The sequence below is a fragment of the Malus sylvestris genome, chromosome 1 (genome assembly GCF_916048215.2).
Source record: "Malus sylvestris chromosome 1, drMalSylv7.2, whole genome shotgun sequence".
NCBI classification, from domain to species: Eukaryota; Viridiplantae; Streptophyta; class Magnoliopsida; order Rosales; family Rosaceae; genus Malus; species Malus sylvestris.
Window position 1 is genome coordinate 9,290,079 of NC_062260.1, and position 71,626 is coordinate 9,361,704.

At 38.5% G+C, this 71,626-nt stretch overlaps 5 protein-coding genes and 1 long non-coding RNA gene across 9 annotated transcripts; 3 read left to right on the forward strand and 3 right to left on the reverse strand.

The window, feature by feature from the left end:
• Window positions 1-9,768: 9,768 nt before the first annotated feature.
• LOC126628243 (uncharacterized) lies at window positions 9,769-10,167 on the reverse strand. Its single transcript, XR_007625325.1, has 2 exons — window positions 10,009-10,167; window positions 9,769-9,960 (listed from the first exon to the last, which is right to left on the reverse strand). It is a non-coding gene; the product is annotated as an uncharacterized LOC126628243 (long non-coding RNA).
• Window positions 10,168-15,871: 5,704 nt separating this feature from the next.
• On the forward strand, window positions 15,872-18,207 carry LOC126628222 (ras-related protein Rab11D-like). Its single transcript, XM_050297835.1, has 2 exons — window positions 15,872-16,277; window positions 17,545-18,207. Exons 1-2 carry the CDS (start codon window positions 16,054-16,056, stop codon window positions 17,987-17,989), a joined length of 669 nt encoding a protein of 222 aa, XP_050153792.1. The 5' UTR covers window positions 15,872-16,053; the 3' UTR covers window positions 17,990-18,207.
• Window positions 18,208-18,500: 293 nt separating this feature from the next.
• Window positions 18,501-30,477, reverse strand: LOC126628212 (uncharacterized). The gene is made up of 15 exons (XM_050297826.1): window positions 30,176-30,477; window positions 29,931-30,019; window positions 29,764-29,830; window positions 29,532-29,647; window positions 29,028-29,094; window positions 28,837-28,885; window positions 28,384-28,469; window positions 27,994-28,250; window positions 27,866-27,921; window positions 27,242-27,327; window positions 26,589-26,681; window positions 25,674-26,001; window positions 19,624-20,177; window positions 19,009-19,243; window positions 18,501-18,900 (listed from the first exon to the last, which is right to left on the reverse strand). Exons 1-15 carry the CDS (start codon window positions 30,365-30,367, stop codon window positions 18,701-18,703), a joined length of 2,475 nt encoding a protein of 824 aa, XP_050153783.1. The 5' UTR covers window positions 30,368-30,477; the 3' UTR covers window positions 18,501-18,700.
• Window positions 30,478-35,246: 4,769 nt separating this feature from the next.
• Window positions 35,247-37,178, forward strand: LOC126628249 (peroxidase 17-like). The gene is made up of 3 exons (XM_050297868.1): window positions 35,247-35,560; window positions 35,640-35,831; window positions 36,395-37,178. Exons 1-3 carry the CDS (start codon window positions 35,357-35,359, stop codon window positions 37,007-37,009), a joined length of 1,011 nt encoding a protein of 336 aa, XP_050153825.1. The 5' UTR covers window positions 35,247-35,356; the 3' UTR covers window positions 37,010-37,178.
• A 1,593-nt stretch (window positions 37,179-38,771) lies between these two features.
• On the forward strand, window positions 38,772-40,392 carry LOC126628256 (peroxidase 17-like). The gene is made up of 3 exons (XM_050297878.1): window positions 38,772-39,044; window positions 39,154-39,345; window positions 39,703-40,392. The coding sequence occupies exons 1-3, from the start codon at window positions 38,850-38,852 to the stop codon at window positions 40,297-40,299; spliced, it is 984 nt and encodes a 327-aa protein (XP_050153835.1). The 5' UTR covers window positions 38,772-38,849; the 3' UTR covers window positions 40,300-40,392.
• A 3,165-nt stretch (window positions 40,393-43,557) lies between these two features.
• LOC126628272 (uncharacterized) lies at window positions 43,558-51,860 on the reverse strand. 4 transcript variants are annotated; one of them, XM_050297912.1, is made up of 4 exons: window positions 50,871-50,935; window positions 49,110-50,554; window positions 44,570-44,636; window positions 43,558-43,760 (listed from the first exon to the last, which is right to left on the reverse strand). In XM_050297912.1, the coding sequence occupies exons 2-4, from the start codon at window positions 50,548-50,550 to the stop codon at window positions 43,754-43,756; spliced, it is 1,515 nt and encodes a 504-aa protein (XP_050153869.1). In that variant the 5' UTR covers window positions 50,551-50,554; window positions 50,871-50,935; the 3' UTR covers window positions 43,558-43,753. The 4 variants fall into 4 exon arrangements, 3 of the variants coding, with proteins under 3 accessions (XP_050153869.1, XP_050153860.1, XP_050153854.1); XM_050297903.1 differs by having other exon boundaries at window positions 44,570-44,651; XM_050297897.1 differs by lacking the exon at window positions 44,570-44,636.
• Window positions 51,861-71,626: the final 19,766 nt, after the last annotated feature.

The window sequence follows — 71,626 nt, forward strand, 5'->3', positions numbered from 1 at the left end:
TAGAACTGATTGCCTGGAACCCCTTCCTGATTGCTTACCTAGCCTTGCTCTCGAGTACTCATCTTCATCATCTTATGCTTTCGCTTCGTCTACCGCATCATAAGGGAAGTGAAAATGATACCTCGAAGCATGTGGAGACAATTTGCCAATTCATCCTCAGCTAGGGACAAGGAGAAAGAAAGCAAAAGGTGGGCACTTGGAAAGATTGAAGAAAGAAACAGACCAACACCTTTACCTCGTGCCTGCCCGCCGTGCAGAAGAAACAAGCAGAGAAGAATGCAGACTGCACAATCAAATCATCCCAGCAGAAGGAGTCTGATTCGAAACCAAGGAACTCTGATATTCCTCGCTCAGAATTCCAAACCAGTTCGAGATCAAAGCTGTGGAAAGTCAACAAGATCATCTATCTCCAAAACCAGATTTGCGTTCTTAAACTCTACTCTGTCTATTTTTTGTTTACTTTGCTATACTTGTCATGTTTATTTGCTTGTTTTTGTGTGAGTTTATGCTTGAAACATTGAGGACAATGTTTGATTTAAGTGTGGGGGGGGTAACCATTGTTTTGCATGAAATTTGTAGGAGTTTATCACCCATTACTTCTAATGTTGTTCCTTGCTCTTTTAAGTGTGTTCAAGCTGTTTTGGAGTGTTTCAGTGTGTTTTGACATAAAAATCCAAAAATCTCATAAAAATTTGAAAAATTGTTTTGAAAAACCCAAAAAGAGTTGTTTTTGTATGTTTATTTGTGTCTTAGGGTACCTTCCAACACAATGATGAGGATTTGGTTTTTAATTACATGACTGTTAAAGAAAGTTATAAACATGGATGAACATTTGATTTACTCTTTGGTGTATGCTTGGTTGTGGTTATAATTTATGAATTCACATGCAATCATAAAGGAAAAATTAGTTTTTGTAACATGCTTGAAGGAAGAAACTCAAACAAACGCTACAACCTTGTGAGACTTGAGCCTAAACGTTTATTTGGAGAGTTAAAATCTGTGCATTATTGTTTTCTAAAGTCGTTGCATGATCTCATTATTCCTTGCTTGGTTACTCTTAGAAGGCGTTTCATCATTTAGTTCCAAATGCTAGAACTCATGCCCATTTCATTCAAAGCATGTTATTGATTTGCATAACACATATTCAAGTTAAAGTTGTGTAGTGACCACCACCAAAACCAAATTGCCATGTATCCTACTTCATTATATGTTTAAGTTAACCCCATTGAGCCTTGTTAGCCTACGTTCTTTGTTAAACCACGTTATCCTCACCTAGCCTAGATTAGGACCATCCATACTCTTGTTCTTAAAGCATAGTAAAGCATGATTCAAATTGAATTCCTTTTGATTATTTATGGCAAAAAATAAGTGTGGGGGAAGTGTTTCTCATGTAAGTAGTGTGCCATAGGCACGGGTATTAAAAAAAAATAAAAAAAAAAGTTGAATTTGACCCTAAGAGTTGTTTAAATCTTTCCCTTATGTCTAAAAGTTGATTTCTGCAATCTAAGTGAATTCTAAGTTCAAGTTCATTATTTTATTTGCTATTGCTTTAAGAACGTTTGTTTTCCCTTACCTTCATTTGTTAGCCAACACCCCAAGCCCCGTTACAACCTTTGACTTCAATCTTGAGTGTTATGTGTTTCAATTTGTGGAGTTTGAATTTGGTATGAGCATATGGTGTCACTGGTTCTCGCATCTAAGTAGTAGCATTCCATTCATGAGATCATATCTAAACATGCTTAATAACTCCAGAAATCGCTTTCTTTGTAATACATATATGTGAGCGTTCGTTTTTATGTTTACATCAATCTTCTCACATATAACTAGTATAGGGTGTGTAGTTAGAAAATCTGAGTGAAAATTGAGTGAATATCTTGTAAGGACTTGAGCAAATTCTCTAAGGCATGTTACTACATTCAAAATCATATTTTAATTGGTTAAAATGTGAACTAGTACGTGGTGACTATGATTAAGTATGTGCTTAAGTGTGAAGATGACTTAAATATGTGGGGATAATGATTTTTGACATGTCATGTGCATTGGAAATCCTTGAGGCAATTGTTGGAAGGTTTAGGTTGTGTTTTATTTGTCTTGTTTCGTTTTATTTCTTTGTTTGCTCGAGGACTAGCAAAAGCTAAGTGTGGGGGAATTTGATAGGAGCATTTTCATGCGACTTAGTTGGCTTGTTCTTGTGCTTTTACATTATTATTTCATAGTTATTTTAGTGTTTAAAGTCATTTTCGTATGTTTTCAGATTCTAAGGACAAAGTGTGCAAGAAGATGCATTATGGAGCCTTTTGGAGCAGTTTTGGGCATGAATTGAATAACTTATGCTTGGAGCAATATAGATGGACGAAATTGAAGACCAAAGCATGCAAGGAAATCACATTCCCTTAATTTTCTACAAACACATGGTAAAGAAAAGAATGTTGCAGCACACACATGGGAGCACACGGCATGGGCAGAAAAATGGTGTGTTTTGTGGTTGAAATGATGAAGCATGTGTGTGTAAATGTAAAGGGGAAAACATGGCAGAAAATGGGTGTGTTTTGTGGTTGAAATGATGCAAAGAACATGTGTGTGTGCAAGTGTAACAGCTAGGATGATAACATGGCAGCAAACACATGGCAAAGAAAGCAAACACATGGCAAAGAGAAGAACATTGCAGCACACACATGGGAGCACACGACATGGGCAGAAATTGTGTGTGTTTTGTGGTTGAAATGATGAAGCATGTGTGTGTGTAAATGTAAAGGAGAAACATGGCAGAAAATGTGTGTGTTTTGTGGTTGAAATGATGCAAATAACATGTATGTGTGCAAGTGTAATGGCAAAGCAAAGAAACATGGCAGCAAACCCACATGCAAAGTGGAAGAAAAGCACACGGCATGGGCAGAAAATTGGTGTGTTTTGTGGTTGAAATGATGAAGCATGTGTGTGTAAATGTAAAGGGGAAACATGACAACTCACACTCACACAAGCTGCACATGCAAAGGAAATGGACTGGTCCTCTCTCAAGCCTATAAATACCACCTCCCATATTCATCAAAGAAAACAGATTTTGATCCCTTACCTTAGCCGCACCTTTCCATCACCATTCTCTAAAAAATCAGCCAAACACCACCCCTAGCCACACCACCCATCAACCCTAAACCTTTCCATACCATTCCCCATCCATTCTACACCATAAAAACCACCCAGAACCTGTTCTAAATCTCTTATGCTGTGACTATTGCAAGGAAGGAAGGAGAAGGAACATCTTGTGCCGTGCCTATGCCCAAGCCTTGGGAGTGTTGGAGCGTTTCTAGGTGTTTTCTATCTTTGATTTCAATGTTTAATTTAAGTTATCTTTGTGTAATTGCGAGCATGAGGAACTAAACCCCTCTTAGTTAGGGGGTGATTCGAAACTATGTTCATGCTTACAATATGATTTGATTACATCCAGTTGTGATTCATAAGTTGTGAATTCAATTTACTTATCCGTTCGTATAAAAACTAATTTGTGTATGTTGGTTGAGAGTGCACGCTTAATTTTCATGCATGAATTTGACGCTAGAATATAAGGGAGTTTCACCTAATCGTTATGAACTTATATTCACAAGTAGTGAAGGTTGCTAGTCACAATCACGTTAAGTAAATTCTTGGCATAAGTTTCATGCAAATCATAGTAACGAGTGCCTCGTCAATGCTTATGTTTTTCATAAAACTTAATGATTGTTGCTTGTATCTCTATTATGCAATTCATGTAGGGAACTTGTAGGGAATGTTTTGGGTTGTCGTATGCAATCATCCAACCTAATAACTTCTGGAAAAACTGAGGGTTAATTAGTGCAATTCACGGTTAATTTGGGGCGTTGAGTATTCATAGTTTATCGAAAAGCAACTGGAAATCGTTTTGTATGCAAGTGTGACATGTGTGGAGAAGAACCTCCTAGCTAGCCTTCCATCCATAAGTTTCATTCAAATTCATTTACAATCTGTTTTGTTTTACAAAGTTTGTTTTGTTTTCAAATAAATCAAGAACCAATCTCCCATTTATTTCAAAATGTTAGATTAGTCAGTAATCACTTTAGTTTGTGTTTTTAAGTGTCTTGAGTCAAGTCATAATCCAATTTCGTCCAATTTAGTGTTAGGTGTTCAAAACTGCCCAGAAAGTGTTTTTAAGGCAGTTTTGAGTGTTTATTTGCTGTTTTGAATCTTTTTGTTTATCTTAGTATTTTAAAGTATAGTTTTGCATTCTTTGAGTCTCGTTTAGTGTTTTAAACTTTGTCTTTACGTTTTCAAGTCAGTTTCCAAGTGATTTAGCAATCCCTCCTAATCCCCGGCCTAGAACGATCCCTACTTACATTCTTTACTTCAATTGACAAAAAGAGGGTTTAATTTGTGTGCTTATATATTTCGCATCAGATGCCAGAAAATATGTCGCATGAACTTTATCTGGATAGCAAGCTTATCAAGAGATGGTAGTTGTAAGCTTGCACAACATTTCCAACGTCGAGTCCAATACAGTTGAGCGCTACCTTGCCTAAAACCAAGGACTGACTGCATCGAAAGTCTTCCAAAGAAGCTAAAAGTTCAAATCCCTCTTCAAGCAACTCAGATATGGTCCAAAAGCAAGAATAACCAAAGCATCAATGAATGTTTTCAAGGACTATGGTCCTCAATGCTTTGCCACCTAGCCACATAGGGCATTCTTGGTAAATGACAACGCCATTATTTTCATGGATGAAAGTATGAAAGTTGCTTTCCTAGACCATTGGAGGTTGTTATACTTTGAAGGCCAGTCTTTATTTGGTGAGCTCTAGTTGATACAGGCTCTCTGGTCAACATATTACCCTTAGCAGTCCAAGGATTCTCCATGTTTAATATGGGTTCCATATCTTAAAAGGTTCTTATCTTGACTAGTATAAGCACACCCTTTTAGGGTTCATCTCTAATAATGCAATTATCGTACACTTATTCTCTTGCCTACTGCTTGAGTTTCCTAATATTGCTTGCTAACTAGACCGTCGTAGAGCCTTTGACTGGCACACCCCCTGGTCCTTCGTTGCTTACGGTTGTTTGTTCTGTTACAAGTAAAGAGATTTGTGCATCTTCCACTACATATGGCAGTGTGCAAATTTGGTTTGAACAGTTATTTAAGGTGAAATGGAGTGTGTAAAAATCACTACCCATGATGTATTGATACTCATTTCATAGTTTACTTATATGTTCAAGATTTTAAGTTCAACTCTCTTGAATTCTAAGTTTGGTACAAATTATTGTTAAGTAGTTGAGTCGCTTACCCTAACTCTTACATCCAATATCGTCGTCCAAACATGAAGGTCATATCCTAGTGTTATTAGCCAAAAGGTGTTTATCACTCATTTGGTTGAAGAAGACTTAAGATTCAAATCAGCTAGATTTTAGACATGAATTTTTCTATTATTCATTGCACGTGGCATGATATGTCAATGGGTTTTTAGATCTAATTTTTTGAATTCTTTGAGCAAGTAGAAAAGGAAAGATCTTGGTTGCAATATTTGTAACAACTCATCCCTAATTACTACGAATTTTATAATTTTATAATGTGAAATTTCGAAAATACCCTTCAAGGCAAATACGTTGACTTTTGTTGACTGCTTTGTCGTGGCACGTAAGATCTATTCTCTTGGCGTATCTTTGTAGTACTCATCATTACAGATGCGTGGGCATAAACGGAACGTAATTTGGAGTTATAACGAATGAGTTATTAACGACCGAAGTCGAGGATAAAATGGTCAATTGATCAGTTTCTGGAAGGCTCCAAAATTGTTAGAGAAAATTTGGGAAGCCACGTGTGTGGCTATGAATGGAAAGATATGGAGAGGAAAATGGGGGTTGCTGCCTAATCGGAGGAGAATCGCGGGAGAGCAACCAGAGAAGGGGGAGAGACCAATTGGGAAAAGGGAAGAAAAATGAGTGACCAATCATAAAGGAGGAAATAAGGGAAGGGAGAGAAGAAAGGAGACCACCCAACCCGGACCCTCACCTGACCTGGTTTTGACCCGGTTTCTGGCGACTTTTCCATCGCATTTTCCATCATGTTGAAGCTATCCAACACCACCACCAAACTCACCGATCTTCCTTTTTCAATTCCCACCCAAACTCGACAATGTATAGCCCCAGTTTTGTGAAGAACCGAGTGGGTGGCGCCGAAGGTCTCATGGCGGCGATCCGCCATTCCTGAAGCAAACTCTGTCGACTACCACCATGGGTCGACTCCTCTGGAACCCAAGAACAAGTCCCAAGCCTTGGTTAGTGCAGCGGAGCACCGTAGGTGACAAATCGAAACACACCCTTTATAGGGTTTTCAACGGTTCATGGTAATTTCAGGCCACTTCCTAGCCAAATTAGATTTCGGCCTAGGTATGAAAGTTGTTCCTTTCATTGAGATCTTCATTCTTGTAAAATTTGAGAATTTTTTGAAATAGTTGAATTTTCCAGAGACAGCACTTGACCTCCCTAGGCTAAAATGGGTACCCCGATTCCATATTAAACATTTGATTGATGATATTTTGTTTGGTTATATTTCCGTTAAGGGCCGCCACTTGGTTATTATATGATTCAACGATCTGACCATTAGATCGTACCAAACTTTAATACGTAATAGTACATAATATTTAAGGATATACGGAACTGACGGATCAGGAATCTGACGTATGGATCTTCCCGGATGGGTTTTCTAAGTTTGTAAATCTAAACGTCGGCCACCACTTAATTTTAGTGATTGGTGGAGATCTGACCGTTGGATCATTCCGAAACTTTAGGATGTTGTTCTAGAAGCTTATTGAAACTCTTAGAAAGTTACGAATCAGATATCCGAGGTGCGGATCTTTCAGATCGAGTTACATAGGGTTATGGACCCTACCGTCGACCTTTGCAGACGGTTGACTTTTGGTCAATGGGTTACAAATCATTCTAAAACGTCCTTGGGGATGTGTTTTATGTAAATTACATGTTTTATCGATAAGAATTTTGAGATGTGATTTGATATTTGTTCCAGGCGACGATCATTCGTGACGCCTCAATATTCGTGCTAGGGATTTGTAGCGCGAATTTCAGGTGAGTGGATCTTTTCTTTTATATATTATATACATATTTGTTAGTTTCCATTTATACAATAGAGAAGAATTTACTACGTATGCCTAACTTAGACTAATGCTTATAAGAATTAGCAAAATAACGGAAAATTACGAAGTGATCATAAATCCTACGAGAGGTATTCGTATGTTTATTGATGCCATGATTATACCTATGGCTATGAATGATATTATGTTGATTAGAACTATCGAACCACTATGACATGACTATATTTATGTTTTATGCTCATCGTTCACTGCATCAGTGTTAGTGCTCGCCCAAGGCCAGGGTCAGTCTTTCACGTGTATGTTCACTTCTGCACCGCACGCTTGCCTTGGATCCAAGTAGGTGCCAGTCCTGTCGTACAAGTTGCAATAGGCAACTTCTACTCGTATGTGACCGCGAACAGTGCAAGTCTTCACGTGATTGTAGCACTAGAGCGTATATCATTATTACACCCAGTCTTGTTCATGTCATAATAACTCTGCATGAACTCGTGTGTCAACATATGTCAATGAGCACTTGGTTTGATATGTTTGCTTATGTGAAAGTATACGGTTACTGACGTCAGGCACTTATATATAAATTATTGTGCTGTATTGATATATTGATATTTTGCAGGCTACGGTGAGTATTTTCATACCATATGTAGTATGTATATCTTGAAAACTATACATGTTTTAAGGCGAGGGGTTGTAACGTTTTCAAAAGTTTTTACTAAAACTTTATTTTCAGGCCCACTCCCCCTTGTTTTTCGCCCCTCTAGGTTTTAGTAGCTGAGTTTTCTTATCGATGAGGATTCTTGACAAATCTTGGTGTAGACGATTACCTTCGATGGTATAATTCTCACCCTATCTTACTGTACTGTACTTATGCTCTGACATCACAGGTGAAATGGGTTCATTCTCGCTCATAGTGCACTCTTATATTTAGCCACTTTTAGGTTTAAATTTATTCACATATTTCACCACACTACACTTTATGACTTCGTCACCTTTCAGGTGTCGGCCAACATAGCTCGATTGGAGTCCAAGTGAACATTTCGGGTCAGGGTGTGTCAATATTTTTACACCAAAATATATTAAAATTTGACAACAATATTTATATTATTTAATTTAATTATTATGTGAATTTTGAGATTAATTATATATTAAATATATGTAAATATTGTGACCAAAATTGACATCAGATATTTGATTGCGTAAGAGCATCTCTAATGGAGATGTCAAATGTTAATTTGATGGCTGATGTGGCAATGTCAGATTTTCTTCTTTTCTCATATGTCAAATTTGACATATGAAAACTCATATATCAATCCACATAGGATTAACATATCGGTTGAAACTTGCTCCTACCTTCAATTTGATTACATGACATTCCACTTAGGATTTGACATCTCCTTTGGAGATGGTTTAACAATTTTAATGTTTAAATTAAGGGTAAATTACATTTTACACCCTCAGGTTTTGGTGCAATAACAACCTCATACAACATCTTTAAAACATTTCAATATCATACATTAGTTATCATTTTATTTCAATTTTATATAACCGTTAAAAAATCTGTTAAGTGATGATGTGGTAATAGTGGACTTTACAATTTTGCTGATGTGACTGCCAGCTTGTGCCACGTGGCAAAACAACTAATATTTTTTTAATAAAATATCAATTCATTTGTTAAAATTTTAAAAAAAAAAAAAAGATAAAAAAAAGGAAAAAGTAAAGAGAAATTTTATTTGAACCCAATTATCTTATCTTTGCACCAAACTTCCAAATTCACCCTTTAATAAATAAAAAAGAAGAAACAACTTTATAAACTCAACTCAAACAGCAAAATTTTCTCTCTACATCCATTTTATATAATCCGATGAACCTAAGCTTAACTCCAGCAACCCTCTCCAAAACCGCCGACACCTACCATCCCTTTACACTCTTTTTTTATTCTATTGTTATTATATGATGAAGAAAGTACCTTCTTTTTCTCATTTGGTTGGGTTATTTTTACAAGCACATGTTGGGTGGTGTTTTATTGTTTTTGAGCGGAAATTTACAATTCTTTTTTTTCTTGGTAGATCTCTGTTTTTTCTCTAATAGTTAAAAGTTTCTATCGTTTTCAATTTGGTTTAATGTTCAACAAATGGGTGTCGGAGTAAAAATGCACAAAAGCCTTGTGGCTGTGGGGGTTTGACTGTTTTTTTTTTTCTTTTCTTTCACTAAAATCCAATGTGTATAATTGAACAAAATTAAGAGAAAGTAAAGATGTAAGCCAGGAATTCAAAAGAGAAGAGGAGACATATGAAGAATAGTAGAGATGGATCGTGGTTATTGACGATGTCGGAGAAGAGTTGCCGTCCTTGGGATTGGGTTCAGCGGATTAAATAAAAGGGAACTTTAACGAAAAGCTCCCGGTACTGTTCACTTTAACGAAAAAACACATTTTTACACTAAAAAGTCAATCCTGATACTATTTATTTTACCCTTTATTTTGTCTTTATCGTTAAAACTCCAAGTTTTCAAACCCTTTTCATTAGTTTTCATTAAATAAAAAGGGTGTGGAGAGATAATTGTTGTTTGTGTTTTAGGGGTAGAAAATTAATGTTTTATTTTTATTTATTCAAGGATATATTTGGAAGTTTGGTAAACAAATTTATTTAGTTAGGTGTAGAAATAAGAAAGCTGGGTTTAAATAAAATTTTCCAAAACCAAACCCTCCCCAGGCCCACGCCATTCATCCTTTCCCATTTGGTTACAATTAAAAACTTACAAAAATAGAAAGAAGAAAAAGGAAAATCCTAAATCGTACCTAGTCCCATGCCCCCCAAGTTCTCCAAGCCCACGGCACCCCCAACAACCACCGCACCTCGCCACTCTTCGTCTTCCTCACCTCGTCTTCTTCCCCATCAACCACCTCGCCACTCTTCGTCTTCCTCACCTGCCGCTACGTCACCTTGCACAGTGCATTCTCCATTCTCCCTCTTGATCCTCGCCGAGGTCGCTAGCCTTTGCCAGAACGTCATCGACGGATTGATTCCATGGTGGGTTTGGGTTTCTTGGATTGAGGTGGCGATGGCTGTGTTATGAACTGTAAACAATGTGATTTTCTTAATCACATTTTAAGAAGTGAGTTAGTATTAAGCAGAGGACTAGTTACAATTTAGTTATGTTTTTATTGTTGTGTTATGAATGAGCCAGCTGGCTTAGTTTGTATGACTTTATATAGCTGTTGGGTTGTAAAGTCAGGAGGTATTATATTGAATAGAAAATATTATTCCAAAAATAGGAGCGTAGCTCCCTTCGTATTCCATCACTCCCATCCTCCCTTGCTATATCTTACTGCTACAGGTTAAGGTTGAATCGAGTCTTAACATTGGTATCACCCATTGTCGATTCTGGTTTCCCTTCCGTGCATGCCCCGACACACTACCACCTCTCGTTTTACAGTCATGGAAGAGCGCATGGCTGCTCTCGAAGCTTTTTTTGTTTCCCTGCAGTCTTCCTTCTCTGATACTCTGGACGCCAAGCTCGCGATCTGCTTTGAGCAGTTTCGTCGTGAACAATTTTATGGGGGATGGAATGGCGGTTCAACTTCCGATCCCAATCATCGTCCAGCTCCGATCGTGGAGAATCTTCTCGATCCTGACAAAAGGGAACTCCTCCGCCCTCCACACCGCGAGATCTATGACGGTGCACACCACCATCGGCCCAACTTCCAACATCGCATCGAATTTCCCAGATTCACAAATGGAGATGATCTGATTTCTTGGATCTACAAGGCCGAGCAATTTTTCGCCTACTATGGCACTGCGGAGCATCAAAAAGTGGTGACAGTCTCTTTTCATTTGGAGGGCAAGGCGTTACAATGGTTTCGGTGAATGGATTGTTTGGTTACTACACCACGCTGGGATGATTTCACCACTGCATTTTGCCGTGAATTCGGACCTTCAGAGTTCGAAGATTGCACTGAATCTCTCTTCAAACTCCGTCAAACGGGTACTCTCAAGGATTATATTGCTGAATTTCGTAGGCTTGCCAATCACACTTCTGATGTTGGTCCGATTCTACTTAAGAGTTGTTTCCTCGATGGATTGAAGAAGGAATTAAGATTTGATGTGAAATTGCTACGCCCTACCACTGTCCATGGGGCTATTTCTATAGCTATTCAATTGGATACTAAGTATGCTGAACTTAAATCTGGTTCTCCAAAATCTTTTCCTCTGTATAAACCCCCCTTACAGCCTCTTACTCCCCATAATGCTGCCCATCCTAGGTTTCCCAACTTACCACTTAAGAAACTCTCACCCGATGAAATTCAGAAAAAGAGGGAGCGAGGTGACTGTTGGTTCTGTGATGAAAAGTGGGTTCGTGGTCACAAGTGTGGCCAGAATCAATTATTGATGATCGATTTCTTAGGTACTGATGAGGAAATATTTAAACCACCTGATGATGTGTTAGCTGAGATGCAACACATGGAACTTAGTGAATGTGCTTATTTTGGGACTCTATCCAAACGCACACCTCAAACCATGAAAGTGGGGGGATTCATTGGCAACCAACCCGTGACATTCTTACTCGATTCGGGTAGTTCTCATAGTTTTGTGGATTCTAGGTTGGTGAAACAAGTTGGTTGGAAATTATGGGGAACCAAACCTTTTGAAGTATTGGTGGCTAATGGTGGGAAGGTGAGGAGTCAGGGGTGTGATAAGGCGGCTCTCATATCTTTGGGTGGTTATTCATGTGCTCATACACTTTTCACTCTTCCTCTTGGTGGCTGTGAGGCTGTTTTGGGTGTGGATTGGTTATCTACCATCAGCCCTATACTTTGGGACTTCCAGCTTTTCATTATGGACTTCACAGTGAATGACCACCATTATACACTCTCCCATAGTACCCCTCAACCAGTACCTACTTTACAGGCCATCTCTCTGCCCAATGTGGACAAAGAATTTTCGAATTCTACTTTAGGGTTGGTGCTCTACTTTGTGGAGGGTTCTACAATGGAGGCTTCTGAGTTGACTCCCTCTCAGCTCCATGACTTGCAACAATTATTGCATGATTATGCGTATCTATTTGAAGTTCCTACTTCTTTACCACCACTACGAGTGCATGACCATCGGATTCCTCTCCTGCCAGGTTTCAAACCACCTAACATCAGACCCTACCATTATGGGCCTCTCCAAAAGTCTGAAATAGAAAAAGCCATGGCTGAGTTGTTACAAGCAGGTTTTATTCGTCCAAGTCACAGCCATTTTTCTTGCCCAGTGTTACTTGTCTTAAAGAAGGAAGGAGCTTGGAGGCTTTGTATGGATTACAGAGAGTTAAACTCTATAACCATCAAAAATAAATATCCTATTCCCTTGATAGATGACTTGCTTGATGAGTTGTATGGGGCTCAGTTCTTTACTAAGCTTGATTTACGATCTGGTTACCACCAGATTAGGATGTGTGAAGAAGATATTGAGAAAACTGCTTTCCGTACCCATGAGGGACACTACGAGTTCCTGGTGATGCCTTTTGGGCTCACAAATGCTCCTGCCACATTCCAAAATCTAATGAATGATGTCTTCCGGCCTTACTTACGGAAATTTATACTTGTGTTCTTTGATGATATTCTCATTTACAGCAAGTCTTGGGAGGATCACATCTCACATTTAACAACTACATTCCAGGTACTCACACATCATAAGCTTTTTGTGAAGAAACAAAAATGCTCTTTTGGCCAGTCCAAAGTTGAATATTTGGGACATGTGGTTTCTCGAGAGGGTGTAGCTGTTGATCCCTCTAAGCTGCAAGCAATTGTTGATTGGCCTATACCTGCGAATGTAAAAGGATTGAGGGGTTTTTTAGGCCTCACGGGTTACTATCGGAAGTTCATTCCCGGTTATGGCAAAATTTGTCAACCCCTTTATGAGTTGACTAAAAAGGATGGATTTCATTGGAATTCTAGTGCTCAGGATGCTTTTCTGACACTCAAACAAGCTATGGTTTCTCCTCAACTCCTTGCATTGCCTGATTTTTCAGTACCTTTTGTCCTTGAATGTGACGCATCCGGGAATGGCATAGAGGCAGTGCTGCAACAAAGGGGAAAACCTATTGCTTTCTCAAGTCAAGCACTTGGTCCCAAGAACCAAGCACTATCCACATATGAGAGGGAATTAATTGCAATAGTGCAGGCTGTAAAAAAGTGGCAACATTATTTGCAAGGAAGGCATTTCATCATTAAAACAGACCACAATAGTCTGCGCTATTTCCTAAGTAATAGAGCACATACATCTTTTCAATAGAAATGGGTATCTAAGTTGCTTGGATTTGATTATGAAATCCAATATAGGAGTGGCTCTGAAAATGTGGTTGCCGATGCCCTCTCACGGGTAGTTGTTTCCTCTCAACTTCAATGAGACACCACTGATCAGTCCGAAATGATTGTCACTTGTCATGCTATCTCATACCCCTACATGGGATGGGTTGATGAATTAAGAAGGTTTAATGAGAAGGATGATTGGATCCTGGAGAAGGTGCAAGATTTAACTCAAGATGCGACAACCACCTCCTACTACCATGTTGATAATGGGCTGCTCAAGTATAAATCGAGAATAGTGCTCAGTCCCACTTCAATTTGGCGAGATAAGGTTCTCCATGAACACCATTCCACTCCTACTTCGGGACATGAAGGGGTTCTTAAGACATATCACCGGATTAAGCGTGGGTTTTATTGGACAGGCATGAAAAGTGATGTGAAGCGATTTGTTTCTGAGTGCACAGTTTGCCAACAGCATAAGTATGAAACCATTGCTCCTCCAGGTTTGTTGCAACCACTGCCTATTCCTCATGGTATTTGGAGGGACATTAGCATGGATTTCATTGGAGGTCTTCCTTTGTGCTCTAGAAAATCTGTAATAATGGTGATTGTCGATAGATTATCCAAGTATGCCCACTTTGTGGCATTAGCACATCCCTACACTGCTTCTATTGTGGCTCAAGCATTTGTGAACCATGTTTTCAAATTACATGGCATGCCTTCATCAATAATAAGTGACAGGGACCCTATCTTTTTGAGTTCTTTCTGGAAGGAGTTCTTTAAACTTCAAGGATCAACCCTTTGCCTGAGCTCCGGTTATCACCCCCAAACCGATGGCCAAACTGAGGTTCTCAATAGGTGTTTGGAGACCTATTTGAGATGTTTCACTAGTGCACAACCTAAAAAATGGTTGCATTGGTTACCATGGGCAGAGTGGAACTACAACACTTTGTATCATACCTCTGCACAGTTTACTCCATTTGAGTTAGTTTATGGATACCCCCCACCTCACATTGCAGCTTATGAGAGTGGCACAGCACGAGTGGAACTGGTGGAGCAAAGTTTGATAGCCAGGGATCGACTTTTGTCTTAGCTCAAATCGAACTTGGAAAAGGCAAGGAACAGAATGAAGGTACAAGTTGACAGGCACCGAACTGAGAGAGAGTTTGTTGAGGGGCAACTGGTCTACCTAAAGCTTATACCTTATCAATTGCAGTCTTTAGCTTCTCACTCTTATCACAAACTTTAGCCTCGTTTCTATGGTCATTTTGAAGTATTGGAGAAGATAGGCTCGGTAGCTTACAAGTTAAAGCTTCCTGAAGGCTGCAAGTTACATCCCGTTTTTCATGTGAGCTGTCTAAAGCAACATTTGGGCCCTGACATTGTTCCTACTACTACTTTACCCTCTGTTCATGATGATGGTTTGAAACAATAAATGCCTATGACAGCACTGCAGCGTAGAATGTACAAAAAAGGGAATGCAGCTGGAGTTCAACTACTTGTGCAGTGGGAAGGGGGTACCAGAGAAGATGCAACCTGGGAAGATTTTGATGCTTTCACTGCAAGCTATCCGGAGTTCAAGTTTTGATTGCCAAACAACCTTGTGGACAAGGTCTTTTGAAGGGGAGGGAAATGTTATGAACTGTAAACAATGTGATTTTCTTAATCACATTTTAAGAAGTGAGTTAGTATTAAGCAGAGGATTGGTTATAATTTACTTATGTTTTTATTGTTGTGTTCTGAAGGAGCCAGCTGGCTTAGTTTGTATGACTTTATATAGCTATTGGGTTGTAAAGTTAGGAGGTATTATATTGAATAGAAAATATTATTCCAAAAATAGGAGCGTAGCTCCCTTCGTATTCCATCACTCCCATCCTCCCTTGCTATATCTTGCTGCTACAGGTTAAGGTTGAATCGAGTCTTAACAGGCTGCCATTTCTGTTAGCATTTTGAATCTTTGAGAGGAATTGGAAAAGAAAACTAGATCGAAAAAAAATAAAGAAGGAGAGGAAGAACGGCGTGGTACTGGCGAATTGGAGAAGAGAACTAGTTGAAGAAATCAAAGGGGAGGGGAGAGGATGAATGGCGCTGGACTCGGGAGGGTTTGGCCTTTTTTTTTTTTATAAAAAGAAATTATGTTATACAAAAATTAACAAAAAATAATATTTTATTAATTTTATATATATATATATATATATATATATATATATTTGTTTTTTGACCACAAGGCACAAGTGTCACGTCAGCAAAATTGTAAAATCATTATTATGATGTCATCGCTTAACAGCTCACTTAACAGATTTTTTAACAATTGTATAAAATTGAAATAAAATAATAATTAATTCCGAGATTGAAATATTTTAAAAATATTATATAAAATTACAATTACACTCAAATATGAGAGGTAAAATATTTACCCTTAAATTAACGACAATCATAACTGATAAATTAGTTTTGTTGTGCAATTTAGTGCATTACAGAAGTCCTATCATTTTTCCACCAAAAAAAAATAAAAATAAAAATAAAGTAGAAGTCTTGGGGGTTGGATAAGTTTCAAGTGTTTTCCTTTGCGGAGGTTTGATAGCAGAAGTAGCGATCTGGGTTTTCTTCTCACTTGAGTGGAGAGTTGGAGTAGTTGAGTTGAGAGGGGATAGAGAAATGGCGAGTTATGGGGATGCGAGCCAGAAGGTAGACTATGTGTTCAAGGTGGTACTGATAGGAGACTCTGCGGTGGGCAAGTCTCAGATTCTGGCCAGGTTTGCCCGAAACGAGTTTAGCTTGGACTCCAAGGCCACCATCGGTGTCGAGTTTCAGACTCGGACCCTCCTCATCGAGCACAAGAGTGTCAAGGCTCAGATCTGGGACACTGCTGGCCAAGAACGGTCTCTCTCTCTCTCTCTCTCTCTCTCTCTCTCTCTCTCTCTCTCTCTCTCTCTCTTCCGCTGTAGCATGCAACCCTTTTCTTTCAATCTGCTACCTTGGGTTTTTTGGATTGATGGTTTGCAGCGATTCCATTAAACTTTCTGCTTTTTTACTTTTTCCTGTTTTAGTAAAAGTTCTTAGTTGCTTTTTTGGTGAGCTGTATGCATAGATTGCATTACATCCTTTGAAGTTTTTTTTTTCCTTCTTTCTGGGTTGATTTCTTCAAGTAAATTTTTAATGTTGGTAGGTTAATTACTTCTCTGTATGCATATGAATTAGATAATCACAGTGACAAAAATATGTACAGAAAGTTTGGGTAAGATTAGTAGTTTTCTATTTATCTGAGAGTTTTAGATCCATGTTTTTGAACCTGATAGTGTACTCAATATGTTGTGATATTGATTTGGATATCCACTCGAATGATTAGAAATGTTAAATTCCGAGAATTAAATTAGTTATCGGTTTCTTTATGTGATCCGCGTGTTGCTTAGTTGTAAAAACTTGACACCATTAATAAGGTTTTCGGTTACAAAGATATGAAATCGTGTTTAGTTCATAATCTAGTTTTGATCTTAGTTTCATTTTCTTGCAACTTGGAGATACCATGGATGATAAAGCGTGATAAGAATTGTTACCCTTTGTTAAACGGTGTGAATAAGTACTCCGTTGATTCCCCCTATTTGAGTGAGAGCCATGACAATATGATTCGTCCAGGCTTGCGTTTCTTGCCTATTTGTTCCAGGTTTGGCCTAAAGGTTAATTTCATTATAAAGAAGATATAAGACTTTAGAGTTGATTTATTTTTAGATGGGAATGGATAATTGCTCGGGTGAGGATTGTCTTCATTATGATGATGCACGATTTTGGACAGATTTACTTTACGAATTATATATGGTTGACAACTAAACCAGTCAACGTTGCCTAGTATAACTGTATAAGATGATTTGTGCATCTCATTCTTGTTATGGTATCTTTATCAGCAAGTACCATGTATAATAGAGCAAGTCAAAACATCATATGTTGATATGAGGCTCGGCTTTTGGTGTCCTTTAAATAAACAAAGTACATCATTTTCAAAGAAAATAAAAGTTAGCCTTGGTTGGATATGCAAACTAGGTGGATTAGAAGCTTTACTCTGGCTGTCACTCCTTTACTTTCTCGTCATGGAAAAGTTTGGTGTATTGGCAATTGATGTGTCTATTTCTTCTCTTATTCTGTTTTGAGCAGATATAGAGCGGTGACAAGTGCATACTACAGGGGTGCTGTTGGGGCAATGCTGGTCTATGATATAACCAAACGCCAGACCTTTGACCACATACCACGTTGGCTGGAAGAGCTGCGCAGTCATGCGGACAAGAACATAGTCATCATTCTGATAGGCAACAAAAGTGATCTCGAGAACCAGCGTGCAGTCCCCACTGAAGATGCCAAAGAATTTGCTGAAAAGGAAGGACTTTTCTTCTTAGAGACCTCAGCCCTGGAAGCAACAAATGTAGAGAATGCTTTCTCGACTGTGTTGACAGAGGTATTCAACATCGTTAACAAGAAGAGCCTTGCTGCCAACGAAAATCAAGGTAACGGGAACCCTGCACCTCTGGCTGGTAAGAAAATCCTTATCCCGGGCCCTGCACAAGAAATCCCAGCTAAGAGCAAGGCATGCTGTACGTCGTGATTCAACAGGAAGGCTGATTTTTAAACATCGAATACTTTCTTTGAAATTCTTAATACCAGCAAATTTTGAGGGGTGTGATATATTTCCGTTGTATATTTTGCACATTGCTCTGCTTTAGTTTGCATGTGAAAATTTGAAATGAAGAACTAAAGATGAGCCTGATTTGGGTCTGCTCGTTGTTGATCTGTTTGAAATATAGTTGAGTGCAGTTTTTGGAATGTTGTTTATGCTGTACGTGCGATTGAGTGGTTCGGAAATCAGCTGTTAAATCTTGCATCTAATAAATCTTTGCAACAGATGGATTTTAAGTAAAACTCGTACCACTCGGCCAAGCCCCTTTTTATGACTCACTGCTACAAATGTTGCGGCAATGTTTCGTATATTCAAACAAGATTAGTACATTCATTTAAGAGATTTGTAGCTTATGTCGTTAAGAAACCACTTAAGGGCATGACCCATGACCTGAGTATAGCACCTGCCACATAACACAACCAAAACAACAAAGACGAAATAATGATTACAAACATACTGAGGATGATTAATCTCGTTCAACAATGTCAGACAAAAATAAAAATTCGCCAAAAACCGGCCAGAAATACCAGGAATATTTCGATGTTAAAAAGGAATACCCAATTTTGTATTAAATTATCTAATTAGAGTACAACAATGCAACTCTGGGATTCCACAAATTATCGCTTCGTGTCCTGTACCTCATACCCGTTGGACATTAGAAGCCTCGTTTTTCTTCCCCAAAGGTCCCTTCTCGGTTTCCATGCGTGCCAAAAGCCTTTCTTGCAGTTCTTGGCAGTCAATTGCAGTGACCATCACAGACAAACTTGACCTACCTTTCCAGCATCCAATGGCTATTGTTGACTCCTCTACTTCAATTGGACCCGACGTGGCTTTGCCATCTGCAGATATAAAGTTTACGTAGGTCAAAAAAAAAATAAAAAATAAAAAATAAAAAAAAAGAACAATGAATGTGCACTTCTGGTCCCTGAACCAATGATGCGATATACCTTTACTCAAAACTATCACACAGCATCCTGACATTATGCCTGATGCCTTCTGACCAAACTCAGAATCAACAAAATCAGCAAACTTGATAGATTTATACTCGAGAAGATGCTTAAAGTCCACGAGGGATGCACATAGAATCTGTTTGGTGATGTATGGAAGAATAAGTGGCAACCCTTCTGATGATATCCGGAATAAACAAGGTGCCAAATTGCCTTCTCTTGCAGTCTGTCGTTCCTGTTGAGAGCAAGAATAAATTAGAGAATGACTGTTACGGAATATTTAAAGGTAGCTCCAGAATGTAGAAAAAACTTTTGTTCATCAGTCCAAGGCTTTACCAGAATCTCTAGCTTCAAAGCATGAGAATCCTAGGATGAAAATCATATGTACTACCAACTTGGAATCCACTACACCGAAACAGTAGGCACTGCACTACTTGTTCGCTCATTGTATTAATTTTAAACACACTTACGCTATGGGATTTAGAAAGTGATCAACCTATCTATAGGCATGACAATTTTGTAGAACCTTCTTTGATCACATATCTGGAAACTCGAATCAAATAACAGCATTTTTTTTAAAAGACGAAAAAACAAATTCATATTTAAAATACTTACAAACATCTTAAGCCCAATGGATGTTATCTTAAGTTGCTGTCCAACGGAGAAATTCAGCTCAAGAACGTCTTTGACCGACTTTGAGATGTAATAAATTCTCTTCACATGATTAGCATCGGTGTTTCTTGTAACAAGGTGGTCATTGAAGGGAAACGATTCATCAATGCCATAGAATGTCTTTATGCTATCGATGGTAGCTTCATCTTTAAAGAAAACAACAGGGTCAACTCCTCTCCACTTGCCTTGACACTGCTTCTTTCTCTTTCCTCCGGCTTTTTTGGGATCAATTTCCTCATCAACAGGCTCTTCGGCTTTCTCCGATACATTTTCTTCAAGTGTGACAGAAGGATCCAGTTCCAAAGACACCCCATCTAGTTCATCCTTTATTAACTCTGCCTCTGAAGCTGCTTCTGAAAAAGTCTCATCTGTACCATCTTCCAAACTAACCACTATCCCATTTGTATCTTGGTTACCCTGATTTTGTAATTCCACCTCCGGCTCATCATTTCTCGAGTCCAAGTCCCCTTTAGGACTACTAGGTTTCCCCTGAGTGGCTGCTCAATGAAAGGGAAAGAGGAAACCAAATCAAAATAAACAATATAAACAGATCACAAAAGCTGGCAGCACATGCCTTTCTTCAAATCCGAAACAAACTATAGGCGACACATTATATATACTAAAACTCAATTTCCCTAACACTGTTCATTAACAGTGATTTGATGAGTTTGCCCTTTATTTGGTACTCATTCTGAGCTTTTCAACGTGTGTTGAACAGTATATTTACTTATTTGCCCCTCCTATACACGTGTTGATCATCGTGGAAGGCAAGAAGGATGGAAAAGCCGGGGCTCTTCCATTTGCTTCCAGAACGGATTTCTCCAGCTCTCTCTCAAGACCCGAACCCCTTGGCCTCTGCAAGAAGGTTCATCTCTCTCTATAACACCTTTTTTTTCTTTCTATTTGTGATCAAATTTCCTTTGCATGAATGCTTCTCAAACTCAGTTTCCCCAACACTGTTCATTAACAGTGATTTGACAAGTTTGCCCTTTATTTTGTACTCATTCTGAGCTTTTTAACGTGTGTTGAACAGTAGATTTACTTATTTGCCCCTCCTATGTGCGTGTTGCTCATCGTGGAAGGCAAGAAGGATGGAAAAGCCAGGGCTCTTCCATTTGCTTCTAGAATGGATTTCTCCAGCTCTCTCTCAAGACCCAAACCCCCCGGCCTCTGCAAGAAGGTTCGTCTCTCTCTCACACCTTTTTTTTTTTTCAATTTGTGATCAAATTTCCTTTGCTTGAATGCTTCTCTGACATATTTGTTTCAGGTTTGATTTTTGGGTTCTCTTTTCTTTGGATTTTAATTTTAAAAATGTGGGTTTTCTTTTGTTCAATGGTATGCTATGGTCCATCTTCAGTTTTTTCACCAGAGATCTCTGCCAGCACTGCTCCTCTCTCGGACCAGGTACGACTCATCATCAAGTACTCAAGGTATGGATTCAACTATGAATGTCCCATGCGAACTGTTTTCAATTTTTCATCTGGGTTTTTTGAATTGCAGGAAGTTTGCTTCCGCATACTCATTGTTTGCTTCCATTTTTCCTGCTTTGGCTTCAAATCGGACACCTAAACCCCTCTACCACTCTCAACACTTTCAATTCCATCCCCCCAAATAAGATTAGTTAAACCTCTGATGCCATTCCGCATTTTGAATCTGATTCCAAAAAAAAATCCCCAAAATTTCTTCTTTTTTTTTTGTCTCAAATTTTACATTCCGCAGTCCCCTGGTGTTCATTTATTTGATTTTTTATTTGTTTTTTAGATTAATTATTGATATTTTGTTGACTTTGGAGGTCGCACTTGGTGCGATGGCAAGTGCCTTCACCCATGAGCGGTAGGTCTCGGGTTCGAGACTTGGGAGCAGCCTCTCCATAAATGGGGGTAAGGCTAGCCGACATTTACCTCTCCCAGACCCTGCGTAAAGCGGGAGCCTTGTGCACTGGGTACGACCTTTATTGATATTTTGTTGACTTTAATTGATTGAAGCTCTTCGTTTGGATGCAGCCATTCGATTAAGTAGCTTACAACCCCAATTGCTCAAGGAGTTGTGGAATTTGAACTGTTTTGAACGAAATGCTGTGGAATTTGAATTGTTTTGAAGGAAACCAGGTATCTTTTTATCCATTTACTTCTTTTATGGAGATAATTGTTAATTTGAATTTGGTGGCTGATTTAAGAGGCATTTTTTTCTTAATTGCTTGAGGGATTTGCTGCATATTTGCGTATTTCAATGTATTTATTATGGTTTGTAGTTTCTCTATGTTTCGTAATGGGAATAGGTATTCTAAAGTTATTAGATACATATTATTTGAGCAACATAGAGGAGATTGTTGATAATTTTAATTTATGATAGCTAATGTCATATGCTATTTTTTTCATCGCTTCAAATATAGATTGATTACTAAAACACATATACTGACCATCCTCCTTTTCGAATTTCCTTGGTTTTTCTCCGTTTGGATTTTTCCGTTTGTATATTCCAATTTTTTTAGGGATTTCGGCTACTATGCACTTATCAATTCAATTCTCATGTGATTTAGACATCAACATTCCTTCTGATTTGCATCTCAGTTATATATATCTGTACATAAGAAGAAAATATACATAACGGCAATAAAGAGGGGCCAAAGGAAGATTTTCAGATGCAAAACAAGGTCCTAAAGAGGGGAAGGGCTCCAGCAAATTTAGCCTTTGAAGCTTGCCAACAAATTGAATATGAGATTACAGCGTGAACTACAATCCTTAAACATACTCTCTCTCTCTCATATGAGATTACAGCGTGAACTACAATCCTTAAACATACTCTCTCTCTCATATGAGATTACAATGTGAACTACGATCCTTAAACAAACTTTTAGAGGCTTTATTAAAGCAAAGATAAATTGAACAAACTAACTGGCTACAAAGTGGAATAGCTACCTCATTCGTTGTTCTTTCTTAGAAGGTTCTTTTATAGTAGGGTTATGAGTTTGACATAAATTATATATCTCCCTTAAAATTTGGGAGCTAGCCCTTCCTCCTAGCCTACATAAGATCGACATCGACTTTGTTCTTCAAAGATTGCTAAAGATATGTATATCTTCACCTCTTTTTTCCCTATATGTGTGTGGGTATGTACACACACACACACACACACACACACACATATATATATATATATCTTTTTTGTGTTCTATATAGCCCATATTATTCTAAGCTCTGGGTTAATATCTAAACCATGTGGTTTGCCATGTTGCCTGTTTTATTTTGCATGTGAGAACCAAATGATTACCAAGTAAATCAATAGAGTTCATAATATTATTTAGTTAATTTAATAAGCATAATAACATATTAAATGTTATCATCTTGTGTTATGTTTTTGCAAATTCATAGATCATTTGAATTGAATATAATTCCTATAAAGATTATATTATATCTTTAATCCGTGTCACAAAAGATTATATCCAAACATGAATTGCAACAGTTAGCTTTGATTCATGTTCTAATTAAACAAATAGTTATGTTGTAGGTTTTAACTTGAATCATCTTTTAATATGTTCAAATTATCTAATATGAACCTATGCATATTGTCATTTCATCATTATTATGGTTAAGAATTTCTGATAATACACTTAACTATTATCATAATTACAGAATGGCTTTCAAAAATGAAATTGAGTAACCCCTGAATTTTGGGCACTTCTGCAAAAGCAGGCCAATTTCAAAACTGCAGGTACACACGCGGATGCACCTAGCAAAATTGAAGTGAAGTACTAACATTTTACAGGGCAGAACCTTCAAATGGTATTTTCTTAACTTATTGCAGATTGCATAACATACCTCTTTCTAATATTTGAAACACTATTTGATATTTGAATTGATACTTGAACTGAATAAACATCAGATAGGACAATCAATTTAAATATCAGATTTCATTTTTGTATTATGTCTCAATATCATATTTTAATCATCGTTATTGGTATTAAATGTGCTAATGAATCTTTATAATCAGTGCAATGTATTATCTAATATCATGTTGATTTTGTCATCTGAGTTTCTTAGAAAGCTCGCAGCTCAGTTACTTTTTTTACTAGGGTTTTGACTTTTTATTTGTATTTTTTAGGAAATTGCAAAAACCTCGCATTGAGATTTGGTTCTTTCAGCAGTAGGACCTCAGGATTGAAGACTGAATTATTGTAAGTTTGTTTTCTTTTTCTTTTGTTTTGGCAAGAGAAATCTCAATTATGCTCCACTAATGTTTTATAGTGTTTTGTTGATGTTGGTACACTCATATTACTGTAAAATGGGCTCTTTATCTTGGTTTATTTGGCATATGGATAATTTTAACTACTCTAATTGATATGCCCAAGTTACAAATGAGGACTATTAGGGAAAAAAACATTAGTTGTATAATTCCAGGAAAGGTGTAAATGAGAACTATCAAGGAAAGGAATAGTAGTTGTATAATTTCAGGGCTATGAAGAAGGTTAGAAAAAGAATTTTAATCGTCCAATTGTATTCAAAATTTCATTTCTATTGGAGCTGAAAACTGACGTCACTGGAAGAACGCAATCTTGCTATGCCTTTAGTTTGGATGAGAAAGGCGGTAAGCTTTTTCAATTTTTTACCCCTTCATGTAAATGACACTAGATTAATTCCTTTAAGCGTTTCTGCCAGTGTTTTCCTTACCTACTCATTGTTCATAGAGATCCCTTCTAACTCGAGTGTTTAGAGTCGTACCTTCTATGACTTTTTGCACAGAACAAGCTTCACTCTCAACCTGGTTAGGATTCAATCTACCAATTAATTTAATGTCATGTCTTCTAATTTGTATTAGTTTAGGCTTTCAAAATTAATGTTTGATTTCTACCATTTCTTATATTGTTCTATTGTTTTAGGCTCCATGTGAAGTGTTAAGTGTTATACATGTTAGGTAGAATGAAGAAGTGAATTAGGTCCTCTTGAGAATACAGTGGATAAATCCATGGGTGTTAACTTGGTTTTTAGATTGTTTGTTCAGTAATAACATAGATCTCAATATTCGCACCTCCAAAATATTTAACATCATCTACTAACTAAATATTAGATTGCACTGATCGAAATAAGAGCCTATTAAATCACTAAAAAAAAGTTCTCTCCAACTGGTATAAACCAGATTCCTTACCAAAATAAATAAATAAATGACTAGGCGGTCATACTTTATTCTTATTTTCTTTATAGTATAAATCTGTTGGTGTATAAAATAATTGCATGTAATTTCATTTTATTTCTTTGCCTAGGCTGCTTTCTTGACAATCAAGAGTACAGGAGGGAAACTTTTGGTGCTCCAGTGAACAATTTCGATCATATTTTCTCAAGGTAAATGAAACAACATTCCGTAATATTTTTTGCAGTAAATAACCCAACATTTCGTAATCTTTTGTATATAAGTTCTACTATTGATCGAAAACCACAATCAAGTGGAAGGTCTAGATCTAATTTTTTATTTTTTTTTATGTAGATAGCCAAGAGTTCTACGATTTTTTGTATGTGGACTGTATCAATTAAATCTTTTGTATGAAAAAAATCTTCCTAATGATTTCAATGTAAATAATGTTAATCTTCTATGACTCAATTTTTAAGATTTTTCAAACATAATCTCTTACAATTTTTAATCCCGCAGCATCGAGCTGGCAGCAATATCTAGTTGACACTATAACCCAATTTATGTGTGACACGTCATTTTATTTTAAATTCTTTTTAAGGTGTACTCTTTTTCTCCTAAATATCTTTGAAAAGAATTTATTAGGTGAAAGAGCATTTACTAAATGAGAGAAGAGAATAACGGGGTAAGTTGTTTGAGGTCATAAATATTTTCAGCATTAGGATTGAGACAAAACAGAGATGCGTTTTCTATGTACGATGCAAACAACCCCTTCATACCCAAATAAGAAGACAAAATACAGTAAAGCTAACATTTTAGCACAGGCATACTAAATCAGAGCACTTCAACTCTTTGCAGAAACTTGAACTCACCTGGCAAAGCAGAATGTTTGTGGAAGACAGCAATAAAGAAAGCTCCTCCGTTTTGATCATGCGGGACTATCCTCATGCAGCGTTCTAGTGGAAAATCAGAAACTTCCTCCTCTTGTTCATTGGCTACAGTTGCAGGATCATCAGTTGACTGCAATGCATCTTCAACATTTCCACCATTCTCATGCTTTTCTCCCACTTCCATACTACCATTAGCGTCCATTTGTTCTGTAAAGCTTCTTCCAGAAGGAAACATGCTGGGAACAATGACACTTTTACGATATTTGCTGACATTTTTGTGGGAAGCTAACCACCTACCCTTGTCACGTATCTGCATTGTCGAATGAATATGGATTTATTACTGACGCTGCAACTTGCAACACAATAGGTGATGTTTGGACAAAATATTGAAATTGAGACCACTATCCTTATAGACTTATTTTACTATGCTAGAAAGATAGCTATATATGTATTAAAGACAAATAATTACAATGTTGACTCAATTTATACATAACCACGGAGCAGAGTAAAATAAAATGGCTTCACCTAACATTGATGGTGCAATATAATGCATTGATTGCAAAAGGATTTTTTAACCCCTGCAGCTTTTATCAGGAGAAGAATGGAAATTTGTGATATCTTCTCCTTGACATCTGAATTATTTATGGCAAAAATACCTTATTACAGTTTTATATTAGTGTAGTGAATAGATGACACAATCAACAGTTAGATCAGACAATTTTCAGAGCACCAGCATAACAATAGTACTAAAAGTGATATCAGCATGATCCCATTCAGTAATCAGAAACAAACCTAGGTTACACAAACTAAGGAAACAATTCTTATTCAATAATATGTTGTGCACATCAAGCTTTCACTATACAGCACTACCATAAAAAAGGTAAATCTAACACCGACCTTCCATTTTTTAAGACCTGGCCTTCGAACAAGTTGAGGCAGCTCACTAGAGACATCAATAAGCTCAACAGACCCACCACCCCTCCGCAAAATCTGCAAACAAAAAAAAAGGGACACAGTGGTCAAATAGCGAAATGACCACAATCCATGGAAAGTCGGACTATAAAAAGGAACACTTTCTCAAAATAAAAAAGATGTAATCTACCACTCATAGCAAGGTCATCCAAACAAAAGAATAAACAAGCACAACAAAAAATTATGAAACTCTGCCACTCATAGCAAGGTCAAAAGCATCAAACTAAAACAAAATGTTTATCCATGTACTACTTCATCATAAAGATAATACTTCAATTAAAAGCTAAAACATAAAGCTGAAACAGAGTGACCAAATAAACAAATCCATAAAATCAATTAATCATATGAAGGTGAAGAAGTGTTCCAATCCACTAATCAGTTTGCAAGAAGTGAACAAAGTCAAGAGAACTAGAAGAAACAACAGTTGCATGGTTGGCATTCCATGGCTAACTACCATGGCCTACAAGGTCTCTTCAATCGTATGGATAAACCATGCTGTTGCCGCTTATAAAATACAATCTTTCAACCAATCAAGTTCTAAGTTAAATATTTTGTAAGAAAATAACCAAACATATTACCTCAGCAACCACGGCTTCATTCTCAACTGGATTCATAGAGCAGGTAGAGTACACCATTCTTCCACCAACTTTAAGCAATGATAAACCTAGGATAAACAATATAACATATGAGAATATACTAGGAAGCTAAGCATAGGGCCATGAAAATATACAGAAAGGCTTATTTTTTGGTATGCCCCCTGGAACTCGAATTTTGATCTCATTTTCCCCCTGACAAGCGGTTGCTAAAGCCAAACATGTGTCGTCGACAAATGGTCCGCCCCTATCGCTTTGGCCTGACCTCCCTTAACACTCCCCTCCCTCCGATCTCTTCTTCTCCTCCTCTCCCTCTATTTTTATTTAACTTTCTATTTTTTAAATAATTTCTTTATGACTTAATTCAAAATTTTGATTTAATATCAAATCCACGTGGCGTCATATTATTGGTGCGAGAGGTCCCACACGTGTGCCACATAAGCAACTTAACAGAATTCATGTAGAGCAGAACAAAACTTGAGTTTCAGGGGGTTAGGTGGTGTTATTTTTGTTTCAGGGGGGAAAGGGAGATTAAGTTCGAGTCCAGGGGGGGCATTGCAAAAAATAAGCCATACAGAAACTATGAGAAATTGCTTTTCATGAAAATACCTCGCATAGCTATTTGAATTTGTAGAGGATGAACCCCATTGCCCAATCCAGCATGCCTGTACATAAGCAAAACAAATCTCATCAACCTGCCAAAAGAAAAATAGTGACTGAAAAAATAAAAGTTATACCATTTCCTCCATATATCAGGAGCCTTGCGAAGGGTACCATCTCCACTGCAAGGAACATCACATAAAACACGATCAAACACAAGTTGGCTGATGGGTGGCTCCATTTCAGCTCCTATTTCAGAAGCAGTAGACTTTGCCCGGCAGCCAGGAAAGTGCTGAGCCTCATGATTTGTGACTATCAAGTTGGCTGTGCACATTCGTTTTGTTTGATGGATGAGTAGATTACATCTTTGGACATCAAGATCATTTGCTACAACCTAATTAATGAGCCAATAAAACAAGGAACCAAAATCATAAATGGTTAAATGAGGGAAAATCCATGGCACATGAAGGGAAAACACTAACTGATATAAGGAATGGGAAACAGTATATAATTAAAAGGAACCATACCAATCCATCAGGTAGGGATCCTGGTTTCATTGATCGGTGTATAATCTCAAGCAATTGGAATGTTTTTGAACCTGGTGCAGCACACACTGAGAAAAATTGTAGCAGACAGTCAGTAAGCAGTAGGTTTAGTGTTTAAAGAAAAACAAAAAAAAAAAAGACCTGTCACAATCAATACGGTAATAATTTTTCCTTATAAAATTTGAAAAATACACCATAGAGCAGAGTGTTCAGAATAAAAGAAGTCCCACAAGGAATTATGCATCTCCAATCCAAACTACATTTTTCACCAACACTCACAATGCTAACAAGAAGCTTGAAAACACCATATAGAACACAACCGATTAGATTTTCACTTGACGCTCATGATTCAAGTCTCATCATTTGGGTCAACTAGGTTCCTAAATTTTCAGTCTGAGAAAGGGGAAAAGGGTAAATGCAATATAAGTTGCTTACTATCAAGTACAAAATGATCTGGACGTACATCAAGGAATAGTGGAGGTACCTGTATCATAAAAAATTAAAATAGTGTAACTGAATACTTGAGCATTACTATAAGGTAAACTACTTGCACTGAAACGCCCAAAATTTATAAATGAATATTACAGCATTATTTCAGTATCAGACTGCATGTAACAGAGGCCTACCATGCTGACAGCCTCCTGTCTTGTGATGTTTCCAATCTCATTTTCAAGCTTTAAGAACTCATGAAACCTGAGATATTCATACCATCAGAACCATGAACACACAGAAATAATATTAAAATGGGGGATAGATCGAAACAAAAAAGAGTAACTTGATGCCATTACGGAGAATTTGGTTAAATTCTATATAAGTTAGAAAATGAAGAAGGATCAACCTGGAAACCATCACAATAGTTATGGTCGATCCAAACAACAACAAAAACAAACAAATCAGTATTATTCATATAGGATCTCTGTGGTTTATACAAGAGTCAACTCAGCCATTCATCTTGATTAAAAATTACTACAGGACAGGTGGTAATAAAAATCCCGTCATACTACCAGCCAACCTAAAAACTTTTACCATTATAAGCACAGAATAACAATGCCTAGACTACTTGCTTCTAAGAATGTATTTACCACTTACAGTACAAACTACAACGTATCCCCACATAGTACATCATTTACCTCTCAAGTGTTTGGTTCTTCCTCAGCTGCATGCGAGAAAAATTTGAATGCCAAGCTAGATTCTCAGGGTACCAAGGCAACGGCCTAATAGGCTGTGGTTCACCCCCTTCACTTACCTGGAATAGTACAGATTATATAATCATAAATACCTTAGAATTTACAACAAAACCCAAATGATGCAGCACAGTTTTTTGCTACATTTCATTTGTAAAGTAGCCTGCAAGAGACCAACCTCAGATTGCAGAGAGATCATAAAGTCATCCTCCAACTGCCTTCGGATATCCGAACAAAATTGGCTACTGCAATATCCACACAAGTTCAATTGAGAATTGTGTGTCACATAGAATTAAACCGCATTTAAAACATGAAAACACATAGAAAAGACATTATTTCAATCACCTCGAATTGATTCTAAAAGCAGCAGGCAACGGCTTTCGAAGAACTTCAATGAATGCATCCCACTCTTCTTGGCTCACAATCCCTTGCTCCTACCACCATTAACACATTCCACACATGAATAAATAATGACCATAACTTACTTCCAAACGAAGAAAATAAACAAACGTTTACTCCAAAAACATACATGCATATATATGAACAAACAAACATAAATATATACATATGTATATAGAATCTGATATCACCTTATAGTATTCATCGAATGCAGGGTTTTGAGTGGCAAAGGGTTCCCAACCACGATTCTCGCCATTGTTTTCATTGGTGTTTTCAGAGGAAGGATCAGACTTGGGACGCTTCCAAACGTTCTCTCTGTTCTGACGGAAGTGGCGTCGCTGAGTGCGAGAACCGCCTCTGCCTCTGCCGCCGCCGCCTCCCATTTGGGTACGTAGCTTAACTGTTTGATGATTGGTCTCACCGAAAAGAGTTTAGCTGTTCCGCTCGCTGTGAGTTTTATGGGAACTGCAAACAGATTCTTGGGCTTCCGGGTCTCGGTTTGGGCTGCTTTGTTTCTTTGTTAGATCTAGGGTTTCTATTTTGTGTTCATTTGTCTTTATCTTGGGCGACCTTTTGTTACGCTTTTCTCTCTTTGTATTGTTTTTCCTTATTAATGAATGTGTAATGTTAAAAAAAAAAGAAGGGAAAATATCAAAAACCCCAAAACAACAAGGGAGTTTTAACAAAACACTCCCGATACTTTTTATTTTTAACGAAAAACCACATTTATACATTTAACTGGTACTATTCATTATATCTTTAAAAATGATTTTTCATTAAAAAGAAATTTTTTTTGAATTTTTCGTTAGTTTTCCTAAACAAAATAAAGGCCCTTGAGGACCACACACAACTCCAACAAAAGACAATGAAAAACAAACGTCCCTAAAAATAGTGACTTATTACTTAACTGTTTGAAAAAATTGAATTATTTCAATGGGCAAGGTAGGAGTTTGAATATTTCAACGGATGAGATTAAGATAAGAGAACCTAATCCAACACAACAATTTACCTAGCACTTTGAGATAAGATAATCTAATCCAACACCACAATTTATCTTAATCTCATCCGTTGAAATATACAAACCCCCACTTCGTCCTTTGAAATAATTCTATTTTCATGTACAACACAACAATTTATCTAGCACCAATTGGTAAATTAGTATCATACAATTTGAAGAAAATTAGTTGAAAATTTCACTCACCAATGCCAATGAACATTAAATCAATTGAAATTTTAATTTTTAAGAATTTTAAAACAATCATTAATTAGCCAAATTGCAAGAAAAATATGTTGGAAAAAAGAATTAAAAAAAGAATAAAGGAGAGTGTAAGGGTGCGTTTGTTGCACCGGACTGTCTCGGACTGGACTAGCTGCAGGGACTAAACTGGACTGGCTTAGTGAAGCGTTTGGTGCAGTGTCAGGACTAAGGAACAGACTAATAACAAATTCTAATATTATATTATTTAATTCATATTTATTAATATTTTACATTATTTAATAAATATTTAGTAATATTTTATTATTAAATCTACCTTATTTCTCATTCTAGAAGTCCTTCCATTCCCAATTCCGTTCATCCTCTCTTTCTGCCTTTTCTCCGCCCCTCTCCCTCTGTTTTCTTCCTAATTTTACTTCGTCCCTCTCCCTTTTTTTCTTCGTCCCTCTTCCTCTTCATCTCCATCTTCTTCTTTTGTTCTCCGTTCAAACGACAAAGCAAGAAAGAGAGGGACGAAGCAAGAAAGAGATTGAAAATTTAGGAGTTGGGAGCGGGTTGCATGTGCGATTGGCTCAAAAGTGGGAGATGGAGAAGGTCTGCAATCAAGAAGTTTCATGTTTTCTGGGTTCGGTTTGCCTTCAGTCAATCCCATCGTCGATTTAAGCTTATACCCACTGCAGATTTTTTTTTTTTTTTTTTTTTTTTTGTGTTTTATGGTTTCTGCATTCGGTTTTCTGTGTTCTATTTTGTAGGTCGGATCTGAATTTGAAATATGGAACGACTGCATTTTTTTTTTTTTGAATTTTGCGGGATGTGGGTTTGAAAATGGTTGTGGAAGCGAGGAAGAAGATGGAGCAGGGCAAGGAGGGAACGATGTGCGACGAGCAGGACGAGCGACGTTGGGTCTTAGACGACTGACTCTCGCGATTTTCTCTCTATCAGAAGAGGGCTTACGAATCCGGCCGAAATTGGGGTTGCTCGTTAAGAACGGCTAAGGAGGTAGTTAATCCAAGCGAGTCCGGGTTAAGCTCATTAAAGCTAATCCGGATGCACACCAAACAAAGGACTATAGTCTAGTACAGTCCAATCCTTCTTAATCCTGTCAAACAAACGTGCCCTAAGTGTATTCGTAAGTAGAGGGAAAATGAAAGAATTTTACTCACATGAGTTGCTACTTTTTTGTGGGACCCATTGTTTTTTTGGGCTAGATGTAGCCCCATTTTATGCTATTCAAAAAAAGAAGTTGCTAGCTCTAGATGGTGGATCTAGTCTTATTTTTTGGCTCATTTAAGATGATATTCTCACTAAAACTTGAAATATAATAGCCCCATAAAAGATAAAACTCTCATTGAGGATACTCTAATAAATTTGGACCCGGGCCCTCCCAGTTCCCAGACACTCTCATCCCCTTCTATTTTGTGCGATCACAGTTAAGTCACGTCAATATTTTATATTGATTTTTTTTACAGAAATAATAAGACAAAAAGCAATAGTAATATAAAATGTAAACGTAGTTTAATGGTAATCGCACAAATAAAAGAAGAAGAGAGTGTATAAGAACTGGAAGGGAAGCCGGCTCCAATAAATTTAGGACTGCAACAGATGATGAAATATGAGATAGCATGAGGTGGTGGGTGTCGCAATTGTTGACTGACGCAGTAGTGGCAGCGTCCCCACAAGCCCATCCATAACCTCCTATGTAGTCACACATGTCATGAGTCGGCCCCTTCAGCCAATTGGCTTCTGCTGCCTCCTCTTGTCACAACATACAAACTCAACCTCTTATTTCTTTTTCTTCTTTTTTGGGGCAAACAACCTCTTATTTGTCGACACCCATCCAAGAGAGAGAGAGACACGACGAGAATCCAAATTCCAAACCCCATTTTTTGAATTCATCAATCAATCAAAGATAATGTTATAGGGATTAAATTTATAAATTTAATTTACTTAACATTAGCCAACAATTAATCCATAATTCACAACACACCACTTGCGCCCCCTTTTTTATTTTGATATTATTACTCTATTATTTTATTTGAATTAAAAATTTTAAGATTATTAAAAAATTTAAAACGACGAAAATTTAAATGCAAAAGTTAGAAAATTTAAGATTATTAAAAAATTTAAAATGACAAAATTTTATTTTTTTAAATTTATAATTTTTTATTTAGTTAACCTAATAACAATAGAATTTGGAAAACTTTAACGAAAAGCTCCCGGTACTGTTTACTTTAACAAAAAACCATATTTTTACACTAAAAAATCAATTCTGGTACTATTCACTTTACCCTTTATTTTGTCTTTATCGTTAAAACTCAAAGTTTTCAAGCCATTTTCATTAGTTTTCCTTAGAATTTGAGTATGGAATTTTTTTTTATTTTTAAACTCTTACTCATAGAAATTTGGAAATAAAATCATGAAATTTAAACTTGGGAATTAAAGGTCCCAAATTTCAAATTTTTTTTTTCTACGCGAAAAGTCTAAATTTCTACATTTATGAATTCAAATAAAGAAATTAGTACATGTCAATTATTAATTTTAACTTCTGTCAAAATTCTAAATTTATTTTCTCATCCAAACACAGGCTCTTGCATACATTCAACAAATTTTGAAAATGGGAATTTTTATTTGGACCTATATTCTACACCTAACTTACTATTTACACCCATATTACTTTTAATTAAACTATTAATATCTCTTTAAACCCAATTTACCACCTAAACTACCCTCACAAGCCTAATTCAATAAGTAAATTTATCTTTACACCCATTTAGAAAATAAAAACTCAAAGTTAGAATTTTGCCATGCATTCTATGCAGCACACATCACTCAATCTTTTATAAAGATTAGCATCAAACGACACTGCGAGCCACGACATGCACTTGAAGTGTTCATTGAATTTTTCCTCATCGCAATCGAAGGAGACGAAAATTATCTCAAACTTTGCGCATTTCATAAAGTCTCATTAGCCTTTCAAGGCCTATGCCAATTTGCAGAGAAGTAGAGAGGCACAATGCCTCCCATTACATGACCGATAAAGAGAGTATGATTCTCTCCCCTCTTATTCTCATCCCATTTCTTCCCCTCCTCTTACATACTGTTTTTTGTCTTCTTCTGACTATTAAAAAATTAACATAAAATGTTGATATGGCTTAACCATAACCATTCAAATAGGAAGGGAGGGAAGGGGAAGGAGACTAGGAGGGGAGAGAATCCCACTCCCCAATAAAGACACCTAATAATCTCATAACCAAAACAAGATTATGTTTTAATTATCATAATCAAGATAAAAAAAAAAAATCACCTTTAAAAATGAAGGCATATTTGCTATGCCTACTTGAACCTCACGTTCCTATATTTTCATGAAATTAAAATATTTTCGACATCAAACAACTGAATTAAATAATGAAAAATTAATATGGATTGAAACAAGAGGAAGAAGGGGAAGCTTTTGGAGACTACATACATTTGTTTCACCAGATAGAAGGAACTCAACACCTTCAAATTTTTGGACAGTCACGATATTGCTACTATGCACTGCCATCACAACTATAAGCAAAGTACGGCCTCCACCCTTCACGAATGAAACGAAAAAAAGTGTGACATTCACACAAGTAGCTAGACTTTAGATTTAAAATATCATGTATGTTTTTGCTAGTAATTATATAAGTTGGAAAAGACACTGATTTATGTTTTTGCTAGTAATTATATAAGTTGGAAAAGACACTGATTTTGTTCTTAAATCCTAAACTGGGATAAATCAATTCATACTTTAGTTTGAGCATTCAAAACTTTAAAATCATTATCATTGTTAAAAAAGAACTTGTTTTTTTCTATGTTAGGGTTTGATTACTATGTGTGGGGTTATTAATAATTTTTTATTTTATTAATTTCATCTTGTACTTAATTATAATTAGTTAATAAGATAAAAAAGATAATTTGCATTTAAATTTTAAGTTGAGATAGAAAAATGTTATATGAGTTCCAATAAAACTTCCATCAGCAAGAAATGATTTTTCACGATGGATTAAAAGGGTGGAACAAATAAGGGTGAAGGGAGAGAGATTTTCCCTAAATAAAAGCCCCTTTATATCCAAAACTGCAATTCAGGCACTCCCAAATTCAGGCACACACACCTCTGCCTCCTAGTAACTTAATGTCACCTCTCTTCTTCCTCCCCTTCCTCCTCCTCCTCCTGCCCATAGCCGTGCCCGCCGCGCAACTCCGACCCGGCCATTACTCCGAAACATGCCCGGAAGCAGAATCCATTGTCCGGGACGTCATGAAGAAGGCTATAGTCAAAGAGCCCCGCAGCCTTGCCTCTGTCATGCGCTTCCAATTCCATGACTGCTTTGTGAATGTAAATAAACAAAAACTTTCTGCAAAAAATTCTATATCTTTCCCAAGTTTTGTTAATCTTTAAATTAATATGCTTGTAGGGCTGTGATGGTTCTATGTTACTTGATGACACGCCAACAATGCTTGGAGAAAAACTTTCCCTTTCAAATATAAATTCTCTGAGATCTTATGAGGTGGTTGATGAAGCCAAGGAAGCCTTGGAGAAGGTCTGTCCTGGAGTTGTTTCTTGCGCTGATATAGTAATCATGGCGGCTCGAGACGCTGTTGCTCTGGTATCAAACTTTTCTTACTTATTTCATTACCTAAAACAGAGTATTAATTTGTACATAATTTGATACGGATTTGTTTGCAATTTGGAAATTAGAGTCAGAATATCAGTCATAGATTTGCCACCGAACATGTGTACTTAAGCTTTGCATCGTAAGTGAAGTTAAGAGTCCTTAATCGGAATTCAAAGTAACCGAGGCGTAGTTTTTTCTAAGGGAATTATCAGTTGTATCTGTGAAGGGACTTTTGTACCTTTTGTTTGCTGTCAATTCTGGAAAACGCGCAATCAAATTTCGTTATTGCTCGGTCTTGGTTAAGAACTTAAGAGCTACTGATCAGTTCAAACCGGATGTTTTCCTTATCATTACAGCGCAACTTGATATATTTGAAATGTTTTATATAATGTATCTGCGCTGTGGTCTCTTGAATCGTGTCATCGCATTTGGGATTTCGTTTTGTATAAAATGAAGACTAAAAACAGATTTGTAGACATGAAATTGCAAAAGGACTACCATTCTTTCTGTTGTTTGCACTTGAAGATATAATGACATAATTTTGTGTAAATCAGACGGGAGGACCTGATTGGGAAGTGAAGTTAGGGAGATTGGATAGCTTATCAGCTAGCCAGGAAGCATCAGACAACATTATGCCAAGTCCAAGAGCCAACGCAAGCTCCCTCATTGACCTCTTTGCCAAATTTAATCTTTCTGTCAAAGATCTCGTTGCCCTTTCGGGGTCACACTCCATTGGCCAAGGTAGGTGCTTTTCCATCATGTTTCGGCTGTACAACCAATCCGGCACTGGGAGGCCCGACCCTGCCTTTGAACCAAAGTATAGGGAAAAGTTGAGCAGGCTTTGCCCTTTGAACGTGGACCAAAATGTGACCGGAGACCTGGATGCTACACCTTTGGTATTTGATAACCAGTACTTCAAGGACTTGGTTTCGGGGAGAGGCTTTCTGAATTCTGATCAGACACTTTACACATATCCACAAACTAGGACATATGTTAAGCAGTTTAGCAGTAAACAAGGAGAATTTTTCAAGGCCTTTGTTGAAGGGATGATAAAGATGGGTGACTTGCAGTTTGATCAGCCTGGGGAGGTACGAAGGAACTGTAGGGTGGTTAATCATCGGCCTGTCAACACGCTTTGGAATCTTGGGGGGATGAATCCGACTTTCTGAATAGAGACTAGAGAGAATACACATTTACAAGGGGGTGTAACTGAGTTGGTTTATTGTGTTTATCATAATGTGGACGTTGGTTCCAACATATGAACATATAATATAACATAGTGCTGTAAATTGTTAACAAGGCTTTTTCTATAGTAATCACAACTTTCGGTTCTTTTGAGATTTGGTTAACACTACTTTGTTTACGCCGCTTCAACAGGATTGTTACAATTTGCGCTAGTAATTTTCTTCGTATGTGTACTGTTTGAAAGAAGGAAACAAAAAGAAGCTAATGACGCTTACTCTCCCACAAATTTCAGGCGCAAATTTCTGATGCTCGATTAGTTTTATATAAAAGAAATTAAACTGCGATTGCATGAACCGAATCAAGAGTTCATACGAGTTTCTAAATACATTAATCTGCGCTTTTAGCTTATGTAGCGGTCTGCCTTCCTACAGGCACACATCGGCCGGAATCCCTAGCATTCTTTACGTTCCTCGATCTGTGTATAATCTCAAAATGTTTGGAGTATTTTTCAACTTGATGCAGCATACTGTACACTAAGGGAAAAATGGAGCATAGAGTCAGAAAGCACTACATTTGCATATGAAAATAAATAAATAAATAAATAACTGATGCATCTCCCACCCTTCCCTTTTTTATTTACATCAACAATAAAATTTCCAAAATCCCATTATTTTGATTGGTATGAATATTTTTTAAGGAAAATTAATGAAAAGGGCTTGAAAACTTTGAGTTTTAATGATAAGGACAAAATAAAGGGTAAAGTGAATAGTACTAGGATTGACTTTTTAGTGTAAAAATATGGTTTTTCGTTAAAGTGAACAGTACCGGATACTTTTCGTTAAAGTTCTCTATTTTTTAACCTACGTACCTACTTTCCGTTAAACAATACTCATGTGCAGTCTCGCCTCCACGTGGAGAGCCGACAATAATACTATGGTAGACAACGTTTAATCATATATGTAATAAGCCGGCAATACGTATCAAGTAAATTTAATTATTATTATTATTATTATTAATAATAAAGAATCCATTCATAGTGAGATAACAAATGATTGTATTAATAGGAACTAGTGACTGTTAATCTTCTACTTTTAAGCTCAAATGGTGTTGGGAGATGAATAATAATATAAATACACAATGCAAAGGAAAAGTAAGTCGAAAGTGTGTCTGAAGCTGTGAAGTGAGATTATCCACAATTGTCACTGTGTCCCACATTTCCACCATTGGCGATCTGGAAAAGTTTATTACTGTTTTGGATTGAATAAGGACCACTCGAGTGTTATTTATGTGGGTCAATTTGTTTGTTCAAAACTTCAACGACCAAATATTCCCTTCAACTTAATTTATATAAATGTACACACTACATTATTGCATTAACATCTTATTATACATCTTAGTTAAATTATTGAATCAAATATGATTAAATAAATTTTCTAATGTAAGCTAACCGAGTTCATATTTGATTCGTTTAATGATATATTTATACTAAAAGGTAAGTGAATAAATTAGGATCGAATTCGTAATTCATGAGATTTAAATCAAAATTTTTTTTACTTATGAATGGATGAAGAAAAATATCACTAAATCATATAACTTCGTTATTTGGACGAATCTTCACCACCTTTGAAGATTGGTCAAATTAATAACCCTTTTTCCATTTTGTTGGTAGAAGGGGAATGAACCATTTCACATCCACTATCCATTGTTTCCACTAAATTCCTATGCATGCACATGATGCAGCCCACAAGTTTAAAAAGCGCCCCCACACACAACTGAACCAATTGCTCACCTGCCTACCACTGACTAGTGCCTCAAGAATCCTCAATGTGTCCTCTCTTTTCACTCTTCATTCTACACATGATAACCGGCGCCACTGCGCAACTCCGCCACGGTTATTACTCGGAAACCTGCCCGAAAGCTAAATCCATTGTCCAGGATGTCATGAAGGTGGCTTTGATTCAAGAGCCACGGAGTCTTGCTTCGGTCATGCGCTTACAGTTCTACGATTGCTTTGTCAATGTAAGTGAATTATAAATACAAAACAACATTCTTTATTTCCTTACTGATTAATCCTAATCGTTCGCTGTTAATGATGAATTAATTAACTTGTATTATATCTGTAAATTAGGGTTGTGATGCTTCATTGTTGCTTGACGACACACCAACCATGCTAGGAGAAAAACTAGCCCTTGCAAACATTAATTCATTGAGATCTTATGAAGTTGTTGACCAAGTGAAAGAAGCCTTGGAGAAGGTGTGTCCGGGAGTTGTTTCTTGCGCAGACATTATAATCATGGTGTCTAGAGATGCTGTTTCTCTGGTAAAAAACTTTCTTATTTATCTCCTATATACATGAACTTATTTTTAGTCCAACGTACATTAAGGTCCGTTTGATTACCAGAAAAACTTGTTTGTAACTGCTTTATTGAAAATTAAACGTTACTTTTTTGAGTTTACAAAATTTAACTTTTAATTTTCAGTTACTAAAACCTAATAATTGAACTAAAACAATTATCTAACAGATCCTAAAATTTAACGTTGTACGGGTTGACTTGGCTACATTTAGTATAGTCTAATCCATAATGAGCTCCAATGCGATGTAACAAGTGAATGATGAGAATCTTAAGTATGACTGAAAGGAATAAATTTCTATGTAACATGATTGTGTGATTATTAGACAGGGGGCCCTTACTGGGAAGTGAAGTTGGGAAGATTGGATAGCTTAACAGCAAGAAAAGAAGACTCAGACAACGTTATGCCAAGTCCAAGATCCAATGCGACATTCCTCATTGGCCTGTTTGCCAAATTTAATCTCTCTGTCAAAGACCTTGTTGCGCTTTCGGGGTCACACTCTATTGGCAAAGCTCGGTGCTTTTCCATCATATTTCGGCTGTACAACCAATTCGGAAGTGGCCGGCCAGACCCTGCCATTGATCCAAAGTTTAGACAAAAGCTAGACAGGCTTTGCCCATTAAACGTGGACCAAAACATTACCGGAGACCTTGATGCTACGACTGTAAAGTTTGATAACCAGTACTTCAGGGACTTGGTTGCCGGAAGAGGGTTTCTGAACTCGGATCAAACGCTTTTCACGTTTCCGGAGACGAGGGAATTTGTGAAGCTGTTCAGCATTGATCAAGGTGAATTTTTCAAGGCTTTTGTGAAGGGCATGATAAAGATGGGTGACTTGACGGTGGATCAGCCTGGGGAAGTACGAAAAAATTGCAGGGTGGTTAATAGTCATTCTTCTAAATTTCCAATGCATCCTAGCTAGGGTTCTTGAAGAGAACGGACACTTGTAAAAGACTTAATGTTCCATTTCCATTGAGGACACCTTTGATGTTATGTATGAATCAGATTTTACTAACGGCATGGCTTATGTCATTTGATTAGGAAAAATGAGACTTTGGATGCGGTCCATAGTTATGAATATTCTTTTATTGAAACCTTGTTGGTTTTTAATTTTTGATCAAGGTCCCTGAAATTAATGTGATAATTTATTTCTTTGTACGTTACTATATTTTTTAAATTATAAATTAGAAATTTTAGTTGTTTATATAAATGAGATTTTAAATTAAAAAAAACATAATTTGTGGGATTAAAAATATTAAAAATATAAATATACTAGTGTGTGTGTGTGTGTGTGTATACATGGGTACATTCATCAAAATTAACCAAAAAATTTATTGTATCAAAACATGGGACATTCTTCAAAAATCACAAAAAAAGAGAAGATATTAGGCTTAATAAAATTATTAAATTTCTTCGATTAAACTTGACATGGGTACATTTTAAAATCAAAGAAAAAAAGAATGTATCCATATAAGTTTAAAAATGGATTAGAAAAAAATTGAATAGATTATATATATAAAAAAAAGGGTACATTTTACATATAACAAATTGTTATATTTAAGAATGAGTACATTTTATGTCACAACCCGTCCCGAAACATTTCCTCGATAGTGTGAAATGTCTATAGTGCCCTTGAACGTTTGTTGTGTTGTGTGGTTTAAGTTGTGGTTGTGGATCAATTATTTTCTTTCCTAAGTACTTGGACCCAATTAGAACTTAAGGTTTTATTTGTTTTTGGTTTGGTTGGCCAAACCTGGACCACACACAAACACACCCTCACTATCACCCTCCTGTTGACCCTCTCTCTCTCTCTTCCCTCTTGAATTTCATCCATTTTTTGTACAACGTACAGACAACTTCCAAACCAACACTTCCAGTCGCGGATCGAGGTTGTAGTTGACATCTTTGAACTCCTAGTAAGCTTAGGAGTTGTTCTATACCTTTGGTTGGACGTGAAACCTTCGAAAACCAGAGAACCAAAACTCCCGAGTTAATGTATTGTTCATGCAAACGTAATCGTGAAGTTTTCAAGGAATTTTAAGGTTATGGGAGCCTTAAAACACCTTCACGAAGCTCGGGGAGTAACTTTGGAGTGATTTGGACGTTGGGAGGCTCGGGTTCGAAGAGTTGCAGAGGTGGCCGGATTATCGCACCTTTTTCCGGCAAGGTCCCGTGGATTTTAGGGCTTAAAATTGGTAAGGTTTTGTTCTTCTAGTTGTAAGCTTCATTTTGGTACAAATATCATGAATTTTGGTTGAGAACTGAAGAAGATATGAAGTTTTAAAATTTTCCCAGTTTTCGGCGATTGCAGCGGTGATCGGCGCCGGACTCCGACGAACCAAGGAAGAAGGATGAGAATATTCCGTCAAAGTTGATGGAATATTCTAATGCCGTCAGGTAACTTTAACGGCATATACTTATATTTAATAGAATATTCCCTAACGCTGTTAGGGAATTCGTTTAGTGTGCAGGCACGTGAGCCGCGTGTTTGGCCGTGCCTTGGCTGGCCCATGAGGGCGTGTGGGTGCTCGGATTTTTTTTCTCAAAGTATGAGGATGTTCATGGTGTTGAGTAGATTACGTTGATATATTCAAACATCTCATTCGAGCATTGTATGAGAAGTTATTTCCTAGTTTTGTATATGTGCTTTAAATAACATTTATTCAGTTATTTTGCATATAGGTGAGACCTATCCTGAGGACGAGTGCCATCAATCGAGGCTCGAGGGCTACAATCTTTCGACATATCAGTGAGTGGGCTTTTGGTTTTTTGTATATACCTATATACTTGAGATTTTTCCCAGAAAATAAATTTGAATGATTATACGTTTTGAAATGTCATGCAAAGTATCTGCCTATTTTATTTATGCATTAGTAGTTGCATATAATTATGATTGGTGCTGCGGACGCATAGGTAAGTGCCAGGTAAGTTCATAAATTAAAGATATGAGATTGCTTTAGTTATGTGAGAGATGATGTGATGTATTGAGAGCTCATAAACCTGCACCCCAGTGTTAGTGCTCTCGCCTAGAGTTAAGGCACAGTCCTTCACGTGATGTTCACCTCCCTTACCATATGCTTACCTTGGATCCAAGTTAGGTGCACATGCTTGTTGTACAGGCCACTTTAGATGATTCCGACTTGTAGGTGACCCACGATCATTCGCATTGCCTTCACGTGATCGTAGCACTAGAGCATATTTATTTTACACCTAGACTTGTAGTACAGACCACTTTAGGTGGTTCCGACTCGTGTGCAAAATTTGATATGATTGAGATTGGTTATGAGCTATACTCAGCCGTGCAAGTAACGTTAGTTGGATTCGGCTGATATGATATCTGGCATTGATATATTTTAGTTGGTTTACTTATGGCATTTCATTAAGATACTTTGGCATGGTATATTTTTATGGGTTTTCATCCTGAGCATGATTTCTGTTATTATATATATTTTTCTGGGAAATTATACAGGTTTTACGGTGAGGGGTTAGAACTTTTGAGAAATGAAATGATTTTGGGAAAGCTTTGTTTTTGCCCACTCACACTTTCTATTTTGCGCCCCTCCAGGTTTTAGGTCGAAGTGCTTTGGTGGCTCTCGGGGATTTCGACGGTGGTTCTTATAGAACATCACAATGTAGGATCACCTTTGGGTGTTGTATAATTAGTACTTGTCCAGACGGACTGCACTTAGGCTATTTATGTTCTGAGGGTGTATTTCACACTTAACCTCGCACTTGCACCTTATCTTATATAGTACTCTAGTTGAATTGGTTTTTGTTTACTCGTATTTCTTTATATCTCTATTACCTCCGCACTGTGCACATGGCTACGTCACCCTCACGTGACGGCTAGCATGCCTCGATTTAGGTCAGGGTGTGTCATTTTAAGATTAAAAAGTTTTACATGAATGGGTACATTAATTAGCATGGGTACATTTAGCAAAATAAAAAGTACAAATAAAAAAAATATATGGGTACAAATAAAAATTGTCACCGCCCGTCCCGAAATAAATTATTGATGACGTGGAAGTTACTAAATTGCCTTTGGACGTTGAGATATAATTGAGTTATGTGGTGGTGTGTGACACACCCTGATCCGGAGGATCCAGGTGTGCTGGCCGTCACGTGGGCGTGACGTAACCATAAGCACGACACGGAAGCGTAATAACAACATATAACAACAGAAATTCAACCCAAACTCAACATAACCACATACGGACATAACCGGACGAGTTTACAAGTAAACACATAAGTTCAGAGCATAGGTTATCTGCAGTCTAGTAGGACTAAAATAAGAATACATCACCCTCAGGTGAGTCCTACATGTCCCAAATCTGTCAGAAAGCCGGAAAGGACCTCGTGAGCCAACCACCGCTAAACTAGAACCTGGAGGGGCGCAAAACAAAATGAGTGGGTCAGTAAAACAAATTAGTTTTCCAAAACATTTCATTAAAACAGTTATATCCCCTCGCCGTAAAAACCTGTATACTTTCCCAGAAATATATAACCATATAAAATCTCAACATTTAAATCTCAAATCTTTAACATTTTCAAGAAAACATGCCATGACATAAATAAAAATATAAATCAGGTGAATAAGGAATTAATCGGAGACCCTGCAGTTGGTCCTATACGATTAATTCAATAGCTCAAATCCCACTAAGCCGGAGTCACCACAGTGACCTATACGGCCCTACTCTGCACATCACTCGGAACTACGTAAGGTAGTCTATACGATGAAAGGTGTAAAAATACGCTCTAGTGCTTCTCTCATCATATCATCAGCGCGCATAACTAAAATCACCCACTAGTCGGAATCACGCCTAGTGATCTATACGACTAGCATGTCGGAACCCTCACATGGTCTGTACGACATCCACCTACTTGGATCCAAGGCGAGCGTGCGGTGTGGTGAATAATATAAGCACTAACACCTAGGGTGCAGGTTATGAGCTCAAATTATATTGATATCAATCCATTCAATTAAATGAATAATGAACTCACCTGACTTACCTGTGCCTCCACAGCACCATGCAACATGTATGCATCATATCTCAATCATATAATTCATAAACCAATTCATGATTTTCAAATAATTCTATGCATGGCATATTCAAGACATATTTTCATATAGAACATTTTTCTGGGAAAAACAGTAGTATATAGGTAATACGAAAACAAAACTGCCCACTCACTGATAAGTCGACGGGTCGTAACCCCCGTGGCGTCCCTGGATGCGGTCGTCCTCGGGATACGTCTCACCTATATGCGAAACAACTATAAAAACATTAATTTTAAGCATATCACCAATAATTCGAAATAACTTCTCATACGATGCTCAATTTTTAGTATATGAATATACCACATCGACCTACTCGACGTCACGAGCGTCGAGAAATTTTTAGAAAAATTTTTGGAAGCCCCACGCGCCCCCACGCGCCACACGTGGCACGGGTCCACGCGCTGGCCACGCGCAGCACGTGCAGCGCACGTGTCGTCTTCTTCACAGGGCCTCGCCGGACTGGTTCTCCGGTGGCCGGACTCCGGCCGAACTCCGGCCGATTTTCAAACTCACTATTCTCCTTCGTTTTTCACCCATTTTCTTCGTATTTTATACCAAATTGAAGCCCTAAGAGTGTACTATCACGTTGGACTAGTTTTAGGGCCTAAAAACTACGAAATCTCACCTTGCAAAACCAAGGGTTCGGCCAAACTTGAAACCTACGATCCCGACGTCCAAAACTCTCCAACGAACGTCTCCGAGCTTCCTTAGGACCTCCTAAAGCTCACCACAAGCTTGAAATCTCCTGAAACACAACATTTTACGTTCGCATGAACAGTACCTCAAAAATGGAGGTTCGGGATCTACGTGAAATCGAAGGTTTCACTTCCTAAAACTAGCACCAATGAACTCAGGACGTCAAAACGATGAAGGTACATACCTTATTTGCCCCGATCCGTCAAGTTTTGAAGGGTTTTGGTGGTGGTCCGTACGATATGGGTGTGAGGTCGGGAGAGAGAGAGAGACTGAGAGGGTGATCGAGAGGGAGGAGAGAAAGGGACTGATCTTGTGTGGTCAAACCAATCCACACCATCCAAAATCTCTCTTAAGTCCCTAACCACAAAAATATAAAATCAACTTCCAAAATATTTCTAACTTAAACAACTTCTTAAAAGTTTAGGGACCAAACATTTTCAAAACGTAATACACCCATACCTTGATACCTGACAAGGGCATTTTTGTCCTTTCACATTCCCGCCAAAAGTACCTCCGGGACGGGCTGTGACAATCTCCCCTCCTTATAGAATTTCGTCCCCGAAATTCCCATAACCAAATCATAATTCAATACTCGTAGAATAATCTTGGGTACATCTCTCTCATCCGGTCTTCTGTCTCCCAAGTAGCTTCCTCCGTAGAATGATTTCTCCACAACACCTTCACCAAACTCACCGTCTTGTTCCTTAGAACCTTGTCCTTCCAATCCAATATTGTGATTGGTTCCTCATCATAAGTCAAATCCGGATTAATCTCTAACGGTTGATGAGGGATCACATGAGATGGATCAGAAATATAATGCCGAAGCATAGAGACATGGAACACATTATGGACCTTAGATAACTCCGGAGGCAGTTCCAACCGGTAGGCAACTTCACCAACTCTTTCAGTGATCACATAAGGTCCAATATATCTCGGACTTAGCTTCCCTCTTTTCCCAAATCGTACCACACCTCTCCAAGGCGACAATTTCAAGAATACCCAATCACCCACATCATACACTCGATCAGTAGTATGCCGATCCGCTAAACTCTTATGTCGATCCTGGGCTGCTTTCAGGTTTGACTTAATTACCTGAACATTTTGAGTCGTCTCATCCACGATCTCAGGGCCTTCTAATACCCGTTCACCAACCTCAGACCAACACAATGGCGTTCGACACGCCCTACCATAAAGTGCCTCGAATGGGGACATACCAATGCTCGAGTGAAAACTGTTATTATAAGCAAACTCCATTAAGTCCAGACGATCATGCCAAGAATCACCAAATTGTAATACCGAAGATCTCAACATATCTTCCAACGTCTGAATGGTCCTCTCTGATTGCCCATCAGTTTGAGGATGATAAGCTGTGCTATACAGTAATTGAGTACCCAGAGCTTCCTGAAAAGCCACCCAAAATTTAGAAGTAAACCTCGGGTCTCGATCGGAGATAATATTTACTGGGACTCCATGATACTTGACAATCTTCGAAATAAACAACTTAGCCAATTTATTCAGAGGGTATTTCTCCCTCACTGGAATGAAATGCGCAGACTTGGTGAGTCGATCCACAATCACCCAAATACCATCAAATCCATTTCGCGTACGAGGAAGTTTATACACGAAATCCATGGTTATATTTTCCCATTTCCACTGGGGAACGGGAAGTGGTTGCATTCGCCCAAAGGGCTTCTTCCTTTCTGCTTTCACTTGCTGGCAAATAATACACCTGCTCACATATTCTGCAATTTCTCTTTTCATACCCGGCCAATAATAAAATGGTCGAATGGTATGATACATTTTTGTTCCTCCCGGATGCATCGCATAAGCTGAACAATGTGCTTCGTCCAGAATTTCCTTCTTCAATTCCCCATTATTCGGAACATACATTCTGTTTTCTTGCATGAGCATACCATCTGATTCCCGAATTCTGAGGTCTTTCTTTTTCCCTTCACTTCTTAACTGAACCAACTCCTGAATTTCTTCATCCACCATTTGAGCTGCAAGTATACGGTCCACCAAAACTGGCCTGACTTGAAAGCTAGCAAGAAAGGCTCCACTAGGGTCTTCAATCTCCAACCTTACTCCCGTTGCCCTCAGTTCAGCAAGAAGAGGAACACGGCAAGCATATAGGGCATTAAGTCTACCTTGTGGTTTCCTACTCAGTGCATCCGCTACTACATTAGCACGACCTGGATGGTATTCAATAGAACAATCATAATCACTTAGCAATTCCATCCACCTTCGCTGACGAAGATTAAGATCATGCTGGGTGAATAAGTACTGAAGACTCTTATGATCAGTGAAGATCTTACACTTCTCACCATACAAATAATGTCTCCAAATTTTCAAAGCAAAAACAATTGCTGCCAATTCAAGATCGTGAGTAGGATAATTCCTTTCATGATTTTTCAACTGCCTAGAAGCATAGGCAATCACCTTATTATGCTGCATCAAAACACATCCCAAACCATTTAATGAAGCATCACTATATATCTCAAAATTACCGCTATCGTCGGGAAGTACCAACACCGGTGCATGAGTGAGGCAATACTTCAATTGCTGAAAACTCCTCTCACAATTCTCATCCCACTCAAATTTAACATCCTTCCTGGTCAACTTTGTCAACGGTAAAGCAATCATAGAGAAATCCTGAACGAACCGTCGATAATAACCTGCTAAGCCAAGAAAACTTCGTACCTCCGTGACGGTTCGAGGTTGCTCCCAATTCTCCACTGCTGCAATCTTTTGAGGGTCAACTTGAATACCTTGAGCTGATACAACATGCCCCAAAAATGCCACTTCAGTCAACCAAAACTGACATTTACTGAACTTGGCATACAACTGATGCTCCCTTAATTTCCTTAACACCAAATTAAGGTGTCGGATATGATCTGCTTGGGACTTAGAGTATACCAAAATATCGTCAATAAAAACAATAACGAATTTATCAAGATATTTCTGGAATACCTTATTCATTAATCTCATAAAAGCTGCAGGTGCATTAGTCAACCCAAACGGCATAACCGAAAATTCATAATGTCCGTACCGAGTTCGGAAAGCCGTCTTAGGTACATCGTCTTCTTTAATCTTCAATTGATAATACCCGGATCTCAAATCAATCTTAGAAAATACACACGCACCTTTCAGCTGATCAAACAAATCATCAATGCGAGGCAATGGATAACGGTTTTTAATCGTTACCCGGTTCAATTGTCTATAATCAATACACAATCGAAGAGTTCCATCCTTCTTCTTCACAAATAATACTGGGGCACCCCAAGGTGAAGAACTAGGTTGAATAAAACCTTTATCAAGTAATTCTTGCAACTGGATTTTTAATTCCCTTAACTCAGCAGGAGCCATTCTATAAGGAGTCAGAGATATAGGGTCCGTACCTGGAAGCAAATCAATAGAGAATTCCACCTCTCTGTCTGGCGGCAATCCCGGCAAATCATCAGGGAAAACATCCGGATAATGTCTGACCACACCAACTTCTTCTATACTAGTAGGAGCAACATCATTTAACACCACATGTGCCAAATATCCCTGACAACCCTTCGATAATAATTTCCTCGCCCTTATGGCAGAAATAACTCCATGTCTCACCCCACTTCTCTCGCCCACAAAAATAACCTCGGGTAATCCAGGACGATAAAAAGTAACTGATTTACCATAACAATCAATATGGGCACGATTATGGTGTAACCAATCGGCCCCTAAAATCACATCAAAATCCACAATATCTAACGGAATAAGATCAGCGGACATAATCACGCCCTCAACCATCACTGGACACCCCAGATACACACTATCCACAATACATTTATCTCCTCTAGGCATGGCAAACTCTAAATCAAATCCTAGAGGTGAAGGGTGAGGTTGGGTTATTTGAGCAAACGTATGAGAAATCACAGAGTGCGTAGCACCACAATCGATCAAAACCTTAGCAAAATGACCAAGAACATTTAACGTACCCATTATCAAGTCTGGATGGTTCTGAGCCTCCTGCAGGGACATATGATTAACTCGCCCCTGAACTTGCTGACGTCCACCTCGGCCTCTATTGCCCTGATTACCTCGTCCCTGAGGATTACGTCCCTGGCCTGGCTGACTAGGCTGCCTGGATGATCCTGCACCACCAGTAGCAATTTCCCCCTGACGGGGCTGACCTCCCTGATGCCACTGCGATCCACCAGTTGGCATAGAGGAATAAGAAGAATAACCTCCAAAATCCTGAGAATACCCTGCCTGAGGATAAGGCTCCTGAGAATACTGATAAGGTCCGGAAGCATACGGAGCCGCATCCCCCTGATAGTGGTAAGCACCACCACGATTCGGCTGGCCATAACCACCCGGTCCAAAACTCTGCTGAACTGGTGCTGGAGGTGGCATATTAGTCTGCAGCGGTCTCTGCTGACCCTGGGGGCACTGAGAAGCCCGATGTCCCATCTGCCCACACGTAAAACAAGCACCAGAACCTCTCCTACACTCACCATGGTGACGGGAGTTACAACGGCGGCACCATGGAGCGCCAGATCCACCAGCATCCCTCTGACCCTGAAATCTGGGTCCACCAGAAAATCTTCCACCACCTCTCCTCGGGCCAGTAAAACTATATCCCCCACTAGAAGAACTCGAACTCGCTCCACTCTTCTTAAAACTCTGAGTCTGTCGAGGTCCAGGAATAGAAATACCCTTACCTTTGTCATTCTTCTTTTGACCCTCATTCTTGTCCTCATCATCCTCACTGTCAGGAAGATTATCAGAGTCCTCCATCCTAACCAGAATCTCGAAATACTCATGATAATCAGCGCAGGGGAGTGCATTGGCAAAGGTACGCCACTTCTTCTTAGATCCCAACTTGAAACGTCGAAGCATCTCTCCCTGATTACCAGCTGTATCAGTGTCATAACGAGACAAATCAGTAAACTTTCTATAATATTCATGTGCCGACATATTTCTCTGTTTCAACCTGGTGAATTCCTGCTTCTTACGGTCAATATACTCAGGAGGAACGAATCTCTTCATAAAATGCTCCTTGAATACTTTCCAGTCGGCTGCCGTCTCAGGTGACATGTACCTAGCCTGATTTATCCACCATGCTGCTGGTTCACGACCCAAAAACCAAGTGGTGGTCTCCACCCACCTATTAGCAGGGAGATTCCCCTGACTCTGCATCACCTGGAAAGTTTTCTCAATATGATCAAGCCATTTCTCTGCCCCCTCATGACTTTCATTACCCATAAACCGATCTAACTTCAAGTTGTACATGGTCTCCAGAGGTGTCCTCGGAGGAGGGGGAGGACGAATCACATTCTGTAAAGCCTGGGCCATCGCTTCCCCTAACTGAGTAATATCCGGGAAATTAGGTTCAGAAGTACGGCGGGACTCTCTACGCTCTCTACGAGGCGGCATGATTCTGACAGAAAACATCAAAAGATCGTTAAGACATTAACAAATTTACAGGACTGCAACCTAAGCTCTGATACCAAACTGACACACCCTGATCCGGAGGATCCAGGTGTGCTGGCCGTCACGTGGGCGTGACGTAACCATAAGCATGACACGGAAGCGTAATAACAACATATAACAACAGAAATTCAACCCAAACTCAACATAACCACATACGGACATAACCGGACGAGTTTACAAGTAAACACATAAGTTCAGAGCATAGGTTATCTGCAGTCTAGTAGGACTAAAATAAGAATACATCACCCTCAGGTGAGTCCTACATGTCCCAAATCTGTCAGAAAGCCGGAAAGGACCTCGTGAGCCAACCACCGCTAAACTAGAACTGGAGGGGCGCAAAACAAAATGAGTGGGTCAGTAAAACAAATTAGTTTTCCAAAACATTTCATTAAAACAGTTATATCCCCTCGCCGTAAAAACCTGTATACTTTCCCAGAAATATATAACCATATAAAATCTCAACATTTAAATCTCAAATCTTTAACATTTTCAAGAAAACATGCCATGACATAAATAAAAATATAAATCAGGTGAATAAGGAATTAATCGGAGACCCTGCAGTTGGTCCTATACGATTAATTCAATAGCTCAAATCCCACTAAGCCGGAGTCACCACAGTGACCTATACGGCCCTACTCTGCACATCACTCGGAACTACGTAAGGTAGTCTATACGATGAAAGGTGTAAAAATACGCTCTAGTGCTTCTCTCATCATATCATCAGCGCGCATAACTAAAATCACCCACTAGTCGGAATCACGCCTAGTGATCTATACGACTAGCATGTCGGAACCCTCACATGGTCTGTACGACATCCACCTACTTGGATCCAAGGCGAGCGTGCGGTGTGGTGAATAATATAAGCACTAACACCTAGGGTGCAGGTTATGAGCTCAAATTATATTGATATCAATCCATTCAATTAAATGAATAATGAACTCACCTGACTTACCTGTGCCTCCACAGCACCATGCAACATGTATGCATCATATCTCAATCATATAATTCATAAACCAATTCATGATTTTCAAATAATTCTATGCATGGCATATTCAAGACATATTTTCATATAGAACATTTTTCTGGGAAAAACAGTAGTATATAGGTAATACGAAAACAAAACTGCCCACTCACTGATAAGTCGACGGGTCGTAACCCCCGTGGCGTCCCTGGATGCGGTCGTCCTCGGGATACGTCTCACCTATATGCGAAACAACTATAAAAACATTAATTTTAAGCATATCACCAATAATTCGAAATAACTTCTCATACGATGCTCAATTTTTAGTATATGAATATACCACATCGACCTACTCGACGTCACGAGCGTCGAGAAATTTTTAGAAAAATTTTTGGAAGCCCCACGCGCCCCCACGCGCCACACGTGGCACGGGTCCACGCGCTGGCCACGCGCAGCACGTGCAGCGCACGTGTCGTCTTCTTCACAGGGCCTCGCCGGACTGGTTCTCCGGTGGCCGGACTCCGGCCGAACTCCGGCCGATTTTCAAACTCACTATTCTCCTTCGTTTTTCACCCATTTTCTTCGTATTTTATACCAAATTGAAGCCCTAAGAGTGTACTATCACGTTGGACTAGTTTTAGGGCCTAAAAACTACGAAATCTCACCTTGCAAAACCAAGGGTTCGGCCAAACTTGAAACCTACGATCCCGACGTCCAAAACTCTCCAACGAACGTCTCCGAGCTTCCTTAGGACCTCCTAAAGCTCACCACAAGCTTGAAATCTCCTGAAACACAACATTTTACGTTCGCATGAACAGTACCTCAAAAATGGAGGTTCGGGATCTACGTGAAATCGAAGGTTTCACTTCCTAAAACTAGCACCAATGAACTCAGGACGTCAAAACGATGAAGATACATACCTTATTTGCCCCGATCCGTCAAGTTTTGAAGGGTTTTGGTGGTGGTCCGTACGATATGGGTGTGAGGTCGGGAGAGAGAGAGAGACTGAGAGGGTGATCGAGAGGGAGGAGAGAAAGGGACTGATCTTGTGTGGTCAAACCAATCCACACCATCCAAAATCTCTCTTAAGTCCCTAACCACAAAAATATAAAATCAACTTCCAAAATATTTCTAACTTAAACAACTTCTTAAAAGTTTAGGGACCAAACATTTTCAAAACGTAATACACCCATACCTTGATACCTGACAAGGGCATTTTTATCCTTTCACATTCCCGCCAAAAGTACCTCCGGGACGGGCTGTGACAGTGTGGTTTAAGTTTAAATTTATTTGGACAAATTCTAAATTTTTCCTAAGTTTTGGAACACTTAGGACTCAAAGTGTTTTCTTTGGTTTTGGTTGGTGACACACGTGGACCACACACACACACACAAACTCTCCCTCTCTCCTGTGCCTTTTCTCTCTCTCTCTCCTCCCTATCTGATTTTTCAGAAAATCCGCACAAAACGTACGAACGAACTTCAAAACCAACCATACACGCATAGATCGAGGGTTCAAAGGGCACCATTGTGTTCCTGAGGTTCATACGAGTTGAATGGTACCATGTTTAGGTAAGAACTTCTTCGAAAATCATGAAAAACCTAACCCGATTTTTGTTACTATGCATGCAATCGTAAAATCGTGTATTTTTCTAAAAATATAGGGATGTTCGTGAGGTTATGTAGATCACGTTGGTATATTCAAACACATCATTTGAGCATTGTATGAGAAGTTATTAGCTAGTATTGGTTATGTGCTTTAAATTAGCGTTTTTATAGTTGTTTCGCATATAGGGGAGACTTATCCCGAGGATGAGAGCAATCAAGGGCGACTCGGGGGCTACGACCCTTCGACATACCAGTGAGTGGGCTTTTGGTTTTTAGTAAATACATATATACTTGATATTTTCCCAGAAAATGCGTTTAAATGAAAGTATGCCTTGAAATGCCATGCATATAAATTTATGTTCAGTATATGAATTAGTATATGATGCATTATATATAATTATGGTGTTGTGAACGCTCAGGTAAGCCCATGTGAGTTTATGAATTGTGAATGTGAATAACGGTTGTGATTAATTGAGAAACATTGAGCACATAAACCTTCACCCCGGTGTTAGTAATTTAGCCAAAGATATGGCACAAGCTTGTTTATAATGTTACCTCCCACACTATATGCTCACATTGGATCCAATTTAGGTGCACAGTCTTGTCGTACATACCATTATAGATGGTTCCGACTCATAGGTGACTAGTAATTTATCGCACAGCTATCATGAGAGCGTAGTATTGAGCATAAATATATTACACCCAGTCTTGTCGTACATAAATTTTAGTGGTTCCGACTTGTGTGCAGTGTAGTGCCGTATAGATCATTTATAGTGACTTTGGCTAGATTGACTAATGAGCTATGAATTTAGCCGTACAGACTTTTGCAGGGGTTTCGGCTAATGTGTTATTCTCCATGAATTTATTTTCACCTGAGTTACTTATGTTGTTATTATCTTGGCATGGCATACTCATGATTATGAATATGTGAAGAATGATTTGAATTGATATATATATATATATATATTTATTTATATTCTTTTTCTGAGAAAAATTATACATGTTTTACGGCGAGGGGTTAGAGCACTTGATAAATGAAATGATTTTGAAAAACTTTGTTTTTGCCCACTCACGTTTTCTGTTTTGCACCCCCTCCAGGTTTTAAGTAGACTTGCTGTTGGTGGCTTTGAGGATCTCGGCGGTTCTGACAGAATAAAATATTCGTAGGATATCTTCTGGTATTGTATAACTAGTACTTGTCATACTGGACTGCACCTAGACTTTCTATGCTCTGATTAGGAGTATTTACTATTGTATCTCGCTCCTAGCACTTTCTGCTTATTAGTGCACATTAGTAGCTTTCAGTTTTTATTTATTCGTAAAATTCTAATCCTTATCGCTTTTGCACTGTGCACATGGCTACGTCACCTTCACGTGATGGCCAGCATGCCTCGATCTCGGTCGGGGTGTGTCAGTTTGGTATCAGAGCCTAGGTTTAGCAATCTTGTATATCTTGTGAATGATCTAATCATTGTGATGTCTTATGTCAGAACTATGCCGCCTCGTAGAGAGCCACGTTACTCAGCTGAGCCTAGTTTCCCTGATATTGCTCAATTAGGGGAAGCTATAGCTAATGCCATTCAGTCTTCACTCCGTCCTCCTCAAAGGACACCTCTTGAGACTGTGTATAATTTGAAGCTGAATCATTTCATGGGAAATGAAGGACATAAGGGAGCGGAGAAGTGGCTTAATCATGTCGAAAAGACTTTCATTGTGTTGCAGAATCAGAGGAATCTTCCTCCTGATAGGTGGGTCGAGATGACTACCTGGTTTTTAGGTCCGGAGCCTGCATCCTGGTGGAGACAGGAGTCATATCAGATGCCACCAGAGGTAGTAGCCAATTGGGAGGTGTTTAAACAATTGTTTCAGAAAAGGTTTATTCCCCCTGAGTACATTGATCGCAAGAAACAATAGTTTACGCATCTGAAACAAGGAAAGATATCAGCGAATGATTATTACATGAGGTTCGCTAATTTGTCTCCATATGATCCAAAGGTTGCTGCTGATCCAGTCAACATGCTCTATCGCTTCAGGTTGGGTACTAAGAAGAAATGACGTTCTATAGCGACATCGACTCCCTGTGCCACTTACCAGGAGTTTTATGAGGTTATACTACGGATTAAGGACTCAGAGAACATGCCCAGTGAAAGTGAGGATGAAGAAGAAAAGAATAGGAACCAGAGGCGAGATGATAAAGGTAAAGGTCAATCATCTCAGGGACCTCGTAAGACCCAGAGCTTTAAAAGAAGTGGTGTCAGTTCCAGCTCTCCTAGTGGAGGCTTAAGCTCTAATATGCAGATGAGAGGTGGTAGATTTTCTGGATTCAGAGGCAGAGGGACTTTGGTGGTTCAGGTAGTTCAGGTGCTCCCTTATACCACACGTGTAATAATAGGCATTTTGGGGAGTGTATAAGAGGCATCAATGCATGCTATACTTGTGGTTAGATGGGGCATATGGTTGCTCATTGCCCTCAGAATTAGCAGAAGCCCCAACAACATTCCTTACCACCACATGCGCCGACTCAGCAAGCTTCAGGACCTAGTGGTTATGCTCAGACTGGTCGTGGAGGTGCTTATCATTATTAAGGTGACGCTACTCCTTATACTTCAGGGCAGTATCAATACTTGTAGGACCCTCATTATCAGAGTGGTTACCCTCAGTATCAGGGAAGTTCTATGCCATATCAACCATACTCAGCAGGTGGATCCCAGTGGTACCAAGGGGGATAACCCCAACAAGTAGAGATTGCTGCTAGTAGTGCAGGATCTTTGAGGTAGTCTGGTCAGCCAAGACAAGGACGAGGTATTCATCTTAGCAGAGGTTGTGGTGGACGACAGTAGAATTAGGGACGTATCCATAACATAACACTACAAGATGCTCATAACAATCCTGATTTAATTATAGGTACGTTAAATATTCTTGGTCATTTTGCTAGAGTATTGATTGATTGTGGTGCTACGCATTCTGTTGTTTCTTATACATTTGCTCAAATGATGCAACCTTATCCTACACCTCTAGGATATGATTTAGAGTTTTCTATGCCTAGAAGGGTGAGATGTTATGTGGATCGGGTATATCCAGGATGTCCAGTGATGGTGGAGGATGTTGTTATGCCAACTAATCTTATTCTGTTAGACATTGTTGATTTTGATGTGATTTTGGGCACTGATTGGTTACATTATAATCGTGCCAAAATAGATTGTTATGGAAAGGTAGTCACCTTTCATCGTCCTGGATTACCTGAAGTTACATTTGTAAGAGAGCCTAGCGGGGTGAGGCATGATGTTATTTCTGCCATGAAAGCCAAAAGATTGTTGTCAAAAGGTTGTCAGGCATATTTGGCTCATGTGGTGTTGAATGATAATGCTCCTAGTAGTGTGGATGATGTGCGTATGGTCATGCATTTTCCGGATGTGTTCCTTGACGACTTACCCCGATTGCTGCTAGAAAGAGATGTAGAGTTCGTTATTAATCTGCTTCCCGGTACGGATCTTATATCTTTGACTCCTTATAGAATGGCTCATGCTGATTTGAGGGAATTAAAAGTTCAGTTGCAGGAATTGGTGGATAAAGGATTTATTCAACCTAGTACTTCACCTTGGGGAGCTCCAATTTTATTTGTGAGGAAGAAAGACGGAACCTTGAGGCTATGCATTGATTATAGGCAATTGAATTGGGTAACAATTAAGAACCGTTATCCATTGCCTCATATAGATGATTTGTTTGATCAACTCCGAGGTGCCTGTGTGTTCTCTAAGATTGACTTGAGGTTTGGTTACTACCAGTTGAAGATTAGAAGTGAAGATGTCCCTAAAACAACTTTCAGGACTCGATACGGTCATTATGAGTTTCTTGTGATGCCATTTGGGTTAACTAATGCACCAGTAGATTTTATGGATTTAATGAATCGAGTATTCCAGCCATATTTGGACAACTTTATTATTGTCTTCATTGACGATATTCTAGTATACTCTAAGACTAGATCAGACCGTGCTAGACATCATAAATTGGTGTTGAAAAGTTTGAGGGAACACCAGTTATATGCTAAGTTTAGCAAATGCCAATTCTGGTTAGATCAAGTGGCGTTTTTGCGACATTTTATATCGGCTCAAGGTATTCAAGTGGATTTTCAAAAAGTGGCAGCTGTGGAGAATTGGGAACAACCTCGAACCGTTACTGAGGTACGGAGTTTTCTTGGCCTTGCAGGCTATTATAGACGATTTATTAAGGATTTTTCAATGATTGCTTTACCATTGACGAGGTTGACCAAGAAGGATGTTAAGTTTGAGTGGGATGATAATTGTAAGCAAAGTTTTCAGTAGTTGAAGTATTATCTCACTCATGCACTTGTTTTAGCACTCCCTGATGATAGTGGTAATTTTGAGGTCTACGGTGATGCTTCTTTGAATGGTCTGGGTTGTGTATTGATGCAACATGGTAGAGTAATTGCTTATGCTTTGAGATAGTTAAAACCTCATGAGAAGAATTACCCTACTCATGATTTGGAGTTAGCGGCTATCATCTTTTCTTTGAAGATTTGGAGACATTATCTTTATGGTGAGAAATGTAAGATCTTCACAAATTATAAGAGTCTTCAGTATCTTTTCACTCATAGAGATCTTAATCTTCGGCAACGGAGGTGGATTGAGTTACTTAGTGATTATGATTACACGATTGAGTATCACCCTGGTCGTGTAAATGCAGTGGCGGATGCACTTAGTAGGAAGACTCCAGCTAGACTTAATGCCATCTATGATTGTCATGTTCCTCTTCTTGTGGATTTGAAGTCCACTGGAGTGGAGTTAGGAGTGGAAGATAGAGAGGAAGCCTTGCTTGCTAATTTTCAAGTTAAGACAATCTTAATTAATCGTGTGCTCGAGGCCCAGATGAATGATGAAAAGACCGAGGAAATAATTCAAGCAAGGAATCAGGGGAAGAAGAAAGATTTCAGAATTCAAGAAACTGATGGCATGCTTATGCAGGAGAGCAGAATGTATGTGCCGAATAATGCAGAGCTAAAGAAAGAAATCCTTGATGAAGCGCATATTTCGGCATATGCAATGCATACAGGAGGTACCAAGATGTATCATACCATTCGACCATTTTATTATTGGCCGGGTATGAAAAGGGAAATTGCCTAGTATGTGAGTAAGTGTGCCATTTGCTAACAGGTTAAAGCTGAAAGGAAGAAGCTGTTTGGGTTGATGCAGCCACTTCCCATTCCTTAGTGGAAATGGGAAAATATTACAATGGATTTTGTGTACAAGCTTCCTTGTACACAAAATGGTTATGACGGCATTTGGGTGATAGTTAATCGGCTTACTAAGTCAGCACACTTTATTCCAGTGAGGGAAAAATATCCATTAAGCCGATTAGCTAAGTTATTCATATCGAAGATTATGAAGTACCATGGTGTTCCAGTTGATATTATCTCAGACCAAGATCCTAGATTTACTTCTAAGTTCTGAATAGCATTCTAGGAAGCTCTTGGTACGAGATTACTTTATAGTACGGCATATCACCTTTAGATAGACGAACAATCTTAGAGGACCATTCAGACATTAGAGGATATGCTGAGATCTTCAATGCTGCAGTTTGGTGATGGTTGGCATGATTGTTTGGATTTGATGGAGTTTGCCTACAACAACAGTTACCATTCGAGTATTGGTATGGCACCTTTTGAGGCACTATATGGCAAGTCTTGTCGAACGCCATTATGCTGGTCAAAGGTTGGTGAAAGAGTTTTAGTGGGTCCTGAGATAGTGGAGGAGACTACTCAGAATATTCAGGTAATTAAGTCTAACCTGAAAGCGGCCCAGGATCGACAAAAGAGCATAGCAGACAAGCATGCCATTGACCAGGTGTATAAAGTAGGTGATTGGGTGTTTTTGAAGCTATCACCATGGAGAAGTGTTGTGCGGTTTGGAAAGAAAGGCAAGTTAAGTCCTAGGTACATCGGGCCATATTTGATCACTGAAAGAGTTGGTGAAGTTGCTTATAGACTTGAGTTGCCTCTAGAGTTGTCCAAAGTGCATGATGTGTTTCATGTTTCGATGCTTCGACATTATGTCTCAGATCCTTCTCATGTGATACCTTTTCAACCTTTGGAAATTAATCCAGATTTGACTTATGATGAGGAACCAGTGACTATTTTGGATTGGAAAGACAAGGTTCTGAGGAATAAGACAGTGCATTTGGTGAAAGTTTTGTGTAGAAATCACTCAGTAGAAGAGGCTACTTGGGAGACAGAGGATCGGATGAAAGAGATGTATCCACGCTTATTTTATGATTATTAGAGGATTGTAAAGATGGTATAAATTTCGAGGACAAAATTTTTATAAGGAAGGTAGATGGTCACAGCCCGTCCCGAAATAAATTATCGATGGTGTGGAAGTTACTAAATTACCTTTGGACGTTGAGATATAATTGAGTTATGTGGTGGTGTGGTTTAAGTTTAAATTTATTTGGACAAATTCTAAATTTTTCCTAAGTTTTGGAACACTTAGGACTCAAAGTGTTTTCTTTGGTTTTGGTTGGTGACCCACGTGGACCACACACACACACACAAACTCTCCATCTCTCCCGTGCCTTCTCTTTCTCCTCCCTTTCGGATTTTTCAAAAAATCCGCACAAAACGTACGGACAAACTTCAAAACCAACCATACACACACATATCGAGGTTTCAAAGGGCACCATTGTGTTCCTAAGGTTCATACGAGTTGAATGGTACCATTTTTAGGTAAGAACTTCTTCGAAATCTTGTGAAAACCCTAACCTGATTTTTGTCACTATTCATGCAATCGTAAAATCGTGTGTTTTTTAGGATTTTAAGCTCACATGAAGCTTTAGGAGGTTCTCACGAAGCTTGGAGTGGTTCGTTGGAAGAAATTGGACGTCAAATCATCGAGAACGACTGGTTTTAAGATTTGCCGGAATATCGAAGCTTTTTCCAGCGGGTTTCTAGTGGTTTCAAGGCTCGACTCAAGTATGGTTTTGTTCGTCTTGGTGAAATCTTAAAAATGGTTCAAGTTTCATGAAGTTTGGTGTTAAAATGAAAGAGAAATTAGGGTTAGAAACTTTTCTAGAAATCGGCAAACAGTTGCAGGTGTCCGATGACTCGTCGGGGAAGAAGAAGCATATTTCGTTAGTTTTGACAGAATATGCTAACGGCGTAAGGTAACACCGTTAGTTTTTAGACGAAATATCCTAGATTTTAACGGAATATTCCTGACAACATTAACTACTGCCGTTAGTGTGCCAGGCATGTGCCCCCGCGTGGGCGACGCGTTTTGCTGTGCCTTGGCCGACGCGTGAGGGGTCGGAAATTTTTTTGAAAAATATGGGATGTTCGTGAGGTTGTGTAGATCACGTTGGTATAATCAAACACCCCATTTGAGCATTGTATGAGAAGTTATTAGCTGGTATTGGTTATGTGCTTTAAATTAACGTTTTTATAGTTGTTTCGCATATAGGGGAGACTTATCCCGAGGACGAGCGCAGTCAAGGGCGACTCGGGGCCTACGACCCTTCAACATGCCAGTGAGTGGGCTTTTGGTTTTTAATATATACATATATACTTGATATTTTCCCAGAAAATGCGTTTAAATGAAAGTATGCCTTGAAATGCCATGCATATAAATTTATGTTCAGTATATGAATTAGTATATGATGCATTATATATAATTGTGTTGTTGTGGATGCTTAGGTAAGCCCAGGTGAGTTTATGAATTGCGAATGTGAATAACGGTTGTGATTAATTGAGAAACATTGAGCTCATAAACTCGCACCCCGGTGTTAGTGATTTAGCCAGAGATATGGCACAGACCTGTTTATAATGTCACCTCCCGCACCATATGCTCACACCGGATCCAATTTAGGACAGTCTTGTCGTACAAACCATTATAGGTGGTTCCGACTCGTAGGTGACGAACGATTTGTCACACAGTTATCATGAGAGCGTAGTATTGAGCATAACTATATTACACCCAGTCTTGTCGTACATACCTTTTAGTGGTTCCGACTTGTGTGCAGTGTAGCTCCGTATAGGTCATTTGTAGTGACTCTGGCTAGATTGACTAATGAGCTATGAATTTAGCTGTATAGATTTCTGTACGGGTTCCGTGACACACCCCGACCGAGATCAAGGCATGTTGGCTGTCACGTGAGGGTGACGTATCCATGTGCATAGTGCGGAAGCAATTATGATAAGAAATATACGAATATTTAAAAACCGAAACTACTAGAGTGCACTAGAAAGCAGGAAGTGATAGGAGTTAGTTACAAAAGTAAATACTCCTAATCAGAGCATAATAATTCTAGGTGCAGTCCAGTAGGACAAATACTAATTATACAGTACCAGGAATGTCCTACTATTATTTAGATATGTAAGAACCGTCGAAGTCGTCGAACCCAGCAACAACAAGCTTATCTAAAACCTAGAGGGGCGCAAAATAGAAAACGTGAGTGGGCAAAAATAAATGTTTTACAAAACCATTTCATTTATCAACATATCTAACCCCTCGCTGTAAAACATGTATAATTTTTCCCAGAATCAAGATATATGCATATACATATATATATATATATGTAATTATATCAATTCAAACCATGCTTCACATAATCATTTTCATAAGTATGTCATGCCAAAATATAACAAAGTAAACAATTTAGGTAAGAATAATTTCATAGAAATATAACATGTTAGCCGGAACCCCTGTGATAATCTGTACGGCTATCATAGCTCAAAAGTCAATCTAGCCGGAGTCACTACAATGACCTATAGGGCAACATACTGCACAAGAGTCGGAACCAAATGAAAAGGTCTGTAAGACAATAATGGGTGTAATATAATCATACTCAATACTACTCTAACATAATAGCTAGGCAATAAATCACTATTCACCTACGAGTTGGAACCATAAATAAGGTATGTACGACAAGGCTGTGCACCTAAATTGGATCCAATATGAGCATATGGTGCAGGAGGTGACATACTAAATAGGCCTGTGCCAGATCTCTGGCTAAATCACAATCACCCTAGGTGCAATTTTATGAGCTCAACATTATTCAATCACATATTGCATCATTGACAATTCACATAACCAAATATAACTCACTTGAGCTTACCTGAGCATCCACAACACCACATTTATATATATATATATAAAGCATCATATACTAATTCATATATGAAAATATCATTTATATGCATGGCATTCAAGGCATACTTTCATTTAAACACATATTTCTGGGAAAATATCAAGTATATAAATATATACTGAAAACCAAAAACCCACTCACTAGTATGTCGAAGGATCGTAGCCCCCGAGTCGCCTTTGAATGCGCTCGTCCTCGGGATAAGTCTCACCTATATGTGAATTAACTATAAAAACGTTATTTTAGAGCACATACACAAAACTAACTAATAACTTCTCATACAATGCTCAATTTTGGTATTTGAATATACAACAGTGACCTACACAACCTCAGGATCATTCCCAAATATTTAGAATAATTTTTGGACCCCTCACGCGCCGCTACATGTCGGCAAGGGCAAGACCCTATGCGCCCCCATGTGCGGCCACGTGACAAGTATACTGACGGCATCAGTCAACGTCGTCAGGAATATTCTAGGGAATATTCTATTATAACCCAACAGTAACTGTTAAAGACGACTGACGACGTTAGCATATTCTGTCAACCTTGATGGAAGATACTCCTTTCTTCTCTGGCAAGTCGCCGGTCGCTGGCGACTTCACCGGTTTATGGGTAAAACTTTAAAACCACTAATCTCCTTCGTTTCTTCACCATTTTCCACAAAATTGGTACCAAAATGTAGCTAATAGCATGTAGAATCACGTTATACAAGTTTCAAGGCTTAAAATCTACTAGGTTTTCCTCGAGAAAGCTCGATAGATCGGCTTACCTAGATATACGTCAATCTCAGCCCTTTGACATCCAATTCCTTCCAACGAAGTACCCCGAGACTCGTGAGGACCTCCTTAAGCTTCCTATAAACTTCAAATTCCCAGAAACACAAGATTTCACGTATGCATTAAATGTGGCAAAATCGGAGCTAGGGTTTCCACGTGAAATCGAAGGTTCCCTTACCTGAAAATGGTATCTTTGAACTCGTATGGTCCTCACGAACACAATGATGATCTTAAAACCTTCGATCTACAAGGTATGAGAGGGTTTCTGGGTTGGTCCGTACGAAGAAGGGAGAGAGAGAGTGAGAGTCTGAGAGAGAGAGAGAGAGCACGGGAAGGAGAAAGAGAAAAGGTGGGTGTGTGTGTGGTCCAAAAGTCACCAATCTAAACTAAGAGAAACACTTAGTTCTCATTAGGTCCAATAATAGAGGAATAATGCAAGTTTGAACCCCCTTAATATGCATAACACACACCACAATACTCACGTCCAAGGGTATAACTGTCATTTCATATCATCGAAAATTAAATATTCGGAACGGGCTATGACATTCAGGCTAATGTGTTATTCTCCATGAATTTATTTTCACCTGAGTTACTTATTCTGTTATTATCTTGGCATGGCATACTCATGATTATGAATATGTGAAGCATGATTTGAATTGATATATATATTCTATTTCTGGGAAAAATTATACATGTTTTACAGCGAGGGGTTAGAGCACTTGATAAATGAAATGATTTTGAAAAGCTTTGTTTTGCCCACTCACGTTTTCTGTTTTGCGCCCCTCCAGGTTTTAGGTAGACTTGCTTGGTGGCTTTGAGGATCTTGGCGGTTCTGACAGAATAAAATATTCATAGAATATCTTCTGGTACTGTATAACTAGTACTTGTCCTACTGGACTGCACCTAGACTTTCTATGCTCTGATTAGGAGTATTTACTCTTGTATCTCGCTCCTAGCACTTTTTGCTTATTAGTGCACATTAGTAGCTTTCAGTTTTTATTTATTCGTAAATTTCTAATCCTTATCACTTCCGCACTGTGCACATGGCTACGTCACCATCACGTGACGGCCAGCACGCCTCGATCTCGGTCGGGGTGTGTCAAAAATAAACTTTAAAAAATATGGGCACAAAAATATATATATATATATATATGGGTACAAATTAAAACTGAAAAGAAAATTGGTACAAGTTAAAAAAGAATTGCAAATTAAAAATGGATACAAACTAAAACTAAAAATATATGATAAAAATTTAGTCATAAATATAAATATACTAATTGTAACATTTTTAACATTAAATGAATATATTTAGAAATAAAAATATTTTATTATTGAAATAATTAATGATGTTATTAATACCCAAGGACCTTGATCAAAAATTGAAAAGGAATAGGATTTTAATCAATAGAGTAGCAAAATGAAGGATGGAAAACTTACCTAAGGAAAATCCCAGAACATGTTTTCACAATTGACAGAAAGCCTGAATTCTCATGTATTTGGCAATTATACCTTATATTCATCTTTTATTTACAGATGATCAATTTTCTAAAGCATCAATGCATGCAAACACGATAAGGAATAGGTACCCTTATTTTTGTAATATCTTTCTTCAACTGTAAATGAGAGATTAGGTTTGTTTGTACCATACTTCATCAGTTCCGAAACTACCAAGCACCGGTCAACTTAATACCTTTCGGGACCAACAGAAGGAGTCGTGCTAAGGCACCCTTGTCGAAGCATGATAGTTTTTTTTTTCAACCAGGAGGCCAATCACAACACGACACATGTCAACTTTAAAATAAAACTCCTAGAGTCCCACATCGACTACAAACGGAAGCGAGATACTCTTCTCAACTATAAAATAAGACCATTCTCTTACAATTAATCTCTAATGTCATTATTGTACTTAAACTTGTCTTTAGAACCCACTAATGATGATTATGTTTGAACCTATGTATTGTGTAATCTCTTCACTATTAATAAGAACTCCTCTACCCCGTGGACGTAGCCAAACTTAGGATGAATCACGTACATCTTGTGTTTGCTTTTATATTTATCTCTTTACATATTATCATCACAAGGTGACTGGAGTAACTGTGCGAAGGTCACAAACTTGACATTATTCTCACAACCTTTCTAAGCTTCCTTGTTATAGGTTTTGCTAAAAGAGGTTTCGAATTGTTGTTATGATTTCTTTAATGGTTTGGGTTTGGCCTCATGTTCCCCCTGACATATTGTATTTTTCTTATTTATCAATAAATTCTCCTCAAAGTCTCTTCCCATGATAGCAATGTTGGAGTGGGACGGACTTTGCGGCCAAATTAAAAAAAAAAAAAAAACTCATCGATTTTGTGCATTAACAAAGTTCAATCTTGTAAACAGAAAATTCAATATCAATTTATTCTCTCCATTAATGTAAATATTAATTAGCAGCACATGAGGCTCTTCTTTCTTGTATTTTTGCTCTGAAACAATGGCAACAATATGTGAATAATTCAAACCTAAATAGTTTAATGTCCATTCCGGACAAGGATTGTCTGCCCTCCCACTTCCGGTGCCCTCCCATGCCCTTCTGTTTGTGTGGTCACGGTTAAGCCACGTCAACATTTTATATTACTATTCATTTTTGTCTTATTATCTTTATAAAAAAATAATATAAAATGTTGACGTGGCTTAACTGTGACCACACAAAACAGGAGGGCACGGGAGGGCACCGGAAGTGGGAAGGCAGACAATCCTTGTCCATCCATTCCAATCCATCATTGCTATCATCTAAATATTAAATTTGCACCATTTTAGTTAAATTTCATAGTGTAGTGGAAAACACTTGAATTACTTTATTTTAGACAAACATTGTCGGTTCCACTCCAATATAAGAACTTTAGTAATGTATTGCACAGTCTAGCTGTTAAAATACTTGAATTTAAGTTAAGTCACACAATGAAAGTGAATCATCGCCATATAGTTTATGCATTAAGTGTTGTTAGTAAGAATCATACACTAATTTTGTGAAACCCTATTTAATATGGCTTTAGATAATTTATGTCATAGTGGGACATTTTTTTTTCTTAAAAAGGAGACTAACTGGTGGCTTTGTCACGACACTCCACCTATTCGAGGGCTGAGAATACTCACAAAGACATTTCAGCTTCCCTTTGACCACCATGGTGTGATTCAGTAGCCCAAAAATGAAATCTAGGACGTGTTGTGTGGAATACGAGTCTGAAATTCGTCCTCAACCACTGGATCACCTCATGGTGGTTATAGTTGCACACTGATTGAATGAATTATGATTTGATAAATCTCTCTTTCCTATAGTAAGGTGGATGGAGAGAAACCCTAGTCAATATAAAAGGCATATCCCACAAACCCACAACCCAACCCCATGAGCAGCCGGAAATAGGTCCCAATTGGAGACCGAGAGAGAAAAATGAAAGCCATCGCTGATCCTGATCCCGTCGCCGACCACAATGCTGAGCATCCCCACCCAGTTCCCAACAACCCATCTCCCGCGTTGGCACTTCTGTCTCACCTGCTTCCGTGGGAGATCACGGCTTCGAGGAGCAGCGAGAAGGGCCTGGGGAAATCTCTCGAGTAAGATTCAAAGTCAGTAAGTTGAGTACCTAAAAACCTTGAATTCCTGAATTAAAATATGAATCCCAGCTCAAATCCTAATACCAAATTCTCAATACCAAAACCCTAGTCATGGCGTCCGACGACAAGATAAAGAAGACGCAGGAAGAAAGGAAGAGGATGGCAAAGCAATTGGCCTCCCTCACCTCCGTCACCTTCAACACAGACCTCTACGGCAGCACCGACAAGGGCGCATACGTCTTGTCGATCCCTGTGAACAAAGACGATGACAACGCGGATGCCATGGACAATGAAATTGCTCGGAGGATGACGGTGTCGTACACGTCCCTAAGTTGGTGCTGAACGAGAGGTCGAGAGGCGACGACGCCGATGAGGATTTGGGGTTCAAGAAGCCATAGAAGATTATCGATCGAGAGGATGATTATCGATAATGGAGGTTGAACCATATCATATTGCTTGAGTGGCACGACCCATGTGCGTTCGGGGAGAAGACTCCAGACCCGTCGGTGAGGACTTATGTTGATGTGATGAGGGAGGAAGCCCTAAAAAGGGAGAAGGATGAGACTTTGAAGCTTATTGCTAAGAAGATGAAGGAGAGAGAGGAGGGGATGGCTCTCATTTTTCTCTTTCAGTCTCCGATTGGGACCCATTTCTGGCGGCTCACGGGGTTGGGTTGTGGGTAAAGGTTGGTGGTTGCTGGGTTTTCTCGCAGAAGAGGGAGAGAGATAGAGTAAAAAAGGAAGAGGAAGGAAAAAAAAATTAATTTTTTAACTTTTAATTTTTAAATTTTTTTTTTAATATTAAGTGGGTCCAAAGTGACACGTGGCACCAAGTCATTGTCCATGTAGGCGCCATGTCATCAGTTAATGGAGGTTCTGACGGAAAACTTAATGGATGTATGAAAGCGTCCTAAAATTTTAACTTTAGGTACCAGATTGGGATGAAAAAAACTTGATGTATGAAATGTTGAATACCAAGAAATTTCAGGGTAGTAAACTGAGATTAACCCTTTTTTTAATGTCGTGTTATGGTCGAAATTGAAATAAAAATTAAAACACATTTTCAAGGTTCAAACTCCTTGAATTAGAGGCCAATCTCATAGCTCAATTATCGTTTAAGACACAAGTACAAAATTAACCATCTACTAACTATTTAATCACATTAAATAATTGAAATAGAATGCAAAATAAACAATTGGATTTAGTACATATGGGTGTAATTGAAAGATGAGTTTAAACTACAAAGAAAAATAAAAAAATATCAAATATTTTATCCTACAATGAGGTGGGGCTAAAATGAAAATATTAAAAAGTGAAGGGTCAAACCGCAAATACTAAAAGTTTAGTCAATTTAAAAAAAAAATGCAAAAGATCCCACATGGGGCTCTTCAAGGGTTAAGCCGGCACTAAGAAAAAGGGAGAGGAGTTTAAAATAAAAAAATAAAAAATAAAAAGGGAGAGGGAGAAAGCTAAATCATTCATTTTCTAATTCAAAAGCAAATGTCCTCATCATCTATTGTTCTTTTGTCCTAATTGGGTAAGGTTTCCTAGTTTGGTCACAAGATGGAGCAAACATTGGAGATACTTTAAGACCAAGTTAAACAACCTTTTTTTTTTTTTAAACAACAGATTTTCAAACCGTCTTTGCGAGAAACAACTTAAACAAAGATCAAACATCCAAAAAACAAAAATTATAAGAACAACAAGAAAAAAAGACATGAACACCAAGAACATAACCATGAAAATAATTTAAATATTTCAACTTTCTTTCTGAATTTTCAAGCCAAAAATAAAGGTGACAAGGTCTAAAGCTTCCAAGCATAAAAGTGTGTGTGTCAACAAAAACAACACCCCAAACCTAACCTAAAAGGCCAAACCCCTCCAGGCAAACTAAGCCCCAAAATTTTGTTCACAAACTCAAACTTCATTCATGCATCCAAAACCGTTTTGCATACATAATTTTTTCAACTCTTGAAACACTTTTCTCAACTCTTGAAAAACTAAAGATAAACATATAATATGTCATACATATAATGAAACCCATATGTATGAAATCCAAAAAGACACATGTTAATCAATGATAGAGGCCATAAAAAGACCAAATACAAAATAAGTACGGATGATTTGATCTCGCATGTCTTATTCTCATCATTGACAAACAACAATAAATAAATCAAATGGGATTTATAAAGTTTAAAGAATGTTAGCTATCTTCCCAATTTACTTTTCTTTTCTACTTTCTCCACTCATCTTTTCGTTTCTACTTTCTCCTCTCATCACTTGGCAAATGTATCCGAGTAACACATTTGACTACATAATTAATGTTTTAAAACTATAAATTCTATTTTTCCACCTTTAGCCCTAATGAATTTAAAAATTAAAAATTAAATAGATTAATAGGGACCGATCCCATCCACTGATCTCTCTTTGTATTTCTTTGTGCTCACCATTCCCCCTTTCTTCTAGAGGTGGCCATGGTCTGGTTCGGTTCGATCTGGTCTTACCTTCAAATTGAAATTGAAACTAGAAAGTATCACCGGTTTGGTTCAGGTTGGTTCAGCTTAAATTATGTTCAAAACCATATGGTTCAGTCCATGCCAATTCCGATTTGGTTTGGCTGGTTTTTGGTTTTGACTGAATTTTTTATTTTTTATCCAAATTCTCTTCTAATTAGACACATAATAATGCTATAAAAAGAAAAAAAAAAAACAAAGAGAGAAGAAAAGAGGAGATGCCTTTGGAGCTACAACACATGATGAAATTTCGGATGTGATAGACCTTGGATCTATGGTGGTTGGTGTCACATCCCGGCCAGGGCCCCCACCACATATCGAGCTCGACTTCGCTGTAACACGATATTGTCTGCTTTGGGCCCCGACCACGCCCTCACGGTTTTGTTTATGGGAACTCACATGAGAACTTCCTAGTGGGTCACCCATCATGGGATTGCTCTCGCGCGAACTTGCTTAACTTCGGAGTTCTGATGGAACCCAAAGCAAGTGAGCTCCCAAAAGGCCTCGTGCTAGGTAGAGATGAGAATATACATATTAGGCTTACATGATTCACTCCCCTAGGCAATGTGGGATGTTACAATCCACCCCCTTAGGGGCCCGACGTCCTCATCGGCACACTTCTGGCTAGGGATTAGCTCTGATACCAAATTGTCACATCCCGGCCCAGGCCCCCACCACATCCCGGGCTTGACTCCGTCGTACCACGATATTGTCCACTTTGGGCCCCGACCACGCCCTCACGGTTTTGTTTATTGGAACTCATACGAGAACTTCCCAATGGATCACCCATCATGGGATTGCTCTTGAGCGAACTTGTTTAACTTTGGAGTTCCGATGGAACCCAAAACCAGTGAGCTCCTAAAAGGCCTCGTGCTAGGTAGAGATGGGAATATAAGGCTTACAGGATTCACTCCCCTAGGCGATGTAGGATGTTACAACCCACCCCCCTTAGGGGCCAGACATCCTCGTCGGCACACTTCCGCCCAGGGATTGGCTTTGATACCAAATTGTCATATCCCGGCTCGGCCACCCACCACATCCCGGGCTCGACTCCACCGTAGCACGATATTGTTCACTTTGGGCCCCGACCATGCCCTCACGGTTTTGTTTCTGGGAACTCACATGAGAACTTCCCAGTGGGTCACCATCATGGGATTACTCTCGCACGAACTTGCGTAACTTTGGTATTCTGATGGAACCCGAAGCCAGTGAGCTCCCAAAAGGCCTCGTGCTAAGTAGATATGAGAATATACATATAGGGCTTACATGATTCACTCCCCTAGGTAATGTGGGATGTTACAGTTGGGCTGAAGGCTATCGGAATTTTTCAGGACTTCAACTTCTATATACACGAAAGAATCGTTGGATCTGTTGGCATGGCTTTGGTGGTTGCCATAGAAATAAGAAGAAGCAAAGGCTCCAGACTTCCGGTTGTTGAGGTCATTAAGAAGGGACAAAACACAAAGATTGAGGTTAATCTCAGTTTACTACCCTGAAGTTTTTTTTATTTTCAATATTTGATACATGAAGTTTTTTTCATCCCAGAGTGGTACCTAAAGTCATAATTGTGGGGCATTTTCATACATCTGTTAAGATTACTATTAAATCAGCCGTTAACTGGTGACGTGGTGCCCACGTGGACAATGACTAGGGGCTACATGAATATTAAAAATTTATATAAAAAAATTAAACTTAAAAAAATTAAAATATTTTTTTTTTCTTTTTCTTCAAAGCCCTAGACCCTTCCTCCCTTCTCTCCTTCTTCGACTCCACCACCTAACCCTCATCCTCTTCGATGGCCCGGTGAGATCGAAGAAGTGTGCCCCACCTACCAGATTTAACGGTAAATCTTGAGAAAACCGATTGCAAATCTCGAGAAAAGCAGGGGATCGAGCCGCATTCACATCTCTGACTTCATTCTCGAGCCGATTGAGCTCGACCTTGATCGGATCCAAGTTGTGCAAGAGGTTTATGAACTTGTCGCAGTCCATACTTGGCCTCCTAAATCCTCTCCTCCGCAATGAACTTTTCCCCTTCTTGAACGATTCTAATATTGTCACCGGCGGCGGCGGTGTCCGTTACCCCTGAACGGGTGCGGGGAGTCAAAGAGGAGATGATGGTTAGGTGGGTGCATAGGAGAGAAGGGAGGGAGGGTCAGGGGTGGGGTGAGGTAAGAGACAACCATTTATTTTTTTTTTTAAATTAATTTAAATTAATTTATTACTAATTTAAATTTTTAATTTTTAATATTCACGTGGGACTCATATTGACATATGGCACCCAAATACTTACATTTTATTCATAAAAAGTTGTTTGAAAAAAAAAAGTTTTCTGTACTGGTTCAATGTCTACGTAGGCGCCATGTCACCAGTTAACGGCTGATATCCCATGGAATTTCATAGAAGAAAAATGA

Excerpts from the sequence above, each read along its gene's own strand:
- LOC126628222 (XM_050297835.1), top strand. The coding sequence starts at position 16,054 with ATGGCGAGTTATGGGGATGCGAGCCAGAAGGTAGACTATGTGTTCAAG. Across the intron at positions 16,278-17,544 it reads GACACTGCTGGCCAAGAACG|ATATAGAGCGGTGACAAGTG; the intron begins GTCTCTCTCTCT and ends TGTTTTGAGCAG.
- LOC126628212 (XM_050297826.1), bottom strand. The coding sequence starts at position 30,367 with ATGGGAGGCGGCGGCGGCAGAGGCAGAGGCGGTTCTCGCACTCAGCGA. Across the intron at positions 29,648-29,763 it reads TGATCTCTCTGCAATCTGAG|GTAAGTGAAGGGGGTGAACC; the intron begins GTTGGTCTCTTG and ends GTACTATTCCAG. Across the intron at positions 26,682-27,241 it reads ATGAAGCCGTGGTTGCTGAG|ATTTTGCGGAGGGGTGGTGG; the intron begins GTAATATGTTTG and ends TTTTGTTTGCAG.
- LOC126628249 (XM_050297868.1), top strand. The coding sequence starts at position 35,357 with ATGTCACCTCTCTTCTTCCTCCCCTTCCTCCTCCTCCTCCTGCCCATA. Across the intron at positions 35,561-35,639 it reads TCCATGACTGCTTTGTGAAT|GGCTGTGATGGTTCTATGTT; the intron begins GTAAATAAACAA and ends ATATGCTTGTAG. Across the intron at positions 35,832-36,394 it reads CTCGAGACGCTGTTGCTCTG|ACGGGAGGACCTGATTGGGA; the intron begins GTATCAAACTTT and ends TGTGTAAATCAG.
- LOC126628256 (XM_050297878.1), top strand. The coding sequence starts at position 38,850 with ATGTGTCCTCTCTTTTCACTCTTCATTCTACACATGATAACCGGCGCC. Across the intron at positions 39,045-39,153 it reads TCTACGATTGCTTTGTCAAT|GGTTGTGATGCTTCATTGTT; the intron begins GTAAGTGAATTA and ends TCTGTAAATTAG. Across the intron at positions 39,346-39,702 it reads CTAGAGATGCTGTTTCTCTG|ACAGGGGGCCCTTACTGGGA; the intron begins GTAAAAAACTTT and ends TGTGATTATTAG.
- LOC126628272 (XM_050297897.1), bottom strand. The coding sequence starts at position 50,550 with ATGCCGCCTCGTAGAGAGCGTAGAGAGTCCCGCCGTACTTCTGAACCT. Across the intron at positions 43,761-49,109 it reads CCATCCAGACTTGATAATGG|GTTCTAGTTTAGCGGTGGTT; the intron begins GTACGTTAAATG and ends GCGCCCCTCCAG.